The sequence below is a fragment of the Medicago truncatula genome, chromosome 8 (assembly GCF_003473485.1).
Source record: "Medicago truncatula cultivar Jemalong A17 chromosome 8, MtrunA17r5.0-ANR, whole genome shotgun sequence".
Lineage (NCBI taxonomy): Eukaryota > Viridiplantae > Streptophyta > Magnoliopsida > Fabales > Fabaceae > Medicago > Medicago truncatula.
Window position 1 is genome coordinate 33,834,063 of NC_053049.1, and position 71,654 is coordinate 33,905,716.

The 71,654-nt window shown below is 33.1% G+C and overlaps 8 protein-coding genes across 9 annotated transcripts; 3 read left to right on the plus strand and 5 right to left on the minus strand.

Moving 5' to 3' along the window:
• Positions 1-933: 933 nt before the first annotated feature.
• LOC11438672 (protein STRICTOSIDINE SYNTHASE-LIKE 6) lies at positions 934-18,425 on the minus strand. Of its 2 annotated transcripts, none has more exons than XM_039828696.1 (4): positions 17,862-18,425; positions 2,390-2,697; positions 1,817-1,946; positions 934-1,502 (listed from the first exon to the last, which is right to left on the minus strand). In XM_039828696.1, the coding sequence occupies exons 1-4, from the start codon at positions 18,273-18,275 to the stop codon at positions 1,227-1,229; spliced, it is 1,128 nt and encodes a 375-aa protein (XP_039684630.1). In that variant the 5' UTR covers positions 18,276-18,425; the 3' UTR covers positions 934-1,226. The 2 variants fall into 2 exon arrangements, with proteins under 2 accessions (XP_039684630.1, XP_003629179.1); XM_003629131.4 differs by lacking the exon at positions 17,862-18,425 and adding an exon at positions 3,242-3,761 and having other exon boundaries at positions 1,089-1,502.
• LOC11442736 (protein STRICTOSIDINE SYNTHASE-LIKE 5) lies at positions 13,363-14,247 on the minus strand. The gene is made up of 2 exons (XM_003629135.4): positions 14,090-14,247; positions 13,363-13,749 (listed from the first exon to the last, which is right to left on the minus strand). The coding sequence occupies exons 1-2, from the start codon at positions 14,216-14,218 to the stop codon at positions 13,474-13,476; spliced, it is 405 nt and encodes a 134-aa protein (XP_003629183.3). The 5' UTR covers positions 14,219-14,247; the 3' UTR covers positions 13,363-13,473.
• Positions 18,426-21,442: 3,017 nt separating the features above from the next.
• On the plus strand, positions 21,443-23,877 carry LOC120577392 (uncharacterized). The gene is made up of 3 exons (XM_039828697.1): positions 21,443-22,245; positions 23,059-23,193; positions 23,303-23,877. The coding sequence occupies exons 1-3, from the start codon at positions 21,577-21,579 to the stop codon at positions 23,759-23,761; spliced, it is 1,263 nt and encodes a 420-aa protein (XP_039684631.1). The 5' UTR covers positions 21,443-21,576; the 3' UTR covers positions 23,762-23,877.
• Positions 23,878-27,107: 3,230 nt separating this feature from the next.
• On the minus strand, positions 27,108-30,582 carry LOC120577557 (uncharacterized). Its single transcript, XM_039829145.1, has 11 exons — positions 30,477-30,582; positions 29,757-30,386; positions 29,547-29,669; positions 28,943-29,448; positions 28,754-28,835; positions 28,570-28,659; positions 28,355-28,480; positions 27,833-27,964; positions 27,629-27,744; positions 27,446-27,536; positions 27,108-27,335 (listed from the first exon to the last, which is right to left on the minus strand). Exons 1-11 carry the CDS (start codon positions 30,513-30,515, stop codon positions 27,216-27,218), a joined length of 2,055 nt encoding a protein of 684 aa, XP_039685079.1. The 5' UTR covers positions 30,516-30,582; the 3' UTR covers positions 27,108-27,215.
• A 4,949-nt stretch (positions 30,583-35,531) lies between these two features.
• On the minus strand, positions 35,532-39,334 carry LOC11441543 (protein STRICTOSIDINE SYNTHASE-LIKE 7). The gene is made up of 4 exons (XM_003629138.4): positions 38,763-39,334; positions 37,001-37,308; positions 36,636-36,765; positions 35,532-35,959 (listed from the first exon to the last, which is right to left on the minus strand). Exons 1-4 carry the CDS (start codon positions 39,174-39,176, stop codon positions 35,684-35,686), a joined length of 1,128 nt encoding a protein of 375 aa, XP_003629186.1. The 5' UTR covers positions 39,177-39,334; the 3' UTR covers positions 35,532-35,683.
• A 4,200-nt stretch (positions 39,335-43,534) lies between these two features.
• On the minus strand, positions 43,535-55,176 carry LOC11444857 (protein STRICTOSIDINE SYNTHASE-LIKE 6-like). Its single transcript, XM_024773070.2, is given in 4 exon segments — positions 43,535-43,670; positions 53,356-53,675; positions 54,721-54,857; positions 54,860-55,176. Coding segments are annotated over 4 exon segments (678 nt in total). The 5' UTR covers positions 54,945-55,176.
• Positions 55,177-61,176: 6,000 nt separating this feature from the next.
• On the plus strand, positions 61,177-64,213 carry LOC11440541 (endochitinase). Its single transcript, XM_003629143.4, has 3 exons — positions 61,177-61,664; positions 62,661-62,811; positions 63,705-64,213. Exons 1-3 carry the CDS (start codon positions 61,190-61,192, stop codon positions 64,072-64,074), a joined length of 996 nt encoding a protein of 331 aa, XP_003629191.3. The 5' UTR covers positions 61,177-61,189; the 3' UTR covers positions 64,075-64,213.
• A 1,933-nt stretch (positions 64,214-66,146) lies between these two features.
• Positions 66,147-68,324, plus strand: LOC25501594 (endochitinase). The gene is made up of 3 exons (XM_013590880.3): positions 66,147-66,636; positions 67,569-67,680; positions 67,827-68,324. The coding sequence occupies exons 1-3, from the start codon at positions 66,189-66,191 to the stop codon at positions 68,194-68,196; spliced, it is 930 nt and encodes a 309-aa protein (XP_013446334.1). The 5' UTR covers positions 66,147-66,188; the 3' UTR covers positions 68,197-68,324.
• The last annotated feature ends 3,330 nt before the right edge of the window (positions 68,325-71,654 follow it).

Sequence of the window (71,654 nt, forward strand, 5' to 3'; positions counted from 1 at the left end):
ATTAATTGACTACAGTATACATTAAAAAAAGGCTATGAGTCATACACACTCTTCTCTTTTCTTAATCATATGATATAATCCATCCCTTGACAATCAATCCAACAATAGCAAGGAAACATAAACTTATATGCAGATCTTTTAGCAAGAATTAATATCTGATAGCTTGAGACAATGATTTGAATCTAATGCCTCAAGATTTAAAACAGTGCATATAAGTAAAACTGAGTAGAATCATTTGAAATTGTGGAACTATTTGATCAAAAATGAAGCATAGATGAGAATATTAACAATAAAAAAAAATATGTCTGACTATTTAAATTTTGAAATAATCTAACTAATATGCCATCAATATTTCACTCATAAAATTGTTAACTCTATGTAGTTCCTTGAATTCAACAATAGCATTTGCACTGTAATTAGGTTAATTATAAGAGAAGCAGAAACAAATGTCAACATAACAAGATAAGGATTGTCATAAAAACTTACCATGTAGAAGTATGCTATTGAAATCAATGTGGCTCAACAATCATTACTTATTTGCCCAACAATTAGCAGCCCTTATGTAAATCAATTCTCTAATACACTTTTATATATGTACCTAAGATAATTTTTGACATATTCAAAACCCATAACAAGTAACAATACAACATGTTTCTCTGAACAAGCGAAACTTATTATGAAATATGACATAAATTGATTTGAAATAGTGAATATTGTTACAAAATTGAGAAAGATCAAAGACATTTCAATCATAATGTAACATGCTTAAAAACATTGATATGATCCCCTAAGTAAAGAATTTGAACATAATTGCATTCCAAACAAACATAGAAGAGAAGAGAGGAAGAAAGATGATATAGAAGAGATGAGAGGGAGTTGGGATAAGAGAGATGATATTTATTGAGTAGATAATAAAAATGATATTTTGTTATTTTAGATAGTTTGTAGTATGTGAGAACATTATGCAAGGGCCGATTTTTAAATCTCAAATTCCTCACTTATTCACCTTAAATGTGAAATTCTAGCCATGGATAGTTGATTGCTTGAGTCAACGCAAAGAGTAAACAATAAGATATATATTCTCCATAAAAATTTTATTTCCACTATAATGAGTATATAAGTAAATGATGCTGAAGTTCCACACGAACCTATATTCATGCCACCCACCAATATGAAGAAACTAAGAATTTGCTTCTACATCATAGTTTTATGAGAATTTTCATTGTTTAAATTGTAGGTAGAGCAGGATACTTCTCAATATCAAGACGTATTACAAAAGGGTATAAAATGGAACCACAATATAAGTGATTCCCAATCTTTATCCCACCAGACAGTGATAATTTGGGATCATAGTAATGTGCAGTAGATTTTCCTTCCAAGTCCACAGTGATAACTCCTCCGTTCTTGTACAAATTCAGACTTGGAACTTTTTTTGTGATGATTGCCAGAGCCTTCCTAATGAAAGGGTATTTTAGCATTATGTCCAGGTCAAGAGAAAAGGCCTGCCAGAAATACACAAGCAGCAACATTAATCTAATGAGGTACTAATACATATATTTAGCACTTTTATTTTCTTTGTATAGAGACTATTTATGGCCTTCAAAAATAATAACTAATTGGATGTTACATTTTTTTTTTTGAATTAAAATCGATCTTTATCCCTTTTGTGTGTGTGAATCGGTATCTTCTGCCCACAACTACAGAGATTAATCTCTCGAATCAAATATCACCACAAGGAACAACAAAACTCTGCTTCAATTGATCTAACACTTCAATAAATATCTAATAAAAATAAAATAGTGACTTAAAATGATACCGTGGCTATTCCAATCAAGTACTGTCCATGTCCATCATAACGAATGTTATCAGGCATGCCAGGGAGGTCACAAAACTTTTCTGTGCTTCCTTTTTTCGGGCCATGTATGTAATATTTCTTGCAATTCATCCTGCAACATTAGTTCATAAAATTTAAATTAGTTACACTTTTGGAATGTGATTGATAATCCTATAAAATGTAACTGAAACTCTTTAGTAACATAAGCTTTACATAACATTTGTTTAAATGTCACTAAACTTAATTAGTAACATTTATCGTGATTTAGTTTCATTTTTCAAATGTTATTAAATCTCAACTTTGTTGTAGCGAAGTAAATAAGTCCAACAACATCTAGAAGCAAGTAAGGAGGCTTGAGCCCAATTTTCAATAAACCACACTCAGTTTGATGGAAATTTATTTGAGAATATGTATGCTATTTTCATATTTCAAATTCTTTTGACACTTTGATTTTACAATGTTTTTATTTCTTTTTTGAAGTTCATGAAGACAATGATTTTTAACTTTAAAGAACTTTATACTTGTATATAGTAAATAAGGCAATAAACAACTTACAGGACAGTTTCACAAAAGACCACAAATTTTTGATCAGGTGAGACTGCAACTCCATTAGGAAAGTAGAGGTCACTGACTAGTAGTGTTGTCTTTTTTGTTGCTGGATTATAACTCAAAAACCTACCATTAGGGTTGCCTTCGAATACATCTAGGAGATAATCCTTATACGAGTATTTTGATGAAGCGTCGGTGAAATAAATAGTACCATCATGTGCGACATCAACCCCATCTGTTAATTTGAATTGTAAGCCGTCAATCTCAGTCACAAGAACTTCAATCTCCTTTTCTCTTGTTACTCTCAGCAGTCCCTGTATCATATTATTAATTAATTAGATGAGTGAATGATAATGTAACTTGTCACAATTTAATCCAAGGATTTTTAACACGAGAGAAAGAAAAGAATCTACAAAAACGTAGGAAATTTGATCAATACACAATCATATTTTGGCTAATCATACATGAGGTATTTTATATCTACAAATACCTATATAACATGTTTTAATAGGATTCTTTCTCAAAAAAAAAAAAAAAAAGTTTTAATTTGATTCATTTGTAAAAATATTTTATAACATTTGAAATTAATTTTTTATTTTAATATGTTTGTTTGAGGAGTTTTGTTTTTGTGGTGTGAAAGTTCACGATGACTTGTTTGAGGAGTTTGTTTCATTTTAATCTATTCTTCAAAAAAAAAAAAAAAAATCAAAGTTTATTTTTTTTTCAAGAAAAACCGAAACAAATCATAGGACAGTAATTTCCTTAACTTTTTACCTTAAATAAAAAGAAATAATTTAGTTGATTTCCATTTGCAGAAAAAACATATTCAAATCTAACATTTATATCAAAAGCAGTTACCTTGTCTGCGTCTGCAATAATAAGTTGACCATTTCCATCAAAAGCCAAACCAAGTGGTCTTCCACCTGTGTTAATCCAATCTTCAACCACTGATCCATTCACTGATATTCTCTTAATCCACCCATCTTCACAACCAGTATACATCAAACCCTTGTCAGCGTCGTATACCAAATCTTCAGGTCCAAAAAGTTCTCCGTCTGCAACGTTTTCAGATCCTAATCTCATGTTGTTGTTACGTAAAGGAGCGGTTATAGTGGACCGGGTTTGTTTCTCAAGAGGGAAAACAACCGGTTCGAAAGGGTCGAGCCGGTTGAAAACCGCCGAGGCTATAATAACTGGGAGAATAATAGCTATGAACGGTGTGAAAAGAGATGTTCTTGGTTGAGTTCTTGTATTTGTGTTTGACTTCGACATCTTTGAACTGGTTAGGTTTAGTGGTGGTGGTGATTTGTTATGTTTCAATAGAGTTGAAGTGTATATAACTACAACGTTGTTTGATTATTTTTTTGACGTGATGATAACAATGCAAATGAAAAGAAATGGCATGTGGTACAAGTAATGAAGTAGTGTACTAGTAAGAATTATGTTGGATATATATGGAACTAGTTTGAGACCGTGGCTGCACGGGAAATGTTTTACTTAGAAATATTTTGTATATTTTAAGTAATATAATTTTTTTGGAAAAAATATAAATCAAAATTAAAAAAGTCATATCTTTGTTTTGGGAAAAACTTAAATACATTTCATTAGTTGTTCAACATATGGTTTTTAACTTAAAATACAATTTTTGTAATTATCATAATTGATATATTCAAAAATAAAGATAAAGGATGAAACAATTACGATACTCGTGCGATGAAGGACATATACGGTGGAGGAGATGCTCCAATGAGTTTCCCAATGATGGTTAGAGTGAGGGACAAGTGTTTAAAATTTAGCTTTTAAAGTATATGAGTTTGCAAATGAAAAGAAATGGCATGTAGTACAAGAAATGAAGTAGTACGTAGAACTGAGTTGGATATATATATGGAATAGTAATAATCTTTTTTTGACCAATCAGACGAATACTTATAGTCAAGATCTTTTTTTAACAAGTATTGTACTAGTATAGAATGGCAATTTCTATGGTACTTCAAATAAAATTGAGTGTTTTGATACTCTCAAATATTTAACCAATATAAAAGTGTCATTTCAATTAAATAATTCATGTTAGCATTATTAAAGATTGATTTGGAAAGAGTTTTGGTACATTTCACTATTCAATTTAACCCCCAAAAATTGTACAAATTATTATTCCAGTAAATTAATTAATTAATTTTTTTTAATCAAAACAAAATCAAATCATTAACCACCATCACAATTTTCTCTCCAACATTCATCATCTGTAAGGTAACCTCCTTTTTTTCTTGCTGGGAACACAAAACTGCAAATTAGGTCGTGAGTGCCTGAGTGATCCCTTTTTCTTGCTGCAAATCATTAACCGCAAATTTGTGTTATTTTTTCTTGTTGTTCCCCTTTTTTGGTTGTGAGTATTTTTGGTAGCTATCCCTTTTTTGCAATAAAAAATAACTGCAAAGTTTAATTAAATCTGTCAAATTAGTTTTTGTAGTTTCCCACATATAAGCAAATTAGTCCATATTAGTAGCATTCCTTCATTATAATACCTCTCTTGGAGACCAGAAAAATAAAAGATTTTTATCGTTTGGCAACGTTCAAATAAAACTTGATGAAAATGCTCAAATTATTGCAATGAAAAAGATGAAGAAGAAGAACCGCCATGAAGGAGAAGAAGTAACAATTTAAATTTGGTTTTTGTTAAATTAAATGAAAATTAATTATATCATAAAATAAAAGCTTCAAAGTGAAAAATTCACAAATTTGGTGGTGCTAATTCTATAATCCTATCAAACTTACTTGTTCCATCTGTTAAAAAACTATTGGCCATTTTAGTTTGAAGTATTGGTACATACAAATATATGAGTGTACGGTAAAAAGAGCCAGTAAGAATTGTGTTGGATATATATGGAATAGTCATGATCTTTTCTTGACCAATCAAACGAATACTTAGAGTCATGATCCTTTTTTAACAAGTATATAATATAGTCATGATATCGGTTCATGATTTTTTTTTTTTAAGGAAAGTTCATGATGTATATTGTCACCACCAAAAAAAAAATAATTCATGATATTTTGTAAAATAATTAACGGCTGAGATCTGTTATCATATATGAGATTTTTTTTTTTTTTTACAATAAATTATATAATATTGAAAAATTCTAAGTTTTTACATTAATGCCTTTTAAATAATTTATTTACAATATTATTATTACACGAATAAAAAAGGAATTTTGGAGTCAAATGAATTCATAATTAAACACCACAGCATATATAGTCGTTGATAAGCTTATTTATAGAGATAACACTAAAAAAAAAATGAAATGAACACCTTATAGTGAATAATCACTATCATCACCCCCTTCATCCATAAAGTCACAAGTAAAACATTTATCTTCATCATTCAGTTTGAGTGAGTCACCAACTTCACCTTCAACATTATCAACACAAACAAGACAATCCAAGTCAAGAGTAGGAGTAAAAATAACTTTCAACCTTTAAATTAAATACATAATTTAATTTGATAAATGACCACTCACAATTGTTTATGGATTGAGGGAAAAAAAGTCTTTAAGGCCACTTCAATCGATTTACCATGAATGAAATTATATAAAATAACAAATACGGGATGACTGGAATTAAAACGATACAATTATCTTCCTTTAGTAGCACCTAAACATTTTGTGATGTATACGATTTATGTATAAGAGGGCAATGATCACAATAGAAAAGAAAACAAATTGACAGTATATACAATCCATAAAACGATTGCAAACCGTTACATTTTAAGTTATGTAATCGGAAGAAAAAAAAATATTAACGCAAATACACCAATTTAAAATCAACAAAATCATCCCCAAATTAAAATTAGGGTTGTCCCGTGAGCATAGCTCAGTTGGTAGGACATTACATTATTATATGTAGGGGCAGAGGTTCGAATCCCGGACATCCCATATATTCACCTTATAAGGTGAATTCTAGCCACTAGACTAGCTGACAAAAATATATATATATAAAAAAAAATTAGGGTTCATCCAGTTGAACGAAACAATGATTAAGAAAAACGGTCGATCCCAATAAATCAAACATGAAGACCGTTCTGATACCACTTGTTAGAAATTAGGTCTAAATCATCTTATCTTATTATATAATCCTAAAGTACAATGTAAACAACATTTGCAACCCCTTAACCCTAGATTTTGAGCGGGAATTACATCTTAAACTAGCATTAAATGCCAATTTTGAAATTCAAATTCCTTTTTGTTCTTTGATGAGGCGCTAATCATAGATCGTGGCAGCATATAATGAAGAATTAAATTCCTATGTCTGAGTTCAAGATCTTTAATTAACTAGGTATTCTAAACAATCACACACTCTTCGTATTCCTCCAAAACCAGCATTGAATGTTTTCAATTTTCCAATGCAACATATATACAAATCGAATTTTAATGTGTGCATCTATATATAACTCTGTTCTTTCTGGCTTCCACTCAATTCCATTCAACCATGGCTCATAATCGCATACAACCTTTTATGTCTTACGATATTTTGAGAGGCATGGATCGTGGTTTAATCTTAATATGAATTGCATAATTATTTTACTTTCTATTTTGATTTTTACTATCTCTTACATGTTTATTTTGTTTCTATCATTTTCTTGCAGCTCCTCTGCATCCAAATCCAACAAATGACTTTGACAGAAGGATCAATGATCTCAAGATTAAATTTAGGACATATATGGTTGAATGTTGTGTTGATTGGGTAAGTTTATTTACCTGAATTTAAACATTGCGCAGGGAATGAAATTTCTGTCATGCGAAATTCTCATTTATTGGATTTTTTTTCAGGCGTCTGTTATGCTCCCCATGATGTTTGCTCATGATTTTGGGGATCAACTCGGCCAATATGCGACTATGGTAGATTCTAAGAACAATGTCTTTGAAATATTGGTTGAGAGGAACAACCAAGGAATCTACCTCACAAGGGGATGGGGTGCGCTTTCTGATTTTTACAATTTCAAATTGGGTTCATGGGTAACGATTGTCTTTGTTGGTGATGGAAGGTTCAATATAAGAGTACGAAACAGAGGAGGCAGAAAGATACGTTGTCCCGAGTTTTCACCTCCAATGCAGTTTTTGGTTGATAGGAATGCTATCCCTATCACTCTGTTCAATGTTGTGCCATCTCCGTTTTCCCATGATGAGCTTAACTTCCAACACACATACGATAAGAAGCTTGATTCTGATGAGATGAACGACGGATTCTTGGTAATTTTCCCTACATAGTCATTCTAATTTATTATAATCTTTGGTTGTACTGTTTACTAATATTGCATCTGTCATTTTAATTTTTCTTTTCAGAATCTTGCTTATGTTGGATTTTCTCAGATGTGTTTGGATACAAGTTCAGTCTTTCTAAAGTTGGTTGATGAGCATGGGAATAAGTGGACATGCACTCTCCAGTTTGTGTCGGGCATTGATGCTCACTTCAAGATAGGTGGTGGTTGGAACACAATGGTCAAGGCTAGAAGACTTAAACCTGGTGCAAGGGTTGTTTTAGGAGCCCCTAGAGTTGGTTCAAATAAGACACTCTATTTTGTTGTAATTCGTCGTTGAGTTGTTTTGTAATTTGATGACCGAAGTTTTTTAGCGTTTTGGCTTTTCATATTCCTGTCATTCCTGCTAGACAATGTTCAAGGAAGGTTTTTTTTTTTATTCGAACAATGTTACATATTTAATTTTATGAGATTGATTGTGGTTTCGTTTTAAGATTCGTATCAACTTCAAGGTCTTGATTATTCGCTTTCTTCGTACCACTTAATTGGAGTAAACTTTTTCATATCTTCAAACTAGAGATTATAAGATTGGTTATGACTATTCAGATTACAATGATGAGAACATTGTATAATTTTCTTTTTTCCCAATGTCACGTAAACAATGTAAACTAGCATTGATGAGAACATTGTATAATTTTCTTTTTTCCCAATGTCACGTAAAATAATGATGGAACATTGTATAATTTCATTTTTTCCCAATGTCTGTATTACTTTTGTCTTAATGGTGACTGTTCCTAATATCAAGAGTCATCAATGATGAGAATTTTTGATTCTTCACATTCCCTACTCAATTAATGTGGCGCGGTATATGTGCCCATAATGGATAGTTAATGGTTAATAATATTCCCAATGTTATTTGATGTTATGTTATAAAAGCAATTGAAGTCTTTCAACAATTAACAAGCATTGTAGGGACTTAGGGGCTTTACCTCTATCAATGGCATTCGACATTGTTAAACATACAACATCTGCATTGGAAAGTCTAAGAAGTAACGTATATTACTCTTGAATTAATTTTTTCTCTCCTTATATTGTAAGTGTTTATACTCCTTTCATAATTCCTTATTATTTTGTGATATCAATCGCAGCTGATGTTGATTGGTTGGGGATACTTGATGATGATAGTCTTTTTGCAATGGCTGGACTTAAATGGTGCACTTTCACTGTTGAGTTTAATCCCAAGCAGGCAATTATTATTATATTTCTTTCTGTGATGATTTTTATGCGTTTTTTTAACTCACAATCTGACTAGAATATATCAAGAATCCACACTATGCACGATATCTTAGATCCTTTTTTCATTCATTAATTGTTGTGACTGTTCGTTTTCACTACCAATTTATGGAAAATTTATTTCACGCTTTCTAAGACATTCAATTGTAAAAATCTATTACCAATGAGACTTTAAGTAACGCTCCAGATTTCCAAATTAAGTGATTATATAGACTTAGTTGTATATAACAAGGAACAACTCCATTTTTTTATCCATAGTTTTTGTTATACTCATAATAATATTTGCATTGCTTCACTGAAATGGCTCCAATTATAACACCTGTGTCTGCTATTGTTGCTGGGAGAATCAATATTCGATTGCGAGTTCGTGTCGTTCATGTGTGGACAATTCCAGAATTCAACAGGCCTCAAGAAGATAGTGCTATGCACCTCCTATTGCTGGATGAGAAAGTAAGTTACGTTTTTTCTTATTCAAACAAGCATGATGTATGTCGTGTTGATTTAATGCTCCATTCTAATCTATGTTTCGTTATTATTTTATTCTAACAGTTTGGGAAGATTCAGCTAACTGTCAAGAAGCATTTGATACCAATGATTAAGTCTGTGGTGGAAGAAGGTGCTGCATACATGCTGGACAATGTTTTGGTTACTCGAAATGATCCTAAGTACGGGACAACTAATCATAAGTGGAGGCTAGATTTTCTTCATAAAACAAAATTCAATAAGATAGAGGCGCTCAACATCCCTCAGAATCACTTTGACTTTGTATCTTTTGCTGAAATTCTAGACTCAGATAGGGAAGAGAGAATAATAGGTATTAACAAATAAATTTTAGACCTTCGAATCAAACCCTGTCTTTGAAATGCAAATAGAGATATTTTGTTACTAACTTCAGCTTTTGTGATTAATTATATGTAGATGTTATTGGTCATGTTGTCGAGAGAGATGTCATGAAGGACAAGGAAGTTAATGGCAGGACAAGCAAGCTCTTGGACCTCACTTTGCAAGACTCTGAGTATAAAAATATATGCTTTACATCAATTTATTATTAAACATGTGGTGAATCTGGCTCATGTATTTTGTTGTAATTTTTATGCTGCAGAAGCAGGAGGATTCATTGCTCTCTATGGGCTACTTACGCGGAGAGAATGACTTCTTTTTTCGCCACACATGAGGCAAACTCGCCGGTTATTGTTATAATGCAACAATGCAAGCTGAAAAGTTATTGCAGTACAATGGGTGTGTCCAACGCTTTCTATGGGATAAAACTTATTGTAGACGGTGACATTGCCGAAGTTTCAGAATATAAGTCAAAGTAAATAAAAGCAATGATTACCTTTTTTAAAAATATAATTTATTCAGTGTTGTATATGAGACAAACCTAATAATGAAATCCCCTGTCAGGATCAATGGTGAAGAAGTCCAGGTGACCCAGGGCATCAGCCAAAGCAGCGCTTCTAGCATTGTGCCTTTGGTCGATGACATGCTTCAATCTCACAGGATGACCATTGAAGACTTACTTGACGCATCTGAGGTAATTTTTAGGAATTCTCATTTAGTTGCGGTTCATATATGTCTATATAACAATATTCTTCTTTTATCGATTGACAGAAATGCAATGGAATTGTTCTGGCAACTGTTTGTGACATAGAGAAAGAGTTTAACTGGTACTATCAGGCGTGCACAAAATGTGCTGGTAGAGTCAAGACCATAGCTGGAAGGCTTTTTTGTCCAAAGTGTAACACAGGGAGGAATGCAGTGCCTAGGTTTTTATTCCATCTGCCTTTGTTATTTAAAGGATTCAATTTATCTCACATTCACACAGTCACACTTTTCTGAAAATAAAACTTTTGTTATTATTTATTTTTATAGGTTCAAGGTTCATTTGCAAGTTATGGATAACACAGGATCTACAAGTTTTATTTTGTTTGACCGTAATGTGTCTAATTATGTGGGCAAAAGTGTTCAGGATTTAATTCAGCAACAGGTATATGTATATTAAGGTTTTAATTTGAAATTTCATGGTGTTAATGCTGATGAAATATGATTTTCATTGTCCTATCTATGTATTTCTATATCAAATATGTCTAAATTTATATCGTTTAGGCTCAGCAAAAAAATGCAGATGATTTCCCTGCTGAGTTTGATACTTTCTATGGTAAACAAATGCTTTTCAAAGTTGAAGTAGCTGAAGGAAATATTGTACATAATTGGCGTAGTTATTCTGTCAAGCAAGTTACTGCAGATTTGGACATGATAAAAAGGTTTATGGTTTTACATGATATTAAGGTGATTGCTCATTATTAATTCAACAAAATAATATTGATTTTTTCATATGATTTCAGATAATCAGTTAGTATTTTTATTCCAGGAAATTACTGATGGTGTTGATGATGTGTATGATGACAATGTCGTTACTTTGAGCGACTCTGTTCCATCTCAGGTAATTGATGGGATTCATTTGTTATATATTTTGTGAGGGATTATATTTATCAAAGACTGCTGAATGAGTATGTTGAATGAGTATGTTGATTCATCAAAAGCTGCTGTTAAAGTATGTTGTTGATTCATCAAGAGAATTTTGTTCTTTTGAATACAGTTGAATGAGTATGTTGATTCATCAAAGACTGTTGTTACTCTAAAAGCAAGTGACATTACTCAAGGGAATGGTAGCGAGAATGATGATGATCAGACACCCTGCAGCAAACCGGTGGGTAAGCGATCAGCTGAGAAAGCAGTTTCTGAATTAACGGTCTACGAGCTGGATGGCGACGAATCTGCCACTACCCGTCAAGCTGAAATGTGTCAAGGTTGAGCCAATTTCCGTTCAAATTCAATCGGCGACAATTTCCTTTGTCTGTATGTTTTGCAATGACAATCAACAAAAGCCAAGGACAATCACTCAAGCAAGTCGGTGTTTATCTTCCACAACCCGTCTTCTCACACGGTCAGCTTTATGTTGCAGTATCCAGAGTTACATCAAGAGGTGGTCTAAAGATTTTAATGACCGATGATAATGGAGTTTCCATGGATAGCACATCTAATGTGGTTTATAAGGAAATTTTTCGCAATTTACCAACATGAACTACTTTTTTATTGTATTTTTCTTTATTTACATCTTAGCTGCAGCATTAGAACATCCTTTTCTATATCCTTTCAATCTTAGTACAACAATGACACCACATGAACTAATTTTTAATTGTATTATTCATTATTTACATTTGTAGCTGCACCCTAAGAACATCGTTTTCTATATTATATCAATATTAAGTCGAAATGTGTAAACTTGATACTACTTTTTTATTGTTTTTTTCTTTAGTTACATCGTAGCTGCAGAGTGAGAACATTATTTTATATACTATCTCAATAATAGTTTGCAACAATTATGACCCGTGCGGCAGCACGGGTGCAAGGTCTAGTATAACAAATTTCATAACACATGTTTAATAATTATGAATCAATGACGGAGGCAAATAAAACATTGAACATGATTATAAATCTTATATTCTTGTCGAAAAGTAGACTTGGTACATATTTTGTAACAATTTATATGTTTTGTACAAATTAGGAGTGAGTAAGGGGGCATTTTTAACTCAGGGAAATAGGGGTGAAATGAAACTCCTTGTGTATATTTGAAGTTCAAAGAGTAACTAAAGAAATAATCAACTTTTGCAGGAACGTTTGGCTCATTAAGTGACTCCTAAAACAATCATTTTTCTTGACATGCCATAAACTTCAACATGTAATTAAGATACAAAAGTTTGTTTTAAGAGAGAAAACAAAGTCTTGGATATCATTTCTTAGGCCCTAAGATTTTTTTATTTGCAAAAGAATAAGTAGTAGTACCAATAAATCTTTAAATTGTTGGATAACTTTTTTATTTGTTAGGTGTATTGTGGACAATATAATGCACAAACAACAACAACAACAGTGTAACACATAAACAAAATAATGCAAATATTTATTTTATTAGAGCAGAGGGGGGAGAGAGTGTTGTGGAAAGTGTGAGGTAAGTTAGAAGTCTTACATTGGATAAAAATATGAGCCTTGAGTAATATATAAATGATAGGACATTTGGATCTTTAAATCTAATGTGTTAAGCTTTTGAGTCAATATAACGTGTCTAAGTCGCTTGTTTAGTTGCTCTTGACCAAATATAAATGATCAACAGAGCTTCCACCATTGCTCAACATAGAAGAGAATAGAGGAAGAAAGATGACATAGAATAGATGAGAGAGAGTTGGGATAAGAGAGATGATATTTATTGAGTATGGCCAAATAAAAATGATATTTTGTTATTTTAGATAGTGTGTACGTAGTATATATGGCAGAACATTGTACATGCAAGAGCCGATTTTTAAATCTCAAATTTCCCACTTATTCACATTAAAGGTGAAATTCTAACAACGGGTAGTTAATTGCTTGAATCAACGCGAAGAATAAAAAATAAGATATATATTCTCCATAAAATTTTATTTCCACTATATTGAGTATATGCAAAAACTAAGAATTTGCTTCTACATCATAATTTTATGAGAATTTTTGTTGTTTAAATTGTAGGTAGAGCAGGATACTTCTCAATATCAAGACGTGTTATAAAAGGGTATAAAATGGAACCACAATATAAGTGATTCCCAATCTTTATCCCACCAGTCAATGATAATTTGGGATCATAGTAATGTGTAGTAGGTTTTCCTTCCAAGTCCACAATGATAACTCCTCCGTTCTTTGAGAAATTCAGACTTAAAACCTTTTTTATGATGATTGCCAGAACCTTCCTAATGAAAGGGTATTTGAAGATTAGGTCCAGTTCAGGAGAAAAGGCCTGCCAGAAATACACAAACAACAACATTAATCTAATATGAATTACCAAAACATATAGTGTTACCACTTTTCTTTTCCTTGTATATATAGCACTTTTCTTTTCTTTGTATAGAGACTATTTATGGCCTTAAAAAAACCCTAAATTGGATGACACATTCTTTTTGGTGAATTAAAAGTGATCCTTATCCCTTTTATGTGTGTGAATGGGTATCTTCTGCTCGCAACTACAAAGATTAATCTCTAGAGTTGAATATGACCACAATTAGTCACAACTCTGCTTCAATAGACTTAACACTTAAATAAATAGTTACTAAAAATAAAACATTGACTTCAAATTATACCGTGGCTATTCCAATCCAGTATTGCCCTTGTCCATCATAATGAATGTTATCAGGCATGCCAGGGAGGTCACAAAACTTTTCTGTGCTTCCTTTTTTCGTGCCACCTATATAATATTTCTTGCAATTCATCCTGCAACATCAGCCCATAAAATTAAAATAAGTCCAACAACATTTAGAAATGTAAACCCACCTGGATTGACATAGTGGTATTGACTTGGAATCTGGAAGTGTGCTCCTCCTGATCTCAGGTTCGATTCTCTCTGGTTATCTAAAATATTTTAATGTGTTTTGAAAATTTTTATGTAGTGTTTATGCTATTCGGATTATATAACCAAACAATATAGGGCGCGCGAGAAATAAATACAGGGTGAGAAAAAAATGAGTCGTAGAAGTATGCAAGTAACAAGGTTTGATTTTACAATGTTTTTATTTCTGTTTTTAATGTTCATGAAGACAATGATTTTTACTTTTATACTTGTACTAATACTAAGAAGGTCATGAACAACTTACATGGAAGTTTCACAAAAGACCACAAAATTCTGATCTGGTGAGACTGCAACTCCATTAGCAATGTAGAGGTCTCTGACTAGTAGGGTTGTCTTTTTTGTTGCTGGATTATAACTAAAAAACCTACCATTAGGGTTTCCTTCTAATATATCTAGGACAGAATCCTTGTATGAGTATTTGGATGAAGCTTCCGTGAAATAAATAGTACCATCATGTGCTACATCAACCCCATCTATTACTTTGAATTTTAAGCCATCAATCTCAGTCACAAGTACTTCAATCTCTTTTTCTCTTGTTACTCTCAGCAGTCCCTGTAGCATATCATTAATTAATTAGATGAGTGAATGATAATATAACTTGTCACAATTTAATCCAAGGATTTAACACGAGAAAGAAAATAATCTATAAGAACATAGGAAATTTGATCAATCGACAATCATATTTTGACTAATCATACATGAGGTATTTTGTACTTACTATTTGGAAGAATTACATATGCTGTCACTGTCACAAATGATTTTTTTTGTTTCTTGTGAACAAATATTTCTTGACACGCCTAAACAAAAATTCTTTAATAAGCATTTTTTTAATAAAGACTAATTCAGTTTTTTAGTAAGTCTAGTTAATAAATTTAGAGTGTTACTTTTTCCACCCTACTGTCTTCTCACGCGCCCTGTAAAAATTTAAAAAAATACCCCTGTTAGTGCTTTCCGAATTTTAAAATCCGGACAAAATCGATATGACAAGGGTCAGCTCTTTTCTTCAATATGACTTGAGGTGCTTGCACTAACTTCCGACCTAGCTCTTGCTCCACTAGAAGATTTATTATTGGTATTAATCGAAGTGAAAGTCTCATTCCTATTTTCTTGGTTAATCCATATGAAGGAATTTGTCGATTTCAATTTTTAATGGATGGATTCGGATTACATAATCCGGATGTTTTTACACATTCCGGATTATATAATCCGAAATTTGTAAATCACCCCGTTGAAAGTCAACAAATAGGGTGAAAAATGATGTTTGCGGATTACATAATCCGGAATGCGTTAAAACAATTTGGATTGTATAATCCGGAATGGATTATATGGAGGATTTCTCTAGTATGACCAATTTTTTTTTTTCTTCCAAAAACAAGCTTTGAATTGTATAAAAAGTGGTTTGGAATATTTTGTTGGGAAGAATAAATCCTTGGAACCCGGTTTTGGAGTACTTATTTTTCTACATAACAATGCTCAAAGTATGAAGCTGACATATCCAGAACTCTTGTGATGAATGAGAAAAGTAAAGTTTCAATACTCACTTCAAAGCATTAGAATCATGAGTCATGAATTGTAAATTAAGATTTCAAATTCCAAATTAACTTGCCTCATCAAAAGCTTAAAAAATATCAATGTTTGGTTGGTGAATTGTGCACACAATAGTTCTTCCTGTGTCTATTGTGTTTCTCATAGTTCGCATCACAATAGCAGCAACTCTAGCATCAAGGCCTGATGTTGGTATTGAAGGGTTAGCAACCAATTCCACAACAATAGAAAACTTAAAATAAAAAAATTCTGGAAAAACAGCATTCCGGATTATATAATTCGGAATGCTCCGAGGGTAATTTTGAAAAAAAAAAAAAAAAAAGGGCTCGCGAGGATAGGCATAAGGTGGAAAAAATAATGCTCATAAATTTATTAACTTTTGTGGATATGGTCCTGTCTTCTGTCCAAGAGTGGCCCTGATGGTGGATGTAAAGGGCGACGGTCCAGGGTACCATTTTTTGAAGGAAGGGCACTAAATTTTAAAGGGCATCAAAATTATTATTTTTTCTTAATAGTTAATATTATATAAGTATAATTATTTTTAATTTCCTTTAATTAATTTTATTGAAAATATGGTTTTAGCTAACTTTGAATATGAATGAATCTTTTGCAACGAAAAATACATAACAAAATACGTTCGAATAATTTAAGAGGTACAACTTTATTGATTCGTTCACGGCACCAAAATCTTAAGATTGTTTCTGTCCTTAGTTTCACCAAAAAAAGGTGGTCTTGACTTATTTTTCTGTTTTTTACATTTTTTATTGAAGTTAAATTTAATTAAAATGGACGTCAACATTTTTCAAGTATCTCCATTAAAAAAAATTGGACGGTCACGGTTTCAATAAATCTCTGCTATAACATAAATTTCTGCATAGTCAAAAAGAATAATTTTCTTAGATTATACAATCAATACTTTTCTTAAAAAATATGCAATGTAACATCTTGAGATGAACCAGAAGTAGGGCCATCTTGGACAATTAGGAGATCCCGTTGTATTCTTGACAATTTTTTTTAAAAAGTATTAAAAAAATTAACTTCACTTAATTAGAGTGACAAACATCAACGTTCTAGTTAAATATACGAGTAATGATTCAAACATGACATTTATCCGCAGACAAATAAACACTTACCAACTGTTAATGTATAATTGACAATAAAATAGTTCAATTCCAAACTTTTACCTACGGGAAAATGACATTTAATTAGTAATGAATTTTGTCTATAGATACAAGTTTTTTTTCTTCTTTTTTTTTCAAATTTTGAAATCCTTTAAGTTTGAGGCCCAGTACGCCAAGGGTCTTGATGCTCTTGCACAGGGTCGGCCCTGACTAGAAGTCATGGGTGCCAGTGCTGCAAAGCTAGTTATTCTGTGATGAGTTTCTATGCAAAATAATAAACAATTCATTTAATTTATGTGGGAAAATGTAGGTTTCTCTATTTTAATTTAATTAATATAATTTTTGATTTTACAAATAGAGAAACCTATATTTTCAAGATTATTTTTAAGAAAGTTATTTCATGACTTAAAAAAAATAGTTTATATATCTACAAATACCTATATAACATGTTTTAGTTGGATTCATTTGTAGAAATATTCACATAAATTTTCAAAATACTTAAAAGTTATTTCAATACTTTGTTTTTTGAAGGAAGTTATTTCAAGACTTAAAAAAAATAGGAAAGTATTACATGAACACCCTTTATTCTTACATTCTATTGTACACCCCATGTATTAGGAATATTTTGGTAAGTTCATCTCACAACCACACTTTATCTTCTATTTGTGTGGGGTCCAGGTTGCTACGTGTCAGAATTTTATGTGGATGTAAAGGGTATATTGCCACATGGGGTGGTACATATATCATCACTCATTCAAAACAATATTTTTTGTACAACCATTAAAAATATTTAAAATTGTCAGGAATGATGCATTAAACATATATATGAAAACCAGTTACCTTATATGCGTCTGCAACAATAAGATCACCATTTCCATCAAAAGCCAAACCAAGTGGTCTTCCACCTGTGTTAACCCAATCTTCAACCACCGATTCATTCACCGTTATTCTCTTTATCCACCCATCTTCACAACCAGTATAAACTACACCCAAAGCAGCATCGTATACCAAATCTTCAGGTCCAAGAACTTGTCCCTCTGCAGCTTTTTCAGATCCTAATCGCATGTTCTTGTTAAGTAAAGGAACGGTTATAGCGGACCGGTTTATCTTGTCGAGGGGAAAATGAACCGGTTCCAATGGGTCGAGCCGGTAGAGAACCGCTGAGGCTATAATAACTGGGAGAATTATAGCTATGAACGGTGTGAAAAGAGATGCTCTTGTTTGAGTTCTTGTATTTGTGTTTGACTTCGACATCTTTGAACTGGTTAGGTTTAGTGGTGGTGGTGATTTGTTATGTTTCAATAGAGTTCAATTGTATATAACTACAACTTCTTTTGATTATTTTTTTAACCTAAACTCGTTTGATGATAACAATGCAAATGAAAAGAAATGGCATGTGGTACTAGTAAGAATTGTGTTGGATATATATGGAATAGCCATAAATTTTTTTGACCAATCAGACGAATAATACTTATAGTCATGATCTTTTTTTAACAAAGTAGTAAGAATTGTGTTGGATATATATAGAATAGTCATGATCTTTTTTTGACCAATCAGACAAATATTTATAGTCATGGTCCTTTTTTTTAAGAAAAAACATATTATTGTATTTCTAGAAAACTTTTACTTTTTAGAAGAAAAAAAATCATATTATTTCCTTTCTCAAAGAGTTTCAACACAAGATAGAATCAAATCAAACTGTTGATGACAAGCATGTAATTTTGACACCCTGCTAAAGTATGAGTGACAAAATTAGCTTGTCTCCTAACAAAACTTAATCTTAAAGTTTGTATTTTGTTGTTGTAGAATCTCACTGTAAGATATAACTACCGAACTCCGTTTGATTGGTGTTCCTATCAAGAATGCTATCAACCACTAGCTTGCAGTCTAGTTCTCTGAGCAACCTTGTCATGCCTAATCTACCAAACCAAGAAATAGCATCACCTAATCCTATTGCTTCCGCTTCTTGTGGAGGAGGGCTGCCATCATGCCAAAATGTTGTTGCTTGTAAGAAATGGCCTCTATAGTCTCGAATGCACATACCTATTCCAAAGCACCTCTGCTCCTCAAACATTGCCCCATCAACATTGCATTTCATGAAATCCTCTTATGGTGGCTGCCAAACCACCATGTGTGTGCTGATTATGCACATATGCGCCTATTCTGTTACGTACTTCCTGCCATTGGAAAAGAGATTCACGAGCAAGCTAGACAGCAATACTGATTGGCTTTAAAGTTATGATATTTTTTAACAGGTATAATATAGTCATGATATCAGTTCATGATATATATTGTCACCACCCAAAAAAAATATTCATGATATAATGTAAAATAATCAACGGCTGTGATCTAATGTCATATGAGATTTTTTTTTTACCATAAACTATATAATATTGAAAAAATTCTAATTTTTTACATTAATTCTTTTAAAATAATTTATTTACGATATTATTATTACATAGAAGAAGAAAAAAAAAAGGAATTTTGGAGTCAAATGAATTCATAATCACACACTACTGCATATATAGTCATTGATAAGTTTAGTTTATCGAGATATTTCATCATCTGACATAAATTAGAAGGTTAACACTAAAACAAAAATGAAATGAACACCTTCCAGTAAATAATCACTATCATCACTCCCTTCATCGCTATAATCACAAGTAAAACATTCATCTTCATTATTCAGTTTGAGTGAGTCACCAACTTCACCTTCAACATTGTCAACACAAATAAGACAATCCAAGTCAAAAGTAGGAGAAAAAAAAACTTTCAACCTTTAATTTAAGAGCAGTGATAGGTGTACCACCATAGGTGGCAACACACCTTATACCACTCTTATGTGGCATAAAATTAATAATAAAAAAACCCAATCACTTCCATGTCAAAAAAAATCAAAGCTGACAAAAAAAAAAAAAAAATCAGCCGTACCTCTCTCACTCTCTCATTTCAATTCATCGTGAAAACTTCTCTTTCACCCTTGTTCCATCCATTCCCCTTCATTCCGCCACCACCATTCATTCCGGCACACCCTTCATTCCGTTCAACCTTAGCCGCACGCCGTCGGCCGCCGTCTCCTGCTCCATCTTCCGTTCAACCCTAGCCGCGCGCCGCCGTCTCCTGCTCCATCTCCGATGATCTCTTTCACAGTGTTCCTTTTTCAACTCAGGTATTTTCTTCCATATTCCTCTTCGTCTTGGCTGTTACATTTTGTGATTTATGTAAGTTCTTCACTGAGATCTTGGGTGATCTAATGTTCTTTGCTCCTCGGTGAGATCTAATTTGAATTGAGATCTAATTTGAATTAGATTTAAGCATTTCTTTGAAACAAATTTAAGTATTTCTCTCAATGTTTTATTGAGTGATAAAGTTTGTTGACAGTGTTTGAAGTTTGGTTTAGTCTCTTGGTAAATTCATAGAGTTCAATTATTAAAGAAAACTGTATGTTAGAAATTGATTTTTTAAAATAATCTGGTGTATGAAAATCAAAGATAATAAACATATATGGTAGCAGACATAGTTATTAACCAAAAAGGTTTTAAAAAAAGGTTGTAGTGCGATTTCGCCGTTACAAAACGGTCACGGCAGCCACCGATATCGTTTTCACAGAGTGTACCACGACCACACGTGAATTACTAGGTTCTAAATTATAATACTTAGGCAAATTACTATTATGTCTAGCTTTTATCTGAATGAATGACCATGTAATGTTGTTTATGAATATTAAGAATTGAGTTATGAATATCAATGCATGACTTGCTTCAATTGTCTATGAAAATTGAATTGTTGAAATTGAGATTCATCTGGTTTGATATTTACTTAATGATGATTTTGCTTACTTGCTGAATGTAGGAAACCATGACTCCAGGCAATTCTTGTCCTGTTTTGTTGGCTTCTTATTATGTCTTTATATTGTGACGTTATGGTTTGTTATTTTACCTACTTTCAAACGCGATTATTTTTGAGTTGGTGATGAGTATTTTGATTTGGTTCTCTTGTTTGGTTGTTTCTGATGTAATGCACGAGAGTAATTTTTTTTCCTTGGAACTATTTTTTATCATATTCATCATTAAGTAAATATCAAACTAGTTGAATCCAATTTAAAAAAAAATCTGAATCTCAAATTCAGCAATTCAATTTTCCTAAGACATTTGAAGCAAGTCATTCATTGATATTCAATAGTCAATTCTTAATATTCATAGACAAAATTACATGGTCATTCATTCAGATAAAAGCTAGACATAATAGTAGTGGATGTGAACTAAATTATTGCATTTGACAGTAAACTAAATAATTTTAAGATTGCATTTGATGGTAAACTAAATTATCTAAGTTGTGAAGATGACACGCCTTTATATATATTTTTTTACTTTTACAGTAACAATTCACTTGATTGACAATAACAATTGCATCTGTTGTAGTCTTCTCAACCACTAATAACAATTGCATCTGTTCCCGTGGTAATTCTACCATTGTCTAGCCAACAAAATGGTATGTGTATGTGATGAATGTCAATTAGTTTGTTTGATTTCATTAGTCTTTTGTGTTTTTGTTAATGTCTTTCCTTATATGTCGCCTTTGGAATTCTTGTTTATTACAGTTACGTCTCAGGCATGAATGTAAGTCGAAGTATATTACTAAAGTCAACGAGAAGCTTACCGAACTTCAAAGGTCTGAAATTCAGAAAACACCTTTTAAATGGTTATTGAGTTTGCCTAAGAAATTAAAAATATCTGAAAATTTGCTTGAAGAATTGGTGGAAAGATGGGATGATAGGAGTGGGGGGTTTGCTATACAAGGTCGGATAATACGGTTTACACCTTTAGATGTATGTTTTGCATTAGGACTTCGTATAATAGGTGAAAAGGTGAACTTCAAAAATGACCCTACATCCACTACGAAAGCAATGTTTGATAATGAAGTCATCAATGTAAAAACAATTTATGCTAAAATTATTAATATGGAAGGAGACGAAGATCTTGAGAAGTTTTGCCGACTTTATTTACTTCTTGGTTTTGCCGAGTTCTACTTTCCAAATTCAAGTGTTAAGGTTAGTGGTTGGTGCCTAAAAATGTTAGACGACTTGAACTGCCTTGGGAGATACAATTGGGGTGTCGCTGTTTATGAAACTCTTGCTTGCAGTTTAAATCGAGTAGCGCCTCTTTTTTGTGATGGAAAAAATTCTTCACGGTTACAAATTAAGGGATGCGCTCTTGTATTACAGGTATGTTATTGTATGATCATTTTATACGTTTATAGGCCACTCTTTGCCATCATATATCTCTTATGTGAAGAGTATAATATATATGTCAAGAATGAAATCTAACATAGTTTATATATTACAAGAGTTTCTTGAGTTTGAGTTTTTGGATTCTAAGGTTGATATATCCTCATAATGCTGCTTCTTTTTCTTCATAATTTCTTGACTTGATGTTTAAGCATATTTTATGATGGTGCGAATTGCGAATTGCGATTGAATATGAAATTAAGAGTTGTGGGCTTGATTGTTGTTTTCTGAATGAAAAGAAATTGTTATGAATTGTATGTTGGTTGTTACTAATTCTGCTATAGACTTGTTGCGTCATTTATCTATAAAAGTTTTGCATCTACTTAATATTGTATTATGATTGTGACCTTGAGTATTGATTTCAAGTTATGTTGGGTTACATAAAAAATTGTGAAGTTTAACTTTAATTTGATGTTTAGTATTTGTCTTCATGCCATATTATGACATGATTATAATTGATCTTTTATTCATTGATATTTAGAGCTTGTTAGTAACTGTGACTGAAACAAGTGTAACTCACATTAAAATGTAGTAATAATTTGTAAGCACTTTTAAATACAGATGATTGTCGTTGAATTTGAGTATATCAACTTATAACTCTATATGACATAGGATGAAGTTTTATAGGAGATGAAAGAGTGTTTGTTTTATAGGCCAGTCTTTGTCTTCATGCCATTTTATGGCAACAATTTAATTTAATTTAATTATTTTTATTAAATTATAATAGTCGTATTATATATGTGTATATAGGTATGGGCTCTAGAGCATGTACTAGGATACGAACGAAGTTATCATGATTCTCCATTGACGTTTCCACGATTTATGAAGGCGCGTGGTGTTAGTTTGGTTGGCAAAAATATATCACACTTGCTTGATAATTATTTGGTAAGGTTGAATAAATATTATTATTTATATTTAACTATATGAATTTTGTATATAGGGTTTAAGCGGTGTCAATAGTTCATTAATATTTATATTGTATCAACCTTGACAGGTTATTGAAGAGTTAAGTGCAACTAAAGAAGAGGTTGCAAATGAAGTTGTGAGGGAGGCGTTAGATCGAGCGCCAAGTGGATATATTAAATGGAGACCAGATCCTATTATTAGTCAGTTAATTGTTAACAATCGCCTGTTGGGTGAAGCAAACAAAGGACTTTCCGCAAGGATATCTCTTCTTGAATCGGAAACTAGAGAGATGAAGAAGTTATACGGTAGTGCACAATCTAGTTATGTGGACGAAGGTGTCTTCAATGATGAAGGTGTCCATGAGGACGTCTCCATGGATGAGATTGAAAGAGTTATTGAAAGAGAGGTGGCAAATGTATCATATTGTGAACCACAGCCTGCATCAAATCTCTTAACTAGAATTAAGGACAAGCCAAGAAACCGTGTAAAAAGTAGGGTTCTGCTTTCCCCATGGGTGAAGGATGGACGCATCAAGAAGAAGATTTAAATTAGTGTAGTGTTTTGATATGATTGCAATGTAGATGTTTTTTGATGCTATTTTTTATTTAGTAGGACAATGTCGCACCTATAATATTAATGGAAACACCATATGTTGTTAGTTATTAACATTGTTGAACTTTCCTACATTTTAATGAGTCACTCACTGTGCCTGTTATATAATTAATTTTATTGGGAGGTTTGTTGTTATGTTTTATTATTAGAACTTGTCCGTCCTTAGGCGTGATGAACGTGCATGTTGTAAAACTAATTATTTCTGGTTGGAAAGGCTTTTAGTGCAGTGTTCAGATGAGATTATGTGTTCGATTCTCATAAAACAGGATTAGTTACACATGGGAATGATAAACTAGCCAAATATATGGCACGTATGACCAGAATTTTACACATGTGTGACCACTAATTTTTCATAAATTAGAACTTGTCCGACATTAGGCGTGATGAACGTGCATGTTGTAAAACTAATTATTTCTGGTTGGAAAGGCTTTTAGTGCAGTGTTCAGATGAAATTATGTGTTCGATTCTCATAAAACAGGATTAGTTACACATGGGAATGATAAACTAGCCAAATATATGACACGGATGACCAGAATTTTACACATGTGTGACCAATATTTTTTCATAAATTAGAACTTGTCCGTCCTTAGGCGTGATGAACGTGCATGTTGTAAAACTAATTATTTCTGGTTGGAAAGGCTTTTAGTGCAGTGTTCAGATGAGATTATGTGTTCGATTCTCATAAAACAGGATTAGTTACACATGGGAATGATAAACTAGCCAAATATATGGCACGCATGACCAGAATTTTACACATGTGTGACCACTATTTTTGCATAAATTAGAACTTGTCCGACATTAGGCGTGATGAACGTGCATGTTGTAAAACTAATTATTTCTGGTTGGAAAGGCTTTTAGTGCAGTGTTCAGATGAGATTATGTGTTCGATTCTCATAAAACAGGATTAGTTACACATGGGAATGATAAACTAGCCAAATATATGGCACGCATGACCAGAATTTTACACATGTGTGACCACTATTTTTTCATAAATTAGAACTTGTCCGTCCTTAGGCGTGATGAACGTGCATGTTGTAAAACTAATTATTTCTGGTTGGAAAGGCTTTTAGTGCAGTGTTCAGATGAGATTATGTGTTCGATTCTCATAAAACAGGATTAGTTACACATGGAAATGATAAACTAGCCAAATATATGGCACGCATGACCAGAATTTTACACATGTGTGACCACTATTTTTGCATAAATTAGAACTTGTCCGACATTAGGCGTGATGAACGTGCATGTTGTAAAACTAATTATTTCTGGTTGGAAAGGCTTTTAGTGCAGTGTTCAGATGAGATTATGTGTTCGATTCTCATAAAACAGGATTAGTTACACATGGGAATGATAAACTAGCCAAATATATGGCACGCATGACCAGAATTTTACACATGTGTGACCACTAATTTTGCATAAATTAGAACTTGTCCGACATTAGGCGTGATGAACGTGCATGTTGTAAAACTAATTATTTCTGGTTGGAAAGGCTTTTAGTGCAGTGTTCAGATGAGATTATGTGTTCGATTCTCATAAAACAGGATTAGTTACACATGGGAATGATAAACTAGCCAATTATATGGCACGTATGACCAGAATTTTACACATGGGTGACCACTATTTTTTCATAAAGTATTACAAAAGGTTTATCATAGCTCAATGAAACTAAGAGTTTAGCTACTCATGTCTTAACAATTATAAGCATAAATACGAGTGAACATACATAAATCCGGACCAACTATGAGTTTGTATGAGATTCAGGGCTAGTTCTTCGGTCTCATGGTGTCTTCTATGCTCAAAATCGCAATCCCAATCGATCCCCTAATCCTTGGCCGCAGATGGCTTTAAATAGAAAGAATTTTATGGTTTCAAAAGCCCACCATCGTGCCACGTTGCATATTGCTTCGTGCCACAAAATTTCCAGCGCTGAAACCTTGTCCCACGTTCTTCATATTGAGCCACGAAATATCCTCAACATGGCACGATTCGTGACGCTTAGAACTTTTTCATCTTTTTCTCAGCTTCTTCTCTTTCAGGTCTTATTCCTGTTTTGGCCTTATGTCACCATGATTTACAAGCAGTTATCTCTCTAAATGCCATAAAAACGACATAAACATAGGTAAAAACTAGTGTTGATGCACAGTCATCATGTGACAATAATAAACTAACGAACTGAACTGTTACAACCCTCAAACTTAAAGGACCACTCGTGTAATTTAACCTAAAAAATTATATTAAGCAAATTCAAATATTTGGAAAAATAGTGGTCAAATAAATGCAAAAATGTGGTCAGACATAGCATATTTTTGGCTAACTTTGCTTTACCGGGTATAAATCAACCCGAAACATTGTAATCACATTTTATCACTGCATTAAAACCATGTCAAACAATAGCCAAATTTTTATGCACTGCGGCTATTTTACGGCTAAAGACGAACTAATTCAAAAATTTGGAAAAATAGAGGTCATATAAATGAAAAAATGTGGTCAGACATAGCAGATTTTTGGCTAAATTTACTTTACCGGCTATAAATATTAACCCGGAACATTGTAATCACATTTAATCACTGCCCTACAAGCATGTCATACAATAAACAACTTTTTATGGGATGTGAGTATTTCACGCCTAACAACGAACAAATTAAAATATTTAGAAAAATAGTCGTCATGTAAATATAAAAATGTGGTCAGACAGAGCATATTTTTTGCTAACTTTACTTTACCGGGTATAAATAAACCCGAAACATTTTAATCAGTGCACTAAAAGCTTGTCAAACAATAGCCAAATTTTTATGCGCTGCAGGTATTTTACGCCTAAAGACGAACAAATTCAAAGATTTGGAAAAATAGTGGTCATATAAATGAAAAAATGTGGTCAGACATAGCATATTTTTGGCTAAATATACTTTACCGGCTATAAATATTAACCCGGAACATTGTAATCACATTTAATCACTGCACTAAAAGCATGTCATACAAAATTTTATTACTGCACTAAAAACATGTCAAACAATAAACAACTTCTTTTATAAGCTTCATGTATTTCACGCCTAAAGACTGACGAATTCTCATATCTCGAAAAATACTGGTCATGTAAAGAAAAAAATGTGGTCACACAAAGCATATTTTTGGCTAACTATCCTAGAACATGTTATTAAAACTGAGATGTGACCAGATTTTTTTTTTCCTGGATGACCAACCAAGTTCTGATAGAAATTAAATAAATTATGATAGGGAGAATAGTTATGTACATAAATTCAATACAAATTAATTTATCAGTCTTATGAACAAGTATAATCTTTTATAGATGACCATCAATAACCAAAAAAAGTATGTCTTCGTCAAATGTACATCACTAACAATCGACCACAATTAAGTTAGAAAATGTATGTTTAATCGATCAATAAGTCCGCGGGTAACATTGCATTATCTAATACAAAACTTCTCAGCTTATTTTCTTCATGAAGCACCAAACGACAAACAATGTCACTGCGAATCCGAAGGATATCCTCCTGCAGATAAGTAAATGTTTTTATTTGGATATATATATATCAATATTTACATATTATTAATTAATCAACAACTAATAAAACACAATGTTTAAGAAGATTTAAAGCATTACCAATGAATAGTCGGGCATACTCTTCTGCCCCCATTTTGCTTGACCATCCCACATCTCCAAGTACTTAAGGACATAAACGCCACAATCATGACTGCAAATTTGACAAAATCCATATTAGGCAAATAAACCCTAAACACAAGTAATATATCAATGAGTCATGGCATGTTTTTCGACATCACTAACCAATTTTTTTGCTTTGGTAAATCCACCACTACAACCTCCAACGAAGGTGCCAACATATTTGCTTTATTGTTCGGTACTTTATTCATAAATTCCAATACCCCTTCAAAACGTACTTTCTGTAAAAACACATGTTCTCATTTGATCAACATTAATTACACTAACCACTAAATTAACCAAAACAAATTAATTAAGAATTACATATACCATCGCATTATCCAAATGCTGCCTTGGGCCATTTCTATCATTGTATAACGAGTCCAGCACATACATTTTCCTCTTCCTATGGTCCAAGACGTAACATGTCCAGTGGTCCTCGAAATGGGTTGGTGCAAATACCTAATTTTAATGATAAAAATTACTCAACCACATTGCATAAACCAAATTCGGCGCACATAATTTTTTTTGTTTCATTGACATCAAATTTATTAGGCAGAGTTGTCGCAAGGTGAAAACAAAAATCGCAAAATAAGGAGTTACAATAGGCATCAAATATAACCGGAGACCCCACATTAAAAAACCACACAAAACCAACCCCCCACCGAACTAATACAACAAAAGCCCATATAGAAAAACCTCACTGCCAAATCCACTGCCACAGAAACGCAAAACAGCAACAAACATTACATGAGAGAGATGAAAAACATATATCATGAAAGACAAATTCATCACCTCCCATCTACACCTACAATAGCATAATGATTACTTAAAGTTAAAATATAAACTTACAAAGTCAGATAACCACAACGCCTCAAGTGTCTTGGTCCAACAAGGCATATATATCTTGAATTTCCGCTCAGTCCATTTGATTTTACGTCCTTCGGGATGTGCCTTTAAATCTTCAACCACCTCAAACTGCAATTATAATTAATGTTAGGCATGGGATAATAAAAGTTAAATACTCTTCAGGGTTGTTTGGCTTTATACTTGATAAAATTCCATACCGAAAAATAATTACTCAAAATTAAGCGCTTCACACAACCATGTTTTCGAACTTCATCATACATCATAGTCTTGGCAGCAATCTTAATAACCTAAGGCATTACATAAATCAAATTAAGTAACGGTTAACAAACATATATAGTAAAATCTAAATTAAAAAAATAAAGGTTAACGGAAAATACAGACATTTGAGTTGACCCACTTCCTCGCCTTCATGCATTGGAAAAACACCCCGGATAAACGCATTTCATCTACCTCACATATCACCCTAAAAAAAGAAAAAGAAAATGTTAATCGATTATGTTAAAGCTTCGATTGAAAAACCGCGACATGATAAAATGTAGTTAAAATACTTAAAAAAAATTATACACGTACATATCTTTAGCCTTTTCATGTGTGCAGAACAAATACAGCCTTTTCAAATGTGACTTAATCGTTACTTCCCTTTTTTTTTTCTCTTCAGCCATAACTTCATCATCCAACTTCATCCCATCATCATTTTCTTCTTCCCTTTTTTTTTCCTCTACAGCCACATCTTCTTCATTCAACTTCATCCCATCATCATTTTCTTCTTCCATTTTTTTTTCCTCTTCCCCAACACCTTCATCATCCAACTTCATCCCATCATCATTTTCTTTTGAAATATTTTCCCTACCGTGAACACTATTTTCTTTTAATATCCTCATATCATCCTCAAGGATTGAAACACGGGAAAGCAAATCTTTTTGTTCGCCCACCAACCTTTGATGTTCAGCCATATAAGCTTGCACATCAAATAAAGGGTATGCACCATCTCCAATACCAACTTCAAAATGGTTAACGGCTTTAACAAAGACATCATTTTTCATGTCTTCTTGCGTTGGAACCAATTCCTCAACCAACTAATCACATTAAATAAGTTAAATTAACATAATTGTATGTGAAAATTTAAACTATAAAACCACAATACCGAGTTAATATACTAAAGGCAATTACTAACCTTCACATTTGAAAAAATGTTTGAGATTACAACATGTCCTCCCTCCACTTTGGTCCAATTATTAATGCGTGGAAAACACTTATTTGGTCCACTACATAGGCTTAAATGTTCAACCGCCCATATCTAATCAAATGATTAAATTAAAATAAACAATATTTGACATAACTATCGATATAATTAAAAAAACATAACTCATTCAATATTACATACCTGCAATACGGCTGAGCAACCAGAAATGTGTAAAACTGTATCATTCTTTTGTTGATGGTATTTTGACGCCGCACTACTAAAGTGTTCCATTAAATCATCGTAAACAGCGACACCCCAATTATAGGTACTAAGAGCGTCTAAATCATCAACAAGGTTAAAGAATTCTTTTTTAATTTTACCATGTGATTTCGGAAAATATAAGACACACAAGGCAAATAGGATGTAAACTCTACAAAAATCATCTATGTTGTCCTCTTCTTGAAGGACCTTCAACTTTGAATGTACACTATCAATATCAATAACTTCATTTACATCAAACAATGTTCTAACATGACTATCACTATCTATTGATTCCGGCAAAGATTCTCCTAAAATAGGCAAACCTAGAGCCAAACAAAGGTCTAGATGTTTAAAGGCCACAGTTCTAACGCCTACTCTAAATCCTAAGCTACTTGCATCCCACCTATGCAATAATTCCTTCAATAAAGTACCATTCATTCCTATATAGGTCTTCATGTCCACCAGATATCGGAATGGAGTTTTCATAATTCTACTCCTTTGGGCATCAGATAATTTTCGGTTTATATCTACCAACTTATTGGTACGGGGCATTTGAGTCTTTATTTGTGGCTGAAAAATGAACATCATTCATTCATTAATGGCATAAAACACAAACAGTTACATACACATTAAACATCTCATTAATTAAATTGTACTTACACCAACACCACCATCCCTTTTTCGTTTGTTTTCGTTCATGATGTTGACCTTATCTGTTGTATACAAAAACAATTTCTATCAACAACAATTAAAACACACACAAATGTCCAATTCTCAACACACGTTACAAGAACGATTTGAAAATTTTTATCTTATAACTAAAATACAAACACATTTTATAATCACACGTTTTCCACAAAAATTGAAGAACGTTATGGAAATAACAGTGTGACAAGTTAATGTTTTCCTATCTTTGTTATCATATACATACTTACAAAAATTTATCTGCACTTAACCATATTTTAACATATACGTAACCACATTTTTTTCCTTCAAATTTCCAACACTTTGACCATTTTTTAACACAAGTGTGACCACAATTCTTTTGATTAAGAATTTGACACCAACTCTAAGTGATATCATTTAGAGGAACAACCACAATCAAACTACAAAAATTGGGGAAAACTTATGATTTTGTACTAACAACAATACAATGATAATCATCAACAACCCAAAAATGCAACAATCATACAGTATCATACCCTAAATTTCTTCATTTAACCCTAAATTCTCACTAACTCAAACCTTAAAACAATATGAAAAGTTTAATGCATTCTTGTATCAACTGAGAAATGTTATGTAGCAAACAAAACTCAAACTAAAAGATGCAATAAGAATCTACACAATTAATATGATATGACCATGACTATAAGGGCATATTTCATTTTTTATCACAATCAACTTCAAACCATATAATTTTCACAGTTTCTTCAGAATTTAGATGAGCATAATTAAATGAAATACATTTCATATTTGTAGCCAAACCCCATATATAAAATAGTGAGCAAATCCTAGCTACAAAACCTCAACCCACAATTTGAAGAACAAATTTGAGATAAATCTCACCTTGAACAGAGAAATTGAGTCTTCGACGGTGAGATTGACTTTTCGACTGTGAGAGAAGATGGGGTTGGAGAAGATAGCAGTTTGTTTGGGAAGAACGATGTTTGTTTCGGAGGAGGTAAGACGAGTGGGAGAAGATCGCAGTTTTAGTTGAGGGGGAGAGAGCGATTACAGAGGGGAGAGAGAGCGGCCGGCGATTACCCACGGGAGAGAGAGCAGCGATTACAGAGGGGAGAGAGAGCGGCCGGCGATTACCCAGGGGAGAGAGAGCGGCGCGGCGATTACAGACGGAAGAGAGAGCGGCGCGGCGATTTCTTACAGAAGGGAAGGGAAAACGAATTCTGATCTAAAGTTTCTCCCTTTTTAATTTCATTTGTTGTTTTTTTTTTTTTTTGGTTTCTTTGCCATGTCACTGTTGTATCCTTATTTTAAAAAAAAATTTTGCCAAATAAGAGGTGGTAGGAGGGGTGTACACTTATTAGTGTGTTCACCAATCTTTTTCCTTAATTTAAATACATAATTTCATTTGATAAATGACCACTTCACATTGTTTCTGAATCGAGAAATAGAAAAAAGTATTTTAAGGCCAATTCAATCGATTTACCATGAATGAAATTATATAAAATAAAAAATACGGGATGCGTGGAATTAAATACAATTATCTTCCTTTTTATGATAGGCAAGGATCACAACAGAAAAGAAAACAAATTGGTATATACAATCCACAAAACGATTGCAAACCGTTAAATTTTAAGTTATGTAATCGGAAGGAAAAAAAATTAACGCAAATACACCGGTTTAAAATCAACAAAATTATCCTCAAATTAAAATTAGGGTTCATCGTTGACCGAGAAAATGATTAAGAAAAACAGTCGATCTTAATAAATCAAACATAAAGACCGTTTTGATACCACTTGTTAGAAATTAGGTCTAAATCATATAGGAGTTTTTTTTTTTTTGGTTACAATCATATAGCAGATTTAATAACATATGTTCAATAATTATGAATCAATAGTGGAGGCAAACAATACATTGAACATGATTATGAATCTTATATTCTTGTTTAAAAGTAGACTTGGTACATATTTTGTAACAATTTATATGCACAATTTAGGTGTAAGTAAGGGGGGCATTTCAACTCAGGCAAATAGGGGTGAAATGAAACTCCTTGTGCATATTTAAAGTTCAAAGAGTGGTTACTAAAGAAATAATCAACTTTTGCAGAAACTTGGCTCATTAAGTGACTTCTAAAACAATCAATTTTCTATAATTGCCATAAACTTCAACATTTAATTAAGATACAAAAGTTTGTTTTAAGAGAGAAAGCCAAGGCCTTTGACAACATTCTTGAGCCCTGAGATTTTTTTTATTTGCAAAAGAATAAGTAGTAGCACCAATAAATCTTTAAATAATGGGATAACTTTTTTATTTGTCATCACTACTAGAAAAAACAAAATTAACGAGGGAAATTAGTGATGAAAAAAATGAAATTCCTCACAAATTCCATGGTCGCAAAATTTAGTGACGGAATTAGAGATGGATTTCACGTTTTCCCTCACTAATTTTTGTTCTTTTATTAGTGCATGTGTATCGTGGACAATATAATGCACAAACAACAACAACAGTGTAATGCACAAACAAAATAATGCAAACTTTATTATAATAGTAACACACTTCATGATTTATATAAACGTTTATGAATGCAAATAGTAATTAGAGCAGAGGGTTTGGAAGAGTTCGAAGTCCAACTTCGGAAATTAAAATTTGTGGATTTTTGGAGGCTTTTGAAGGTTAGAGATTCGATGATGATGCAAAGGTCTAGATCAAAATGGTTAAAAGAGGGAGATGCAAATTCAAAATACTTCCATAATAATGTCAAAAGGAGGACTAGCGTGAATGCTATAAAGGCTATAAAGGTGGGAGAGAGTGGGTTTAATCCTCGATGGAGGTGTGTAGAGAGGTAGTGGCATTTTTTACAAGGCATACAGAGTCGAGTGAGTGGGAGAGACCGAAGCTTGATGCGGTTCATTTTTACGCCTTGACGGAGGAACAAAATGCGGGTTTGGTGACTCCATTTGAAGCGTGTGTGATTGAGGAGGTGGTGAAGGGAGTGATGGTAATAAAAGTCCGAGACTTGATGGATTCAATTTTGCTTTTATCAAGGAGTTTTGGCACTTATTGAAGAATGAAATTAGGGTAATGTTTGATCAATTTCATGCTAATGAGATCGTGCATAGGAGTTTGTTGGCGTGCTTTGTTTCCCTTATCCCTAAAATAAATTCTCCCTTGGAACTTAAGGATTTTAGGCCTATTTCTCTCCTTGGTTGTCTTTATTTCTCTCAATGGTTCTTGCTAGGAAGTTGGCAAAGGTTATGGATTCAATAATTTCGTCTTCCCAATCGGTTTTTATTAAAGGAATGAATTTGATTGATGGGGTGTTGGTGGTTAACAAGTTGGTGGATTTTGCTAAGAAATCTAAGAGGGAGTGTTTGATTTTAAAGGTGGATTTCGAAAAGGCCTATGACTCGGTAAATTGGGGCTTCTTGGAATACATGTTGAATAGAGTGGGTTTTTGTGCAAAATGGGTGAGGTAGATGAAGGTGTGTGTCTTTGGAGGGACGATGTCTATTGTAGTGGATGGTTGCCAACGGAGGAAATCAATATTCAAAAGGGACTTACACAAGGTGATCCTCTTGCATCGTTTTTGTTCCTTTTGGTAACCGAAGGTTTTAGTGGGTTGATGAGGAATGTAGTGCGCCTTAATTTATTTGAAGGCTTCCGTTTTAAGCGGGATAGGATGGAGATTTCACATCTTCAATATGCCGATGATACCCTTTGTATTAGGAAGCCATCAATTGCGAATCTTTGAACCTTAAAAGCTTTGCTAAGGGGCATTGAGATGGCTTCTAGGTTGAAAGTTAATTTCTTTAAAAGTTGCTTGATAAGGGTAAATGTGGCGATGGATTTTATGGAGATGGCGTGTGAGTTCTTGAATTGTAACAAAGGTGATCTACCTTTTAAATATTTAGGCTTCCAGATTGGACTGAATTCCGGAAGGTGTGCAACTTGGCAAACGCTATTGGACTTGTTAATCTGTAGACTTAACAATTGGGGAAATAAGTTCATTATTCTTGGCGGGAGAATTGTGCTCCTAAACTCCGTGTTGAACTCTATCTTGAAATTTTATTTGTCTTATATGAAGATGCCTTTGACTGTGTGGAAGAAGATTGTGAAAATCCAAAGGGAGTTTCTTTGGGGGGGGGGGGGGTAAGGAAGCTTAATTGGGTGAGATGGAGTTTGGTTTGAAAACCAAATAAGGATGGTGGTTTGGGGGTGCGGGATGTTAGAGTGGTGCATATGAGCTTGTTATCTATTTGAAGATAGAGGATACTAAATGAAGAAAATGCTCTTAGGAAGGAGTTGTTTGTTGAAAAGTATGGTTGATCGGTAGGAGCTATAGTGGTGGACGAGGAGTAGTACGTTTGATCGAGGTATGTTTCTAGATGTTGGAGGGAGTTAGTAAGGTTGGATGATTCAAATTAGTTCAACTCTGAAATCACTAGAAGGGTCGGGAATGGGGGGAATACGAGCTTTTGGGAGGTGCCTTGGAGGGGGAGCTAGAATTCTAGGTTAAATACCCACGACTCTTCTCTTTATCAAATCAAAAGGAGGCGAAGGTCGGAGACTTGTGGGTTGGCTCAATTTCGGATGGTGTATGGGGATTTTCTTGGTGACGTCCCCGTTTTTTTTTTTGGGAGAATGAGATGTTGCTTGCGTTGATGGAAGATTTGGAAGGTTATAGAATAGGAGGATGTTTGGAGGTGGAGGTTGGAAGAGGATGCGATGCTTGAGGAAGGAGCTATATCTTTGGCGCAATGCCGGGTGTTTTCTCAGATTTGGAAGAGGGTGGCTCCATACAAAGTTGTAGCTTTCTCTTGAGGGGAATTGTTAGAAGTCTCACATTGGATAAAAATATGAGCCTTGAGCAATATATACACTATAGGACCATAAATCCAATGTGTTAGGGTTTCGAGTCACTATATGATGTCTAACTCACTTGATTAGTTGCTCTTGACCAAATATATATGATCCACTTGGCTCTGACTCGGTAGTTGACTGCTCGAGTCAACGCGAAGAATAAAAAATAAAATATATATTCTCCATAAAATATTTATTTCCACTATAATGAGTATAAGTAAATGATGCTGAAGTTCCACAAGAACATGTTTTTATGCCACCCACCTATATGTAGAAACTAAGAATTTACTTCTACATCATAATTTTATGAGAATTTTTGTTGTTGTTTAAATTGTAGGTAGAGCAGGATACTTCTCAATATCAAGACGTATTACAAAAGGGTATAAAATGGAACCACCGTATAAGTGTTTCCCAATCTTTATCCCACCAGTCAATGATAATTTAGGATCATTGTAGTGTGTAGTAGGTTTTCCTTCCAAATCCACAGAGATAAGTCCCCCGTTCTTTGTCAAATTCAGACTTGAAACTTTTTTTATGATGATTGCTAGAGCCTTCCTAATGAAAGGGTATTTGAGCATTATGTCCAGTTCAGGAGAAAAGGCCTGCCAGAAATACACAAACAACAACATTAATATAATATGAAACTATTTATGGCCTTAAAAAAAACCTAAATTGGATGTCACATTTTTTTTGGTGAATTAAAATCGATTTTTATCCCTTTTTTGTGTGGGTGTGTGTGAATGGGTATATTGAGCTCGCAATTGTGGAGATTAATCTTTCTAGTCGAATATGATCATAATGAATGACAAAACTTTGTTTCAATAGATTTAAGACTTCGATAAATAGCTAATAAAAATAAGGCTTAAATATGAAAATAGTCCCTGCAAATATCTGATATTTTGGTTTTAGTCCTTGTAAAAATATTTTTTGGGGTTTTAGTCCCTGCAAATATAAAATATTTGGTTTTGGTCGTTGGTAATTTGTTTTCGTCTTTGTAAAATTGATTCATATTGGATTTGGTCCTTGTAATATGTAGAATATTTGATTTTAGTCCCTCAAAATGAGGACTAAAATGAATATTATAGGGACCAATCTCAATAAGAAATGATTTTACAAGGATTAAAACAAAATACAAAGGACCAAAACCAAATATTCTATATTTGCAGGGACTAAAACCAAAAAAATATTTTTATAAGGACTAAAACCAAAACACCAGATATTTGCAGGGACCATTTCCATATTTAAGCCTAAAAATAAAATAGTGACTTCAAATAATACCGTAGCTATTCCAATCCAGTATTGCCCTTGTCCATCATAATGAATGTTATCAGGCATGCCAGGGAGGTCACAAAACTTTTCTGTGCTACCTTTTTTTGATCCATGTATGTAATATTTCTTGCAATTCATCCTGCAACATTAGCCAATAAAATTAAAATAAGTCCAGCAACATTTAGAAGTAGGTCATTGTTTTTCCCATCCGTTCGCGTGTTCCATTCGGATTTTAAAATTTGAAATAATTTAACGTGTTTTGAAATTTTTTTATGGGATTGTTCATATTGTTCGAACTTTATAATCCGAACTGAATAGGCACGCGATAAATCAACAAGGTAAGAAAATAATGAGTCTGGTGATAAATAACTTACATGGAGGTTTCACAAAAGACCACAAAATTTTGATCAGGTGAGACTGCAACTCCATTAGGAAAGTAGAGGTCACTAACTAGTAGTGTTGTCTTTTTTGTTGCTGGATTATAACTCAAAAACCTACCATTAGGTTTTCCTTCTAATATATCTAGGACAGAATCCTTGATTGAGTATTTTGATGAAGCGTCGGTGAAATAAATAGTACCATCATGTGCTACATCAACCCCATCTGTTAATTTGAATTTTAAGCCATCAATCTCAGTCACAAGTACTTCAATCTCTTTTTCTCTTGTTACTCTCAGCAATCCCTGAATCATACCATTAATTAATTAATTAGATGAGTGAATGAGTAGGTCCAAACAAGCTATGCATGATGCGCTCACTAAATAATAAATGATAATGCAACTTGTCACAATTTAATCCAAGGATTTAACACGAGAAAGAAAAGAATCTGTAAAAACATATCAATTCACAAACATATTTTGGCTAATCATACATGAGGTATTTTGTAGTTACTATTTGGAAGAATTACATATGCTGTCACTGTCACATATGATTTTTTTGTTTCTTGTGAACAAATCTTTCATTTTTATTCTTTTAAAAAAAAAAACAACTCAAAAAAAAAAAAAAATCCAACTGTTTTCCCATGTCATTTTTTTAAATGAAATAATAAAAAAATTGCTCTGTCCATTTTCCAGTATCTCATCCCGTGATTGGTAGCTCTACATAAAAAAAAATTGGACGGTCACAGTTTCAATAAGTCTCTCTATTAATACTATAACATAAATTTCTGCATAGTCAAAAACAATAGGAGTAATATTTAGAATATACAATCAGTACTTTTCTTTTAACTCAAAAACAATATTCTACAAATGTCACATCTTGAGATGAACTAAAACTCATGGCATGAGTGCCGCCTTCAAAGTTAGTTATTCTGTGCTGAGTTTTAGTGAGATTTGAGATCCATATGGCAAAATAATAAACATTTCATTTAATTTATGTCGGAAAATGTGGGCTTCTTTATTTTAATTTAATTAATATTTTTTTTAACAAGAAATTAATTAATATAATTTTTGATGTGACACGATAACAAAATTTGATTGGTATACTTTGCATAAATAATTTACACTGTGCATGTCGATTGCACTCTAATTTATATATTTTTTGTGGTAAAACCGGAAAAAAATAATTATATATCTCTTGTACAATATTCACAATAAATTTTAATAAGTAATTAAAAATTATTTCAAGACTTTTTTTTTAAAGAAGTTATTTCAAGACTTAAAAAAAAAATATAGTTAATATATCTACTACAATTATAAAAAAAAATAAAAAATACCTATATAACATTTTTTAATTGGATGCATCTATAAAAATATTCACAGTAAATTTTAAAATACTTAAAAGTTATTTCAAGACTTTTATTTTTCAACGGAAATTATTCAAGATTTAAAAAAGATAGTTAATCTTGAATAAAAAAAAGATAGTTAATATATATACACTTCATTTGTTAAAATTGTTTTGTATTGTCAACCCATCATCGTTAAACTTATATTTTATACGTGATTCATTGAAATTGATTTCTTATTTTAATATGTTCGTAATTGCCTTAACAATCCTTGGACAGTAATTGCCTTAACAATCCTTGAAATTGAAATTATTTTTTTTGGTTACAGGGCTAATAAAAAAAATATATTTACTTGATTTCCATTTGCAGAAAAAAGAAAATTTCAAATCTAACATTTATATCAAAAGCAGTTACCTTGTCTGCGTCTGCAATAATAAGTTGACCATTTCCATCAAAAGCCAAACCAAGTGGTCTTCCACCTGTGTTAATCCAATCTTCAACCACTGATCCATTCACTGATATTCTCTTAATCCACCCATCTTCACAACCAGTATACATCAAACCCTTGTCAGCGTCGTATACCAAATCTTCAGGTCCAAAAAGTTCTCCGTCTGCAACGTTTTCAGATCCTAATCTCATGTTGTTGTTACGTAAAGGAGCGGTTATAGTGGACCGGGTTTGTTTCTCAAGAGGGAAAACAACCGGTTCGAAAGGGTCGAGCCGGTAGAAAACCGCTGAGGCTATAATAACTGGGAGAATAATAGCTATGAACGGTGTGAAAAGAGATGTTCTTGTTTGAGTTCTTGTGTCTGTGTTTGACTCCGACATCTTGGAACTGTAAGGTTTAGTGGTGGAGGAGATTTTGTTATGTTTCAATAGAGTTGAATTCTATATAACTACAACGTTTTTTGGCGTCTTGTAGAGTTTTTTGATGATGATAACAATGCAAGTTAAGTAAAAGAAGAGGCATGTGGCATAAGTAACTAGTAAGATATGGAATACTATAATATTTATCTTTTTTTGACCAATCAGACCAATACTTATAATATAGTCATGATGGATCAGTTTATGGTATATATTTTCAGCACCAATAAAAAATTCATGATATATTGTAAAATAATCAACGGCTAAGATCTGTCATCATATATGAGAATTTGTTTTTGACAAGAGTTATAATATACAGTATTCGGTCACTATTATAAACAAAACTTTGCATTTTAGATTCATTCTGGTTTATAATAAAGATTATATATATACATAATTAATTGAATGAATCTAACAAACAAAATTTTGTTTATAATAGTGATCGGAAGGTGTATGGGATAAACTATATAATATTGAAAAAATCCAGTTTTCAACATTTGTTCTTTTGAAAGATTTTATTTACGAAATTATTGCACAAAGAAAAAGTAAAGGAAAAAAAGGAATTTTGGAGTCAAGTGAGTTCATAATCAAACACTACTAAAAAAAGAAATTATCTTAAAAAAAAAACTAATAAAAGAAATTAATAAGTGAAACCTTCCGGTAATTAATCACTATCATCAATCCCTTCGTCGCTAAAGTCACAAGTAACACATTTATTTTTATCATTCATTTTGAGTGAATCACCGGCTTCACCTACAACATTGTCAACACAAACAAGACATCCGACATCCTATGCATCTACACATTAATAACGAGTAGTACACTAATATTTAATATTAGTTTGGTAAAATTGTCCCCGTGAGCTTAGCTACAGGGACGTTGCATAATTTATGCAGGGGCCGGGGTTCGAACCTCGGATACCACACTTCTCCACATTTAATTGTGTGAGCTCTAGTCACTAGGCTACTAGTGGAGGATGTCATAGACGCATCTCTAAGGGGATATAGGTGGAGGAAGTGGTGATGAGCGCGGAGGATGGGAAAGTATTCCCCTATTGAGGAAGATGTTGCATGGGCGAGCAAAGGTATTACAGCTGGGGTATGTAAAGGTGGGTGCGTCTTGGTTCTTCAACAAAAAATAATTGATGCTGGTTTTGTTGATTTTTCTATTGACCCATGGGTGGAGACAAGGTATTTTTGCACATTTAGGTAATGATGAAGTGATTTTGGTATTCAATGAGGCAGTGGATATTTTACATCATTTTTTATATGATTATCAGGTATGGTTGAAGAATATGGAATGCTTGGAATGTAAAAAAAAATTATGGAGTCAGGGTCGACAAAAGAGCGGTTGTAATAGATAGACGATTGTACGACGAACATGGAAAGGTTTGGTTATGCACGAATTATGGTATTGACTACTTCATTGATTGAAATTAATGGGGTTGTGGAAGTTTTGGTGGATCGGAAAATTTATCTTAATAGAATGGTGGAGTATTTTTTTGACAAAAATAAACATATCCATTCATTCAAATTGATATAGTACATTGATACAATACAAATTCAAATTCGCTAAAAACAAAAAGATGAATCTGTGAACAAACTCACATCATATGTTAATAGCATAAAACGGCAAAGTATCTATGCCTACAAATATGACTAATATGACTATATTCATGTCTCCGGAATACTCATGACTCCGGATCTGCAATGTTGACGAAGCCAAAGTCATTGTCATTGATCGGATCTGCACTTGCTCAAAGCTAATCTTTCAACCTGAATCAAATAAACACCGCACTAAGACAGGAAATCAAAAACACATCGCACAAAGACGGGAAATCAAAACAAACAGAGTCGTTCAGAGACGACGAAATCATAAAAACAAACGAAAGAAAACAAAAAATATGTGAAATCATTTATTCAACTATGATAGAAGGAAAAACAATTCGGAGAGATGATTTTTGGGTCAAAATTGACCCTAAATCACCCCTCTAAAAATAAGAAGAAGAAGAAGAAGAAAAGGGTGACGGCTAGGATTTGAGAAGGAGAGAAGAGAGAATGGTGGAGTATTTGTAGTTTAAAATTGCGGATGATGTATTCTTCGTAAATTTAATTCTTCGAAAGGAAAAATAGGGGAACAAATCAATAGACCAAAAGTTTCGGTCAATTTTTTTTTTAAGAAGCTAAATTAACCCCCTTAAATTGACATTAGAGAGAATCGAACCTGAAACCTTGAGGAGGAGCACACTCTCTCTCAGGTCAAAAACTAACTTTCCCATGGTGGGAAAAAAGTAGCTTTCCCATGCTAAACCTCACCCCAAATCAATACCACTAGGCCAACGTTGGGTTAGAAGAAATTAATTATTAATTTTAAACATGTGGCAAAATTTACTATACTAATTATTTATGTAGTCGAATAATCTCGTACTCTGATATGTAACACTAGAGTTGGGGTCAAACGTTGAATGTTTAATTATAGGAAGTTTAAGTATTTGAAATTCTTATGATATTTTCCACAATGACAATTGAGAATCAAGGAAATATTTTTGAAGTATTTTCCACATTCTGAAATATGACGTATTATCTATTTTCGAATGAATGATTGATAAGTATGTGTAACATCCTTTTTGTTTAAATTTATTCGCATTATTTATTAAATCAACGTTGGGAATTAGGGTGTTAGAGTAACTTTAAACACTATAGTAAGCGTGTTCCCTTTTTTTCTCTTCTAAGAGGGTATATTTAATTATCACATTTTTTTTTTGTAAACCAGGTATCCTTCTTACGAAACTGCGAAGACTAATCTCTCGACTTTTGTGAGACCAAAATTGACAGCAAACTCTCTTTAAGAGTTTTTAACGTTGCTGCATACCCAAAACTGAATTCAAACTCAGAACATTGATTAAATTAGAAGAGACTATCACAATCTCATCTAAACGCTCTTGAATAGTTCTCACAATTTTCAATGAATCTATATTTGACTATAATAATAAGTCTATTTAATGTATCACAATTTCCGATGTAAGTGGGTTTTATTTTTGTTTTTGTTTTTCTTACAACGAGACAAATGAAATACAATACATGAAAAAATTCATATTTATGCTCTCTCTTTATAACAAAAGTCAAATGTATTTGCTCTAAAAGTTAAAACAATTTATTACCCCTTCAATTTTAAAATAATTGTCACAGTTTGATCATATTCATTATTCACATAATCTATTTGGACTATATTGTTTTACTAATACATAAAGAGAAATAATTGTGAATAAGATGTTGTTCGATTTATCTCAACGAATATTTTTAAAATACCAACTATTTATAATTTTTGCTAATAAATATCTAAACATATCAATAATCAAAGTTGTGCATTGACATATGTAAATGTTAAACCGTGACAATTATTTTAGGACATATAAAGTAGTATTAAATGAATTAAATAATTGAATCATGGCTCATAACCGGAGATGCTCACATAGACAAGTAGATATGATCAACTTTTTGTTCAACGCAATTCAAAACATCTGGCTTCACTATTTGTTTTTGAAATTTTTTACCATATGCCCTAACAATTATACCTACCACATATAAACAATCAAAAATATCAATTTTAACCCTTTTCAAAATCACATTCACTCATCCAATTTTAACATGGTTGTTTTGTCACGGGTTGACCATGGCTATCCCATAAACATAAACTATAGGACGATGATGCAGAATTAGAAGACCACGTCAACATAAACCCACTTAGAAAATTTGATTAAAATCGAAAAATGAATTAGACCAAAACAAAGCCAATTTCTAAGCCTTAGACATATACCATGACATTTTTTAAAATAAATGTATATTGTATACATTTTGACATGAGAACAGTAATAACATGTACCATATGGACCTATTAAGAAACCTAGTCTGGCTGAGATATTTCCTGTTGTTCATGCTGAGGATATTGCTTCATATCTAGCCGTAGTAAAAATGGATAATAAGAGGAACCACAATATATTTAATTATCAACTTTGATCCCACTTGAAATCAATGATAATTGGAGATCATAATAGTGATCTGTCACTTTTCCTGCCAAATCCACAACTATAACCCCCCCATTAATCCCTAGTTTTGGTCTTCTAAAATGCTTTGTAACCATTGCTACAGTTTTTCGAAGGAAAGGATATCTAAGTAATAATTCCCATTGAGAAGTTATTGACTGTCATTAAAACATAAAACATTTGTTAGAAATCAGCTTCATTTTGTATATAAGGGATTTATTTTGATTTTAGCTATGGTTGTTTCATTATAGAAATCTTGCAAATTTACTGAACGATAATACTAAGTGGCAGTTCCAATAAAATACTGTCCTTTTCCAACATAATGAACATTATCTGGCATGCCTGGTAGGTCAGGACTAAATTCGCCTATTCTTCCTTTTTTGGGACCCTGTAGGTAATATTTTCTGCACCTACTCCTGCAAAATCAGGTCTTTCATGCATAAGTTTAATTCCCATAATAAAAAGTTAATTATTTAAACTAGCGCAAATTCTATGGTTCGGGACCAAAAGTTGAAAATTATTCAAAACACTAATAATGACAATTGATGGTTGAGACTAAATTCAAGGATTTTGTATACCCGTTCCGTCCAAGATTAACTGAACCAAAAGTTCATTTCACACATATTAAGAAAAATTAATAAATGAAGGAGAGAGAAAAACAGTTTTAAGTGTTTTTGTTAAATATTGGTGCATTATACACTATCATAAATGCAAAGTGGAATATATTGAATTAAGAGTAATGAAAGTAGTATTAATTAAAGTTATAGAAGGGAAAAAGTAATTAATATTGTATTGGAAAGTGAAATGACTCAGTTATTTTAGTACATTTTTATTTTTAAATTAGTTCAGTTATTATGGGATGGATGGAGTAATATATAACTATATAAGGATTACTTATTATATATAATTAAAAAATGGGAAATGTTAACTTGTGCCCTCAGGCACATATTAAGAATTCTATTAATAGTAATTATTTATTGGAAATTGTGTTAATTTATTGTTCAAAATGTTTAATACTAATTTTTTTTTTCAATAAATTCTTACTATTAAAGAAATGAAATTAATGCTTAACATGTACCCTAATGGTACAAGTTAACAACACCCTTAAAAAATACTAACAAGTATTATAATTGTACAATTTAAGACAACTAATGTTTTTTGACAAGATTAAATATGACGTTATTCTTTTAAAAAGTGTGTATTCATTATTCGACAACACTTTATTCAGTTTTCTCACATGGCGGGTATGCCGCGATCTTCACACCTATTTTTTTAAAATTGTATGGCTCTTGCTTGTGTTTGGATTCTTTGGAGGGAGAGGAATCACCGTATCTTTAAAAATATGGCTTCTGATGTAACGCCCTAGTCGTTAATTTAATTATTTTGATTTATTTAGAGTCTTTTATATGATTTTAAATAATATTGGTGATTTATGTGGTGTGTTATATTTTATTATATAGTTAATTTAATAATAATTGGATTAAGTGAGAAATTAATATTATTTTGGAGTTTGGGGACTTATTAGAATTTATTAGAACTAAGGGGGAGTAAAATGAAATAAAGGGAAGTTAAGAAGGAAATTAAGAAAGTAAGAAAGAGTCAGAAACATTTTTTACGTGAAACTGTCAGTTTTGGGATAAAAGAGAGAGGAGCAAGTAGAGCCAAGTTCACCAATTTCTGTGCATTTCTTTCTGCAATTCTAAGGTAAGGGTGAGTTTTACTTCAGTAGTATAGGTATTGAATTCTGATTTTGAGTTTAATAGGTTTTGGTGAGAATTGGGATTTATGGGTTTGTGATGAATTAATGGTTTTGGGGTAGAGTTTGTTGTTCTGATGTTAGAATTAGTTTCTGGTTGCATATAGTACTTAGTTCTGCATCTGTAAACCAATTTGGGGAGTGAATTGAAGGAAAATGAGATTTTTGGGAAAAACCTGCATTCTGCCCGTACAGAAGTTCATCGCTCGCCTCGCGAGTAACCTTGTTCGCCAAGGCGAGTGAGCAACTTCATGGCTCGCCTAGCGAGCAGAACCACTCGCCGTGGCGAGTACCTGTGAGGAATTCTGGATTTTTAAATTGCTGTTATAAGCTGTATTTTGGTTAGTTTAATGTACCTAAATGATTTTAGAGAGGACTAGAGCAAGTTTTAGATTAAAAAGATGAATAGGGAGCTTAGAATTGAAGTTTTAGTGAGAAAAATGTCAAAACTCCCGAGAGCACCATATTTTCATTCACCTCGAGTTCGCCTTGAACTCGCCATGGCGAGTAACTCGTTTTCTGAGTTCGCCATAGCGAGCAGATGTGCTCGCGAGGCGAGTTGCCCAGTTTTGAATGCTGATTGTTTATTTAATGAATGGTGATGAATGGTATTGATGTTTAAGCATGATCATGATTAATCGTGCATTTTTCTGGAATTACTGAATTGATTCTGATGATTGTTGTTGACTGAAAGTATGCTTTTATTGAGTCAAGTTATACATGGGTTGCATTATGGAGTTATGATTCATGTACATATATATGCATTTGGTCGAGTTGTATGTGGATATACACAAGTGAGTCAGTCGCATATGCATAAAAGCGAGAGGGCTTCTGCCCTGGAACGCCTTGTCGTTCAAATCGGGAGGACTTTTGTCCTGGAACACCTTAATGTTCAAAGCAGTGAGGACTTATGTCCTGATGAATGCTTTAACCATTCAAAACAGCGGTGAGGGCTTCGGCCCTGATTATGGTACCACATGCATATTTGCATTTATTGAGGAGTCTAAGGTGCTGTCTTAGTAGTGTTGTCATGTCATTTGCATGAGTCGGTCTGATACATTCGGGATGGGTTTACCTTGTTTTATTTACATTCGTTATGTATCAATTTTGGAACTTGCTGATATAGCCCTACTGTTGTTTGAATTTATTTGATGAGGCTTTTATGCCAGTATAATTTTATGGAGAATTAAACAGTTATTGTTGTTGTTTTGATGAGAATATTCCGCTGCTAAATAAATGATGTTTTCGATGGATGTGTAATAAATAGTTTTTATATTATATTTAGAAATTTTGAAAATGTAGTGTGACATGCCCGTTGGGTTTTACTCTGATGTTGTGTGTTTAATTATTATTTAATTACTTTTGGGTAACGGGGTGTTACAATTGGTATCAGAGCAAGTTGGTCCGTCCGACCAAGTAGTAGAGTCGTGTTGAGCCACCTAGGATAGAGTGTCAACTTTAATGTTGTTTTTGTATTTGTTCTGAGTTGTTGTTTCTTATGTAGAACCTTGAGATGACTGGTAGTAGTGATGCTGCGCTTGAGGCTGTAGCTCCAGCTGTTCAACAGCAACCGAAAGCTGAAGTTGGCAATGATGGAACTAGGATGTTGGAGACTTTCTTGAGGAATCATCCACCATCATTCAAAGGTAGATATGATCCTGATGGTGCCCAGAAGTGGCTTAAGGAGGTTGAAAGAATTTTCAGGGTCATGCAGTGTTCAGAGGTGCAAAAGGTGCAGGATGGAGCTGTGGTAACCTGGGCTGTGTTCAGGAATGAGTTTCTGAGTAGGTACTTCCCGAAAGATGTCTGATGTAAGAAAGAGATTGAGTTTCTGGAATTGAAGCAGGAAGATATGTCCGTTACGGAGTATGCTGCAAAATTCGTGGAACTTGCTAAGTTCTACCCCCATTACAGTGCGGAGACAGCTGAATTCTCCAAGTGTATTAAGTTTGAAAATGGTCTGAGGGCTGATATCAAAAGAGCTATTGGGTATCAGAAGATTAAAATTTTCTCTAAGTTGGTAAACAGCTGCAGGATATATGAGGAAGACACCAAAGCTCATTACAAAATGATGAGTGAGCGAAGGGGTAAGGGACAGCAGAGTCGTCCTAAACCTTACAGCGCCCCTGCTGACAAGGGAAAGCAGAGAATGAATGATGAGAGGAGGCCCAAGAGGAGAGATGCTCCTGTTGAAATTGTTTGTTTCAAGTGTGGTGAAAAAGGCCATAAGAGCAATGCTTGTGGTAGAGATGAGAGGAAGTGTTTTAGGTGTGGTCAGAAAGGACACACACTAGCTGAATGTAAGCGTGGGGACATTGTTTGCTACAACTGCAACGAAGAAGGTCATATCAGTTCACAGTGTACTCAGTCGAAGAAGGCTAGAACCGGTGGGAAAGTGTTTGCATTGACTGGTATGCAGACTACTAATGAGGACCGACTTATCAGAGGTACTTGTTTCTTTAATAGTACTCCTTTAATTGCTATTATAGATATTGGTGCTACTCATTGTTTCATTGCTAATGAATGTGCTTATAAGTTGGGTTTGGATGTATCTGATATGAAAGGAGAAATGGTTGTTGAAACTCCAGCTAAGGGTTCAGTAACTACTTCTCTAGTTTGCTTGAGATGTCCATTGTCTATGTTTGGTAGAGACTTTGTAGCCGACTTAGTTTGTTTGTCGTTGACGAGTATGGATGTTATTTTTGGAATGAATTGGTTAGAGTATAACCGAGTTCATATCAATTGCTTTAGTAAGACGGTGCATTTTTCTTCTGCTAAAGAAGAAGGTGAAGTTGAGTTCTTGTCTACGAAACAGATGAAATAGCTAGAACGTGATGGAATTCTGATGTATTCTTTAATGGCATATTTGTCGTTAGAAAATCAAGCTGAGATTGATAGGTTGCCAGTGGTGAATGAATTTCCAGAAGTGTTCCCTGATGAGATCCCTGATGAGATTTCTTATCGTATGTCAGCTTCTGAGTTAGCTGAATTGAAGAAACAGTTGGAGGACTTGCTTGATAAGAAGTTTGTAAGACCAAGTGTTTCACCTTGGGGAGTGCCGGTGTTGTTAGTTAAGAAGAAGGATGGTAGCATGAAATTATGCATTAATTACCGTCAGTTGAACAAAGTTACGATAAAGAATAGGTATCCACTTCCGAGAATTGATGACTTAATGGATCAGTTAGTGGGTGCAAAGGTGTTCAGCAAGATTGACTTGAGGTCAGGTTACCATCAGATTAAGGTGAAGGATGAAGATATGCAGAAGACGGCCTTTAGGACACGATATGGTCATTACGAATACAAGGTGATGCCTTTCGGTGTTACTAATGCGCCTGGGGTGTTCATGGAGTATATGAACCGAATTTTCCATGCTTTTCTGGATAAATTTGTGGTTGTGTTTATTGATGATATTCTGATTTATTCTAAGACCGAAGAGGAGCATGCAGAGCATCTGAAGATTGTATTGCAAGTGTTAAAAGAAAAGAAGTTGTATGCTAAGTTGTCAAAGTGTAAGTTCTGGTTAAGTGAAGTGAATTTTCTGGGTCACATTATTTCTGGTAGTGGTATTGCAGTTGATCCATCGAAAGTTGATGTAGTATCACAATGGGAGACTCCGAAGTCAGTGACTGAAATCAGAAGCTTCTTGGGTTTGGCTGGTTATTACCGCAGGTTTATTGAGGGATTTTCGAAGTTGGCACTTCCGTTGACTCAGTTGACCTGTAAGGGTAAGTCTTTTGTGTGGGATGCTCAGTGTGAGAGTAGTTTCAATGAGTTGAAGCGAAGATTGACGACTGCCCCTATTTTGATTTTACCTAAGCCAGAAGAACCGTTTGTTGTTTACTGTGATGCGTCTAAGCTGGGCTTAGGTGGTGTTTTGATGCAAGACGGTAAGGTGGTAGCTTATGCTTATAGGCAATTGAGGATACATGAGAAGAATTATCCTACGCATGATCTGAAGTTGGCTGCAGTGGTGTTTGTTTTAAAAATTTGGAGGCATTATTTGTACGGTTCCAGATTTGAGGTGTCCAGTGATCATAAAAGCTTGAAATATTTATTTGATCAGAAGGAATTGAACATGAGGCAGAGAAGATGGTTAGAACTGTTGAAGGATTATGATTTTGGCTTGAATTACCATTCTGGTAAAGCCAATGTGGTTGCTGACGCGTTGAGCAGGAAGACATTGCATATGTCTGCTGCTTTGATGGTGAAGGAATTTGAATTGCTAGAACAGTTTAGGGACTTGAGTCTTGTCAGTGAGTTGACACCTCAGAGTGTGCAGTTGGGGATGCTGAAGATTAATAGTGAATTCTTGAATAGTATCCGAGAAGCTCAGCAAGTGGATTTGAAGTTTGTTGATTTAATGATTACTGGTAATGACACTGAGGATAGTGACTTCAAGGTTGATGATCAGGGCGTATTGAGATTCAGAGGAAGAATTTGTATTCCTGACAATGATGAGTTGAAAAAGTTGATTTTAGAAGAAAGTCACAAGAGTAGCTTGAGTATTCATCCGGGAGCTACAAAGATGTACCATGATTTGAAGAAGCTGTTTTGGTGGTCCGGTTTGAAGCGTGATGTTGCTCATTTTGTTTATGCATGCTTGACTTGTCAGAAGTCTAAGGTTGAGCATCAGAAGCCTGCAGGGTTGTTGACACCGTTAGATGTGCCGGAGTGGAAGTGGGATAGCATTTCTATGGATTTTGTGACGAGTTTACCGAGCACTCCGAGAGGGCATGATGCCATTTGGGTTATTGTCGACAGGTTGACGAAGTCGGCACACTTCATTCCGATTAATATCAGTTATCCGGTAGCACAGTTGGCGGAGATTTATGTTTATAACATTGTGAAGCTACATGGAGTACCGTCGAGTATTGTGTCGGATAGGGATCCGAGGTTCACTTCTAGATTCTGGAAGAGTTTGCAAGATGCTTTGGGATCGAAGTTGAGGTTGAGTTCGGCTTATCATCCTCAGACAGATGGTCAGTCGGAGAGGACGATCCAATCATTGGAGGATTTGTTGAGAGTGTGTGTGCTTGAGCAAGGTGGAGCTTGGGATAGTCACCTACCGTTGATAGAGTTCACATACAACAACAGTTACCATTCGAGTATTAGTATGGCACCGTTCGAAGCTTTGTATGGTCGGAGGTGCATGACTCCTTTATGCTGGTTTGAGTCAGGAGAGAGTGTTGTGTTGGGACCGGATTTAGTGCATCAGACTACTGAGAAAGTCAAGATGATAAGGGAAAAGGTGAAAGCGTCGCAGAGTCGACAGAAGAGTTACCATGATAAGCGGATAAAGGCCCTTGAGTTTCAGGAGGGTGATCATGTTTTTCTGAGAGTTACTCTTATGACGGGTGTAGGACGTGCATTGAAGTCGAGGAAGTTGACTCCAAAGTTCATTGGTCCGTATTAGATTTCAGAAAGGGTTGGAACAGTGGCATATAGAGTTGCTTTGCCACCACATCTTTCGAACTTGCATGATGTGTTTCATGTGTCGCAACTACGGAAGTATGTAGCGGATCCTTCGCATGTTATTCCAAGAGATGATGTGCAGGTTAGAGACAACCTCACAGTTGAGACCTTACCGTTGAGGATTAAGGACCGTGAGGTGAAGAAGTTGAGAGGCAAGGACATACCTCTAGTGAAAGTTGTTTGGGGTGGAGTAACTGGTGAGAGTTTGACTTGGGAGCTAGAGAGTAAGATGCGGGAGTCGTACCCAGAGTTGTTTGTTTGAGGTAAGATTTCGAGGACAAAATTCTATAATTTGGGGAGAGTTGTAACGCCCTAGTCGTTAATTTAATTATTTTGATTTATTTAGTGTCTTTAATATGATTTTAAATAATATTGGTGATTTATGTGGTGTGTTATATTTTATTATATAGTTAATTTAATAATAGTTGGATTAAGTGAGAAATTAATATTATTTTGGAGTTTGGGGAGTTATTAGAATTTATTAGAACTAAGGGGGAGTAAAATGAAATAAAGGGAAGTTAAGAAGGAAATTAAGAAAGTAAGAAAGAGTCAGAAACATTTTTTACGTGAAACTGTCAGTTTTGGGAGAAAAGGGAGAGAAGAACAAGTAGAGCCAAGTTCACCAATTTCTGTGCATTTCTTTCTACAATTCTAAGGTAAGGGTGAGTTTTACTTCAGTAGTATAGGTATTGAATTCTGATATTGAGTTTAACAGGTTTTGGTGAGAATTGGGATTTATGGGTTTGTGATGAATTAATGGTTTTGGGGTAGAGTTTGTTGTTCTGATGTTAGAATTAGTTTCTGGTTGCATATAGTACTCAGTTCTGCATCTGTAAACCAATTTGGGGAGTGAATTGAAGGAAAATGGGATTTTTGGGAAAAATCTGCATTCTGCCCGTACAAAAGTTCATCGCTCGCCTCGCGAGTATCCTTGTTCGCCAAGGCGAGTGAGCAACTTCATGGCTCGCCTCGCGAGCAGAACCACTCGTTGTGGCGAGTACCTATGAGGAATTCTGGATTTTCAAATTGTTGTTATAAGCTGTATTTTGGTTAGTTTAATGTACCTACATGATTTTAGAGAGGACTAGAGCAAGTTTTAGATTAAAAAGATGAATAGGGAGCTTAGAATTGAAGTTTTAGTGAGAAAAATGTCAAAACTCCCGAGAGCACCATATTTTCGTTCGCCTCGAGTTCGCCATGTCGAGTAACACGTTTTCTGAGTTCGCCATAGCGAGCAGATGTGCTCGCGAGGCGAGTTGCCCAGTTTTGAATGCTGATTGTTTATTTAATGAATGGTGATGAATGGTATTGATGTTTAAGCATGATCATGATTAATCGTGCATTTTTCTGGAATTACTGAATTGATTCTGATGATTGTTGTTGACTGAAAGTATGCTTTTATTGAGTCAAGTTATACATGGGTTGCATTATGGAGTTATGATTCATGTACATATATATGCATTTGGTCGAGTTGTATGTGGATATACACAAGTGAGTCAGTCGCATATGCATAAAAGCGAGAGGGCTTCTGCCCTGGAACGCCTTGTCGTTCAAATCGGGAGGACTTTTGTCCTGGAACACCTTAATGTTCAAAGCAGTGAGGACTTATGTCCTGATGAATGCTTTAACCATTCAAAACAGCGGTGAGGGCTTCGGCCCTGATTATGGTACCACATGCATATTTGCATTTATTGAGGAGTCTAAGGTGTTGTCTTAGCAGTGTTGTCATGTCATTTGCATGAGTCGGTCTTGTTGGTTGTAGTTGCCATTTGATGATGATGATGTTGTTTGATGAATATATAATTATACATATATTATGATGAATTGATTTGATGATGATGATCTGATTATATTTAGGGTGTTAGATTCAATTGATGAATTTTAATATCTATATTTTATTGTTGTGAATCTCACCCCTTCTGCTTGAAAATGTTGCCCTTCCTATGGGTAACTTGCAGGTGATCTTGAGTAGTCGGTGGTGGCTCAAGTGTCGTGTCTAGGGCTCTGATACATTCGGGATGAGTTTACCTTGTTTTATTTACATTCCTTATGTATCAATTTTGGAACTTGCTGATATAGCCCTACTGTTGTTTGAATTTATTTGATGAGGCTTTTATGCCTGGATAATTTTATGGAGAATTAAACAGTTATTGTTGTTGTTTTGATGAGAATATTCCGCTGCTAAATAAATGATGATTTCGATGGATGTGTAATAAATAGTTTTTATATTCTATTTAGAAATTTTGAAAATGTAGTGTGACATGCCCGTTGGGTTTTACTCTGATGTTGTGTGTTTAATTATTATTTAATTGTTTTTGGGTAACGGGGTGTTACATCTGATCCTAGCGTTCTCATCGACAAGGTGAAGCTATACTCCTTTTTATGGTTGAAAACAAATTAGGTGTCGTTTAATTATACTTATTACGATTGGTGGAAACATCCGCTCTTTTGTATGGGTGTCCGCATGTAATTATTTTGTGGTTTTTTTGATGGTGTCGGTACCTCTATGACACCAGTGACTTTGTAACTTTTTTGGGTTATTCCTTCCTAGCACACCTTATGCAGGAGAAATCACCATTGTTATTAATATATATCATTTTGGCTTGTTAAAAAAAAAGTGTATATTCAACTCTTTTTTCTAAAATTTAAAAAATGTTATTTTTAATAAAAAGTTTCTTCTATGATTTTCTTTTACTGACTCATTAGCATGATAAAAAAATGTAAAAATTTAAGCTAGCTTAGCAATTAAAAAAAAAAGTATTATTCTCAATAAAAAGTTTCTACTCATGATTTTCTTAATATTTAAAAGTACTTTGTTAGCATGATTGCTAACTAAATTGAAGAGTGGGTGCAACTAAATTGTTATTACTTACATAGCAGTTTCACAGTAGACGACAAATTTTTGATCAGGTGCAATTGCAACTCGATTAGCAAAGTAGAGGTTACGGGCAAGTAATGTAACCTTTTTTGTTGCTGGATTATAGCTCATGAATCTACCATGAGGCTCACCTTCCAAGATATCGTTGTAGAAATCATACAAATTGTATTTGTATGTTGCTTCTGTGAAATAAATTGTACCATCTTCACCTACATCAACCCCATCTGTTAACTTGAATTTTAATCCATCATGTTCATTTGCCAGAATTTCAACCTTCGGTTCCTTCCCTTCTTTTTGTGTCACTCTCAATAGTCCCTATATCATTATTACAATTATTATTGTGCACAATGATCAAATAAATTAACTCCAATTAAATAATTTATGAGATTTATTTTGGTACCACTAAAAAACTTTTACTTTTTAAAAATCTAAATCAATCATAGACGTAACTCAAATGTATTTATAATAAAATATAACATTTTTAATAATCTAATGATTAGAATTCATTGACAATGTAAATTATAATCATTAGAGTATTTTTTTTTTTTTTGAAAGAATCATTAGAGTATTAGAAACGATTAATTTTATTGTAAATACATTTGGGTTATGGGTATGATTCATTGTGATTTTGGGATAGTGTGAAAGATTTTTAGTTGTACCAAAGATTTTTTCAAATGAATAGATATAAATTTTTTACAAGACATTCAATGATTAAATAAAATGTACAATACATACCAACATTACTCTAGTACAAGCAATGCATATTCACTTTTTATACAATGTGTACATTGTAAAAAGTGCGTACATTAACTAAGATAAAAAATAGAAATTTTTATCAAAAAACAAAACTAAGATAAAAAGTAGAAATTTTATAAAAAATTTAAACATGTTTTACCCGTAAAATAAAGGCTAAATTGCAATATTGGTCACACTATTTGGCATAGTTGATTCATTTATTTTAAAATCTAACAGTTTTGATCCCTTCATCATATTTTTATACTAAAAGTTAGATGTAATATTCCTTCAAAAGAAAATTAGATGTAATATATTTGAAATGATGTGATATATGATCTGATGATGAGAAAATAGTAATATCGATGAAATTGTAAGAAAAATCATTTAAAACATGTCATATTACTATATTTTAGATCAAATATTTGATGAAGATTAAAATTATCAAATTTTAAAATAAGAGGATCAATTTCATAAAATAATAAAAATAAAGGGACCAAAACTGTTATTTAACTTAAAATAAAACATTTTCTCTTTCACTCTATTTTTTTTAAAAATAATCTTAAGACTCTATTTACATAGATCCATTCTAGGACATAAATGGAGAGGATCTTAACTACATATATACCAAGTGAGCATCCGCAACTATGAGTTCACCGGTTTTCTCCAAAGCAAGTCCAAGTGGTCTTCCACTACTGTGAACCCAATTTTCAACCACCGAGTCAGCCACAGTAATTCGTTTGATCCATCCATCTTCGCAACCGTATATATAAGACGCCTCCTCTTATCATAAGCCAAGTCTTCAGGTCCATCTACCCTACCCTCCACCACGACTTCGGAACCAACCCACATGTGCGGGTTGACAGTTGGAGCCGTGGTGGTTCGCGAGGGTAACTCCCTGGCTGGAAAGTGAACCAGTTCAAACCGTCCGAGTTTGTAGAGAATAGCAGCTTATAATGCTACCGGGAAAGCTATGATTAATAAGATTGTTGTTGTTGAAAGACATGATCTTGTTTGTTTTGTTTGAAGTGGTGGAAAAGAAACACTGCTTGATTCTGCACATTGTTGGTTTTGCCATTTTGAGGGACACTAATTGGAATGAGATGAAAGAAAAATATAATCGATGTACTTAAATTTAATTATTCTGTCCAATAGTTCATAGAACACGTGCAAAGGAGCATATGTCATAATATTTTTGGATAAGGGTTGGTATACATGTACTTAGTATTTGACCCAAATGCAATGTTCAAATTATTTATTAAAATTAAGTTAAGTACGATTTGGATATATTTTTAGTAAAACATAGTAATTAGTATTTTTAGGTATATAGAATTTAACTTTTGTGAAAGGAAGTAATTTATAATTTAACTAAATTTACTTGTTTTTATGTAATTTAGACTAATCTCGACCACCATAAAAAAGAAAATTAGACTTTTTTTTTTTTATGTGAATTAGATTTCTTGACATTTACCTTAATATCGGGGTAATGGACTTGATTTTTTTTTTGTTTGTTACGCTTGATTTAAATCTGAACCTTAGTATTCGTAGTATATTTTAATAAAATAATATTTTTTATTTTCATTTTTTATTATTACAAATTTTGTTTTTTTACTAAAAATGGTACATGTCCACCTTTGATTATTTTTTGAACTATAATAATTACTTATTCCTAACTTATAAAAAAGGTTTGGGTAACTTGAGCTCTAGGGGTTCACTTTTGTTGGAGCATATACATCAACTTTAAAAGAGTATTTATAAAAGTATTCACATATCATCCATTAAAGAGATATTCACATCGGCAGCGGAAGATAAACTCACGACTTTAAGAGTGAGTCTACTCCTTACTAACTAATTCTGCAATCATTAGCATATTATAAAATTTATTATTTGTGTGGAAGATATTTTTCTATATTTTTTATTATTTTAAAATATACCTTTTTACTAAAATGGTTGGGGAGTGACCAATATCTATTCCAAGTTGAGGAGTGTTAAGAATAATATCCTACCAAAACTGCTAAAGCAATTGTACATTCAACAATATCTTAGATGTCATAAGCTATTCTATGCTTTTACACAATCCCCATTTTACTAGATTGTATTTTCATCAATGTTGTTAACTAGTATAGACACCCATCTCAAGCAGAATCTAAGGAACAATGATGGGATTTAGGTAAGGCGAGTAATAGAAAGCTTCAAACATGTTTACCTCTACCGAGAAAGGATTTAGGTAAGGCGGGTAACATAAAGCTTCAAACATATTATTAACTACTAAGGATTTACACCTAACATAATTCAAAGACTATGAATACAATATGTCTACCTTACTTCTTATCTACACGGTGCATTCAGCTTATTCTTATAGGTGGGTGTGGAGACTTCACTCGACTCAAATCTACACGGTGCATTCAGCTTATTCTTATTTAACAACGGTGGGCTTCAACATCACTGCAGAGTTTAATCAATTTTTATGGCTTAAAGCGGTTCCCTTAAAGGTTAATATTTTTGTCTGACGTCTCTTTCTGAATAGACTTGCAACAAAGAACAACCTTCGCAAGAGGAACGTCCTTGAGGTTACCAATGTTTCTTGCGCGGCCTTGTGTGGTAAGGAGGAGGAAAGGGACCATTTGTTTATGGCTCTTGATATCGAATTGGTTTGGTATTGTTACGGTGTTTCACGACAATTTAAATTCACATGCTAATCAGTTTTGTGCTCTTGGAGGTTTCTCAAAGAACTCTAGGACAACTTTTACTATTATATGGATTTCGGTCTTATTTGTTATTTGAAAAGATCGCAACAGGAGGATTTTCCAAAACCAAATTGATCATCTCGAAGCTCTTTTTGAAAGGGTTAAACTTCAAACTTATTGGTGGTTGAAAGCAAACTTCAGCACGTTCGCTTTTGACTATCCCTTTTGGAGACAAAATCCATTATGTTGTTTACAGACTATCATGTAATGTCTGTTTTGTTTTTGATTTATGGTTGTTTTTAGCCTTGCTGTATTGTAATTAACTCTTTTCACCTCCCTTTGGCACACCTTATGCTTGAGGAACTAATTGTTTCTTTAATATATTTCATTTAATTTCTTAAAAAAAAAAATACTTTAGGTTTCTCACTAAATTTTTTTTGACTCAACTAGTCTCTGTCTTCCAAAAGATTATGGCTACAACTTAGCTCTTTAAGGATTTACAACTATTAAATGATATGTTGTTTGGTGTGAATACAAATTTATGCTCACAAAAAAGATAAGTGGATTTCTAACTTGAAAAAAGTGTTTGATCATTCTATAAACTATACGAAAATTTGTAAATTTCTTGCTTGCTCCAACTTAGCAAATTTGTTTCTCTAAAACATACGTGAGCATTATTGTCAAAATCCTGACTTAAATTCTAAAATTCAGGATTTTACGACTTTCTTCCCTTTCAACGACTCAAATCCATAGAAGAATCCCAAAATAGGCAAAATCCATTGATTTTGATTGCGATTTTACGATTTCTTATAAACTAAGTCGTTTATGACTATATACCAATTATAACATATATTTAGTATTTTTTTTTTTTTTTTTGTAAAATCTATCGATTTGGATTGCAATTTTACTATTTCTTATATCAATTCCACAAGAGTAGTTGAGTAAAATCCTGTTTTGATTGCGATTTTACGATTGTCGATTTTGCTCATCTCTTTCGACCTGAAGTAAAATCTCGATTTTGACAACCTTATATGTGAGGGTTTCTCAATATTTGTTGCGTAGTTGTGGTGTATATGAATTTCTATTTTCTAGTTTGTTAAGTGTTGGTGTACTTATTATATAGTCAAGAGTGATTTGAACATTGTCAAGAATGATTTGAACGTTGCAAGCCATTACATTGACTTGTATTATTGTTGCGAGCAATTTTTCACGACTTTGTCTTGTTGCAAAAATTGTCTCTATGATCTTGTATTATTTGTAGACGTTGTCTACACGATCTTGTACTATTGTAGAAGTTATGGTATATAACGTATACTATTGTACTTTGTGTACAACTTTTTAGTTGTCTATTCATTCATTGGAACAAACTAGAATGACACAATCTTGAAGCTGGTGTTGATGAAGACCGGATACGACGAAGGAAGAGCTCCGCTGCGACCGAGGTTGTTTGAGAGAAGAGTGTGAGAAAATGTATAAAAAGGTAATCATATCTGAGGCGTGGCGTGTAGCGACGCTTTTATAGCTGAGTTTGCCGTAATTGCTTGCGTGGAATCATCGACTAATATTTCTTTTTTAAGTCAACTAATATATCTTTCTTAGGATTTTATCATATATCGATCGATCTGTATTCACCCTTTCCTTTGCAGGACAAATTATTTTAACCAAATTCACTGTAGGTCTTAATTGCTTAGCTATACCCAACCTCAGCTCTAATGTGACTATTTGACTCAAATCCACACAACAAATTTACAGTTGAATATAATGTCGACACAAATGGACCAATTCGAGTTTTATTTTCTTTCTATTTTTGATTTTTTGTGATCAGGAACCAAGTTGCCCCCCGTTTTTTTTTGTCTCAATATCTTGCCCGTTTATTGCACGTTAATGTCGCATTCTTTCATAGTTAATGATGTTGATACCATATCGTCTGATACTTAATCAACAATAATTTGTGGTTGGGTTTTGGTTCCAATTTATTTATTTTTGCGACAAACTAACAATTTAGTTTTTTCTCATGAAGTACCTAATATTATTTTCGTGGTTTTCTAAAGTAACCTTTTGATTTTTAAGCGAAAAGACTAAACTAATCTCGAGTTCATCCGAATATTTAGTAAGTAAAATTTAGCAAAAAATTGTTCCACCGTTGAACTTGGAATTTTTCAAATGATTTGTCATAGAGAGCATATCAACCACTCGAGACAAATCAATTAATTTATTGTTATTTTTTTTTTTGTGAAAATGGGGTGTCCTTCGTGCATACAACTGTAGAGACTAATCTCTTAAGTCTTGTAGAATTCAAATGAGTGGTAAACTCTTCCTAAAATTTTTGACATTGTTGCATGTCCAATATTGGATTCAAATTCTAGACTTGAGTTAAGTTAGACACGATCAGTCATCTCATCTAAACGTTTTTGGATAATCAATTAGTCTATAATAGACGTGTGATAATACTCTAAATATTTAAGTATATGTAACAAAAATATAATATAGTTGCTGCTGTATGAATAAACATATCTGATACGAAATTTCGCCATGTATTACGAGTATATGCGAGTACAGGTGCACTGCATGCATGGGATTCAAAATTGTCACCATTTTGAACCGATTGTAGTGGGAGTGCCGTGTCTGATATGTAAGACAAAATTGTAGTGTATAACCATAGCGGTCACATTTTAATCTTGTCTAGTTTGAAAATGTCAAAGATAATATCAACAACGTTACGTGTAGGATTGGGAATAAGAAAATATATTTATTTTTAGAAGGAACGTAACAAAAAAGTATTTCCAGCTTGAGCCGTGCATGGTGCATGGGAGAGAAGAGAAATCAACGCCAAATTTATATAGTTTTTTCTTCATACAATGATATCTTTATTTTCTAAAACAAAATATTATTTTGAATGTTCTAGATGGTTGAAAAAGTAGTTTTTTTTTTTAATTTTTTTTTTTTAACAAAAGTAGCTTTATATTGTTTAAGAACCTATTTAAAATATTTTCTTACACAGTAATATAAATTAATCTATTTTCTTTCAATTCATTTCCAAACATAAAAAAGTTAAAAGAAAACCAAAAAGATACTATAATTTAATTAATTTGGATTTGATTGAAATTTTGAAGTTTATCTCATCATTGATTTGGTTTTTATTCATATCTTTGACATCCGCCCGCAAAATAAGGCAATGTTAGATCATCCATTCATCTTTAATTGTTTATCCATCATTAAAAAAAAAATTCTCTTAATTGTTTATCCAACGGGTACAAATTTTGTGTTTGAATTCGTCAAAGTGTACAACACCTCACCACCCGGCAAGGACGATCTCATTGACCCGACTACTTCAAGTAATTAATTCTTTTGTGAGTTGTGACCCAACATTAAATTAAGAAATTATTATGTCTCAATTATAAACAACATTTCATCTAAAGGTATGGTTGATCTATTAAAAAAATAAAGACAAAACATGATAGCTTTGGTTATACTCTTAATAAAAAAAAAACTTGTGTTATACAATGTTTGAATTGTAAAATTGTTTAGACATAAAAGAGACATGACAAAAAATGAAAATTTTATGTTTAACTAAACCACATCACAACTTTTTATCTTATATACAAGTCGTTTAAAATATCAAATTTAATTCCTTTTGCACATAAAATCATACACACTCCAAAATTTGTGTTGTTCTGTCTTGTGTTGTTTTGTCTGGTACTTATCGTTTAACACATTAGACACACGCCAAATTTTTTTCAAAAAATATTTCATTTAAGTCTGTTGGATATATAGTTAGTCTATATTACAAATTAAATAGATTAGTTATTCAATAAATTTAAAAAAATGATTTTTTGTTTATAACTGAGACTGAAAGATGTAAATAGTTTTTCATTCCCGTATCGTGGAGAAAAATAACAATAAGTGAAAGAAAATGCTAGCATGTACTCTATTAGATCACATATTAAAAATACCAAAGACAACTTTTTATTGAAAATTTTGTCAATTTATTTATCAAAATTTTAAAAATTACTTTTTCTTAGTAAATATTTACTATTTGTGGAGTTTAAATCAATTAAACTACCTAATTATTTGGAATGGTCTAGGTGATTATCAGTTTTTATGTTACTCCTCCCAGCAGATGCTTCTGGTTCCGATGTTCTTCTTTCTTTTTGTTGAGTACTTTCTTGTACTCTTTGTTCATTTGTGTTTTGGAACTCTGATAATAATAGTCACACTAAGAAAATCTTTTTGACTAAACCTTTTACTTATTATATAAAGTCACACTAATTAGTAGGTAATTTGACACTTAAACCTTAATTGTGTAAATAAAGTCAAGTGCACAAAAAGCAGCCAATTTTGAAAATATGTACACAAAAAAACAATTAATCCCATTAATGCTCATCTATAAATTAACATCTTACCTCATTCATGTCACACACCAAACCGACTCCACTCTCGAAAATGGCGAATACAAACTTATCTTGCTTGATACTATGTTTACTACCTCTCTTTCTTGTAGCCAAAGCTGAGCAATGTGGTAGTCAAGCTAATGGAGCTCTTTGCCCAAATGGGCTATGTTGCAGCAAATTTGGTTTTTGTGGCAACACTGATCAATATTGTGGAGATGGTTGTCAGAGCCAATGTAAATCTTCTCCGACACCGAACCCACCAACACCTAGTACAGGTGGTGGTGGAGATGTTGGAAGTATTATTCCATCATCTTTGTTTGATCAAATGCTTAAATATCGAAATGATCAACGTTGTGCTGGTCATGGATTTTATACCTACGATGGTTTCATCGCTGCAGCTAGATCTTTTAATGGATTTGGTACCACTGGTGATGATGCCACCCGTAAGAAGGAACTTGCTGCTTTTTTGGCTCAAACTTCTCATGAAACCACCGGTATATTTGTTATTCTATTTTCGTATTTAGATAATTGGATATATTTAATTATATGGAGAGAAAGGAAAAATTGATTCATATTTAAATAATATATATATTAACGTTAAATTAAATAAGTAATATAATTATCTTAATACACCAACAAACTATAATACCAATGAGTTTAATGGTCTTTTTAATTAAATAGACTTCAAGTCTTAGTATTCTCTATTTTTTCCAAATCTAACCTAAACTTCACATAGACTATATCGTATTCCCTGTTAGTCGAGCTTGGTCTATTCTTACTACATTGTGAAGATAATAAGCCAACTATTTTATCTAATTGAATTAGATAATTTAATCCCTTTGTTTTTAATAAAATATTAAGAAAATAATTTCTTTTTTGCTAATAGAAATATAGGGTAAAGAGATGGACTAGGGTCCTAGACAATGAAGATTTTATATGATTGAAAGAATATACCTCCCTTCAAAAGGTAGCAAGGGCTCGAACCCGGAATACTTTGAGTCCGGAACATACATGTCTTTTTACTATTGGATCAAACTTATGAAGTATGTTAAACATCATAAGTGATATAAGATCTCTTTTAAACTAAAATAGTCTCCTAAGATATTTAATGAATTTTGAATGCCGTACAGATTTATAAATACAGTTTTTTTAGGGTGATCTATATATAAATAGAGTTATTCTCTTGATCTCTCTTTTTTACAGGGGTATTCTCTTGATCTCTTATCATTAGAAATTTTACATGATTTTTTTATTTTCAAAATTAATTTATGATAACGTAATGAGTTAGATTTTCGTTATTAATGTGCGAGATCGTACGTTGAACTGATTTCCATGAAACCACACGTTTGTTGGTAAGTGTCGGTATAGATAATCAGATATATTTACATGTCATATTCATACATTTAAATTCATGAAAAAAGTCACGATTAATCTTGTTTGTGTGGCAAAACCATAGAGGATAAAATTAACTGATGTTTATGAACATGCAGGAGGGTGGCCAAGTGCACCAGACGGACCATATGCGTGGGGATATTGCTTTGTCACCGAAAAGGATGCCCAAGGAGACTTTTGTTCACCCGGAGATTGGCCATGTGCTCCTGGTAAAAGATACTATGGCAGAGGACCTATTCAACTCACTCAGTAAGTTTCTTTCACCTAGCATTTTAAACAACCCCATCTAAATCTCTAATGACATAAAAGAGAAAGTTTAGAGGAATGATAATTGTGCAATTATTTTTTGACAATTTTTGTGTCAATATTTTTTTCTCTTTTCTTATCCGACAAAAACAATAGAGCAAGAAAAAAAAAAGAGTGAGACTACAATGAGAAAGAGTTATTAAAAAATTATTAAAAATATCGTTTCACAAAGATTTACTTATTCATCGTCGACCCAACCCACACATCTTCTTTCTTTTGATTTCTCCTCTCACTCTATGTTTTGTGACTTAGATGGTGGATGGGGTGTTTAAATGTCATCACCTGATACAAAACATGGAGAGAGACATAGGAGAAATTAAGAGAGAGAAGAAGAGTGGATTGAACGGATGGGGTGTCCAACAAAAAAAAAAATCTCTTAATTAATTAGATCGATGACATCCTTTTAAGCATTATTATCAATTACATGTAAGTCCTGTCTAGTTACTCCCTCTGTCATTATTTATAAGAACATCCAACAAAAATCACAGGAATTAAGGAAAGTTGTAGGAGCAATAAATTTGTCTGAAATATGTGAGTATTACAACATGAGTTATGTTACCTTTATGACATATGTTAAGGATTTCATCAATTGTAAATATTTATTTTAAAGCATTAATTTTCAATATCTAAAAGGATAAATTGACACAATTTCTTAAATAAAATTTCTACATTAGGTTCCTTAACATGTGCCCTAAGAACACAAGTTAAAATTTCCTTTAGGACTATTTTTTATGCTGGAGTGTATTGTGACTATATTTAACTTATAATTTTGGTGTACTACATGACTGTTTTTAAGTGCTTTAGTGGACTAATGCAACGTTGACCCTTGTTCACAGCAATTACAATTACGGTCAAGCGGGTAAAGCTATTAATGAAGATTTGATAAACAATCCGGATCTAGTCTCCACAAACCCAACTGTATCATTCAAGACAGCTATATGGTTTTGGATGACCCCTCAAGCAAACAAGCCATCAAGCCATGATGTGATTACCGGAAGATGGACGCCATCTGCTGCTGACAGCTCAGCAGGGCGGGTCCCCGGATACGGCGTGATCACCAACATAATCAACGGCGGGCTCGAATGCGGGCACGGTCAGGATCCTAAAGTCGAGGATCGGGTCGGATTTTATAGAAGGTATTGTCAAATATTGGGAGTGAACCCCGGCAATAACTTGGATTGTAACAACCAAAGGCCATTTGCCTAAGCGAAGTACCTATGTTAATGTTGTAATATAAAGTATAATAAAGGGATCACAATGAATGATCCTATATGTAACTGGAATCTTCTTGCTAAATAAAACGGCTTCAATATAGTTCAAATAAAATAATTTAGTATTTTTATCATCATTTATGACTAAAAAGCTAGATGTATAGGCTATGATGATATGTGGTACGAATGCAGGTACGATACGATATGGGCACGTTCATATGCAAAATTTTGAAAATTTAGGAGATGATACGACTAAAATACGTTAATAAAATTTGTATACTAAAACTTATATGCATGTAAAATACTTGAAGAAAATAAGCATTGATTAATCTTTATGATTATATTATTATAAAAGTCAACAACTTTTTAAAAATAATATATATATATATATATATATATATATATATATATATATATATATATATATATATATATGATCGAAATAAAAAAATGTAAAGTTTTCATATAAATCATATTATATTTTCATTCATATGTTAAGATATCCACAGAAACATCATTAAAAGAACTCAACACAAATTTTGTCTAATCTTGATTATTTGAATCTCATCTCTCTTGTTACCCCTCATCCATAAGAAATATATATAATTTTAAGTGGTTCATCAAAAAACAATTCTATTAATACATATCTAATAATTGAATCATATACATCTGCGCTGAATTTTTACAATATTGTCTCACTCTTTTATCCTCCATCTTTTCTAGGTTATGTATATCTAAATTATCTTATAAGCAACATTGTGTATATGTTTTCAACCCTATAAGTATTTAATAAAATATTTTTTAATATTAAAATAATTAATTCAAATACTTCATAGGTACGTAATCTGCGAGTACCCGAAGATATCAATATTCTATACGGGTACGTCTTCCTCTCTTGACCCCCTCACACAGATGTGACATGTGTTCAAGTGCCCTCCACGCACATAGTGAACAACTTTGTCTCTCACCCTCTTATCTCTTCTCTCTCTTCCTTCACCCATTCTCCCTCACCGACCACCATCTAATTCGATCAAAAAAAAATTTTGATTTGCCTTGAATTGGTTTTCGGTTTTCATTATTGTACTTTTTTCCTTTCATTTTTTAAGAAAATATATTATTCTATGACATTTCATAAAAAAGTAAAGTTACAAAGAAGATGAATAAGTATAAAATAAAAACAATAAAGAATCATAAATTAATAATATTTCTTAAAAGAAGGAAAAAATCAATACTTTTAAAGAACAAGTCTAGAAAATAGTTACATAATCGTAAATAAAGAAATATTTATAAAAAATTCATACAATAATATATATAGAAGTATAAATATTTCGGTTTGGATTGGATTAGATCGGTTTATATACTATGTGAGCTGAAAACCAATCCAATCCATTTAAAATTGTGGATTTTTTTACGGTTTTTCAGTTTTCGGTTTTGTTTGATTTTTTATTTTTTGGTTCGGTTACTGCGGTTTACATTGAATTGGATTGGACATGAATACCTACATCCACAAGATAGGGCAATACTATATCATCTCTAATTTTTAGAAAATATATTAGATACCGTTTCAACAAAATTCTAGAATATTGTAATGCTTAACCAGTTTTTATCCTATGGAAGCATATTTTATGTTCACCACATTAGTTGGCATAAAAGTCGTGGTTTGAATTCATCAAAGTCTTCAACACCACGGCAAGGACAATAAGGACAAATAACTAAATGATATATATATATGTATGTATTTTTTTTTTGAAGGAATATGTATGTATGTATATTTATAAAATAATAATAATATGTAAAGACTTGACCAGAAAAAAAAAATGTAAATGAATTTTATTTGAGATTATGACTATATAAATATTTCTCGCTTATGATTGTAAGTAGTTTAGATTCTTGAGGTGTTAGAAATATTTCTCGTATAGTCACACTTAGTAGGTTTTTTGACACTTCTAGTGCGCAGAAAATTTGGACACCATAAGTCTAGTGCGCAGAAAGCAGCCAATTTTGAAAATAAGACATAAAAAATAATTAATCCCAATAATGCTCATCTATAAATAGACATCTTTCTTAATTCATCATGCACACACCAAACTGAATTAACACTCTTCACTAATGGCAAGTACAAAATTATCTTGCTTGATACTATGTTTGCTACCTCTCTTTCTTGGATCAAAAGCAGAACAATGTGGTAGTCAAGCTAATAGAGCTGTTTGTCCAAATGGGCTATGTTGTAGCAAATTTGGTTGGTGTGGCACCACTGATCAATATTGTGGAGCTGGTTGTCAGAGCCAGTGTAGATCTTCTTCAACACCGACACCATCGACACCAACACCTGGTACCGGTGGTGGTGGAGATGTTGGAAGGCTTGTGCCTTCTTTTCTGTTTGATCAAATGCTTAAATATCGAAATGATGCACGATGCCCTGGGCATGGATTTTATACCTACGATGGTTTCATTGCCGCGACTAGATCTTTTAATGGATTTGGTACTACTGGTGATGATACCACCCGTAAGAGGGAGCTCGCTGCTTTCTTGGCTCAAACTTCTCATGAAACCACCGGTATATATATATATTCCTCGTCTATTTTTTGTTTAGATAATTGGTTATGTCAACTTTGTATAGAGTATACTTAATTTTGAATTTTGTACACTTGAGAGACAATATTGAGGCTGACCAGACCAAATATTTCAAGGTTTAACCATGACTATATATCTTTAATTTATCAAAGACTTGTTTTTAGGCTTTAATCTTATTATTTTTAAAAGTATGATATGACACGTTGCTTATATTTAATGTCTATTGCAAGGCCTAACGAATTCATATTGGTTAAAATAATTTATTATAATTAACCTATCATTTTCACTCATCATAATACACTAAAGTCACCAAAATCACACTTGACCTAACATAGGCTAGATCATAGAATTTATTTTACGACCTATATATATATATATATCTATTCACTCTTCACTATCCCTAAAAAAAAAATCTATTCACTTCACTAACTGTGAAAGTAATCCACCATTTCCTGTGATTGAATTAACCCCTTAGTTTTTTAATAAATAAATAATAATTTCATTTGGTCAATATGTTCAAGCTCCATATATAATCCTTAAAATAAAAATGTTCAAGATCCATAAGTGAAGATCTCTTTAGAGACTTAAATAGTCTCTAAAAGTGATGAAATATACCGAACATTTATAAATAGAATTATTCTCTTGATCACTTATTTAATTTTATAAAATTTATATACTTTTTTCCTCAAAATAAAACTATCATACGTAAAATGAGTTAGAATTTTGTTATTAATGTGTGAGGTCCATGACACCACAATGGTTTAAATAATCAGATATTTATATGGCACGGTCATACTTTTAAACTATTGTAAGAAGTCACAAGTGATCTTGTTTGTGAGGCAAAACCCTAGTGCATGAAATTAACTGATAATTAATTAAACATCAATTATTTGTCTAATGTGTTTGAACATGCAGGAGGGTGGTCAAGTGCACCAGACGGTCCATATGCGTGGGGATATTGCTTTGTCAATGAACGTAATGCCCAGGAAAAAAGATACTATGGCAGAGGGCCAATTCAGCTCACTCAGTAAGCTTCCTTCCTTGTCTAGCATTTCAAAGTATTGTGACTACTTAAATTCCAATTTTAGTGGAGTACATGAGTGTTTATTAGTGCTTGACCAAGAAAATAAATAAATGTTTATTGTACTAATGGGATATATTGACCCTTTACAGCGACTACAATTATGGTCAAGCGGGAAAAGCCATCAATCAAGATTTGATAAACAATCCGGATTTAGTGTCCACAAACCCAACTGTATCATTCAAGACAGCCATATGGTTTTGGATGACCCCTCAAGGAAACAAGCCATCAAGCCATGATGTGATTATTGGAAGATGGACGCCATCGGGTGCAGACAGGTCAGCCGGACGGGTCCCCGGATACGGCGTGATCACCAACATAATCAACGGTGGGCTCGAATGCGGGCATGGACAGGATGCTCGAGTTAATGATCGGATCGGGTTTTATAGAAGGTATTGTCAAATATTGGGAGTGAGTCCTGGTGATAACTTGGATTGCAACAACCAAAGATCATTTGCTTAAGCGAGTTACCTATGTTAATGTTATAAATAAAGTATAGTAATAAAGGGATCACAAATCACAATGAGTGATCCTACATGTAACTGGAATCTTCTTGCTAAATAAAACCGCTTCTATAAAGTTTAAATGAATACTATTTCTATCATCTTTTATGACTAAAAGTTTAGATCTATCATATTTTATGACTAAAAGTTTAGAAGTATAGTTTAAGAATATTCAAAAGCTTTTGTAAAAAAAAAAAAAAAAAAAAAAAAAAAAAAAAAAAAAAAAAAGATTAATTTGAGAAGTGAGAAGAGTAATTTTTCTTAAAAATTTCACACAAAACCTCTGGGCTAGGTCCATTCTATGGGCTTTATATTTTGCAACTAATCTACTTTGCAAGACAAAGAGAACAAGGAAATTCCTTTTTCGACCCCTTTAATTGCTCACAGCCGCTTAAATTACTCTTATTTTTGATGATCAAAAGTTATAAACTGATCCTTCAGAAGATAACTTTCGTTCCATATATAAATAGGAAAACTATGGATCATAAGTTAGGTTCCAATGCATATCAAATTTATGGTATATCATAGTTTCCGATTCAATCGGAAGATAAATTCGATGGACTTGAACATGTTCGACAAAATTAAAAATGGTAGGATTCATATAACATGTTTTGTCTTAGACATGCTTATATTTGTGTTCAAAATGATCCATAACAAAACATTCCGATAAACCATTATGTTAAACATGAAAATAAAATCATTTCAATAAACCAACAATTTGTTGTAAGTACCGAAACATGAAAATCATTTCAATAAAATCATTTTGATAACCATACTTTGTTCATTACCAAACCATGACTACATCAATATGCAAGAAAACATCAAAATAAGACCCTAACTATTGACTGACACACTCTAAAACTCCTTTGTAACTCCATCGCCTAAGCCTCAATTGATATTAACCATACTTTGTTCATTACCAAACCATGACTACATCAATATGCAAGAAAACATCAAAATAAGACCCTAACTATTGACCGACACACTCTAAAACTCCTTTGTAACTCCATCGCCTAAGCCACAATTGATATTAACCATACTTTGTTCATTACCAAACCATGACTACATCAATATGCAAGAAAACATCAAAATAAGACCCTAACTATTGACCGACACACTCTAAAACTCCTTTGTAACTCCATCGCCTAAGCCTCAATTGATATTAACCATACTTTGTTCATTACCAAACCATGACTACATCAATATGCAAGAAAACATCAAAATAAGACCCTAACTATTGACTGACACACTCTAAAACTCCTTTGTAACTCCATCGCCTAAGCCTCAATTGATATTAACCATACTTTGTTCATTACCAAACCATGACTACATCAATATGCAAGAAAACATCAAAATAAGACCCTAACTATTGACCGACACACTCTAAAACTCCTTTGTAACTCCATCGCCTAAGCCTCAATTGATATTAACCATACTTTGTTCATTACCAAACCATGACTACATCAATATGCAAGAAAACATCAAAATAAGACCCTAACTATTGACTGATACACTCTAAAACTCCTTTGTAACTCCATCGCCTAAGCCTCAATTGATATTAACTAGAAGACGTTGTTTTTGTGACAATATTGATGATGGAGTATCATATGATATTTTATACTATATTTTTAGTTATTTTATCTGCATTTGAAGGCAAATAAGATGTAATTTAGAGGAGTTGTCAATGATTTGAGGAATAAACTATATTTTTTTCATTCGAGTCAGTGTAATTTAGTTTTATCCTAAATCATGCAACTACATAGGTGTTTTGAATCTTTTTAGTGAGAAATCATGTAAATCAACAAAACAAGACATGTACATTGAGGATATGAAGATTGACGATCAATGGTTCTTAGGTATTTGAAGACAATACAAAGTGAAAAAAATTATTTCAAGTTCCAAGGCATTGCAAGACAGAAGAAAACACAAAAAAAGGACGAAAACTACATAATTCGAAAAGGATGGGCTGCTAGAAATGCCCCACTGTGCTTAGCCTATTTTCCCCTACACATGAGGCAGCAAATGCTACTGCCTCATGTGCCCATGTGTGTGGTCTCATGCGTCCCACGAAAATGGCATGCATGCAAAAGTTGATGTTTGCTTGTTTTTCAAGCTAGATCAGTGGAAAAATCCAGTTTTCTTCTCTTAAATGCTACAGGTGGACCGATTGAAGTTTCCAACGAATTTTGTTATCATAGATATGGAAGATGAGAAGAATGATGAGCTACCACTAAAGAGGTCATTCTTATCAACTACAATTGCAAGGATTGATTTTAGAAGCGGAATAACAATTTTTAAGTACAGAGATGAGTTCTCGACCTACAAAATTTGTGCAGAGGCTCGTCACAGTTGTCAAGGAACCAATTACAAGATCATGGTGAAGGAGAACAAGAAAATGATCTGTAACCAGATGAAAGTAAAGACTGTGGAGCATCATTCTCGGTACTTGGGTCTTCCTGTTGTCTTTGGAAGATCCAAAAGAGATATTTTTTCCTTTGTTCAAGAAAGGGTGTGGAAGAAACTTAAAGGGTGGAAAGAAAAGTGCTTATCCCGTGCAGGAAAAGAAATCCTCATTAAAGTTGTGGCTCAAGCAATTCCGAACTACATCATGAGTTGCTACAAACTTCCAGAAGGGTGCTGCAATGAGTTAGAAGCGATGTTATCCAAATTTTGGTGGGGAACCACGGATGAGAACCGAAAGCTGCATTGGATGAGTTGGAAGAACCTTGGAAGTGCAATGGGGGACTGGGTTTCCGTGGTCTTAGCAATTTCAATAAGGCATTCCTAGGCAAGCAGAGTTGGAGGCTTATGTCTGATGCTAACTCCTTGATGAGCCGTATTTTCAAAAGCAGGTACTATCCCCGGAGTAACTTCTTGGAGGCAACCATAGGATACCAACCAAGTTATGCTTGGAGGAGCATCATGTGTGGCAGAGAAGTACTAGAAAAGGGCAGCAGATGGGTGGTGGGTAATGGAAAAAGTATCGAAATTTGGCATGACAAGTGGCTCCCCAACCAAACAAATTTCAAAGTTCATGGCCCGGTGCAAAATCTCCCCTCAACAGCCACTGTTAGTGATCTTATTGATGTAGATACAAAGAATTGGAATAGAGATCTCATTGCATCATGTTTCAATCAGTTTGAGGCTTCCCAAGTCACAAATATCCAACTATCCTTTAGACTCCCAGATGACAGAATCATTTGGCATTGGGAGAAAGATGGAATTTACTCTGTGAAGTCAGCCTACCACCTTCTAACCGAGGAAAATGTGAGACAGATTCCAAGCTCATCCTCTTTGTTGAATAGCAAACTCTGGAAAGCAATATGGAAAGCTCCGGTACCCAACAAAATCCGAAACTTCCTATGGAGAATAGTCAAGAATATCCTGCCGGTCCGTGTCAATTTAAGGAAAAAAGGA

Bases quoted from the DNA above. Each gene is read 5' to 3' on its own strand.
- LOC25501594 (XM_013590880.3), top strand. From the start codon at position 66,189: ATGGCAAGTACAAAATTATCTTGCTTGATACTATGTTTGCTACCTCTC. The intron at 66,637-67,568 runs GTATATATATAT...TTGAACATGCAG, and splicing joins AACTTCTCATGAAACCACCG to GAGGGTGGTCAAGTGCACCA. The intron at 67,681-67,826 runs GTAAGCTTCCTT...GACCCTTTACAG, and splicing joins GGGCCAATTCAGCTCACTCA to CGACTACAATTATGGTCAAG.
- LOC11440541 (XM_003629143.4), top strand. From the start codon at position 61,190: ATGTCACACACCAAACCGACTCCACTCTCGAAAATGGCGAATACAAAC. The intron at 61,665-62,660 runs GTATATTTGTTA...ATGAACATGCAG, and splicing joins AACTTCTCATGAAACCACCG to GAGGGTGGCCAAGTGCACCA. The intron at 62,812-63,704 runs GTAAGTTTCTTT...CCTTGTTCACAG, and splicing joins GGACCTATTCAACTCACTCA to CAATTACAATTACGGTCAAG.
- LOC11442736 (XM_003629135.4), bottom strand. From the start codon at position 14,218: ATGAATTGCAAGAAATATTATATAGGTGGCACGAAAAAAGGAAGCACA. The intron at 13,750-14,089 runs GTATAATTTGAA...TATTTCTGGCAG, and splicing joins ACTGGATTGGAATAGCCACG to GCCTTTTCTCCTGAACTGGA.
- LOC11438672 (XM_039828696.1), bottom strand. From the start codon at position 18,275: ATGTCGAAGTCAAACACAAATACAAGAACTCAAACAAGAGCATCTCTT. The intron at 1,947-2,389 runs GTAAGTTGTTTA...CTAATGTTGCAG, and splicing joins GTCTTTTGTGAAACTGTCCT to GATGAATTGCAAGAAATATT. The intron at 1,503-1,816 runs GTATCATTTTAA...TATTTCTGGCAG, and splicing joins ACTTGATTGGAATAGCCACG to GCCTTTTCTCTTGACCTGGA.
- LOC120577557 (XM_039829145.1), bottom strand. From the start codon at position 30,515: ATGAACGAAAACAAACGAAAAAGGGATGGTGGTGTTGGT. The intron at 29,670-29,756 runs GTATGTAATATT...TCATTTGATTAG, and splicing joins GTTGCTCAGCCGTATTGCAG to ATATGGGCGGTTGAACATTT. The intron at 27,537-27,628 runs GTTAGTGATGTC...TCAAATTTGCAG, and splicing joins TTACCAAAGCAAAAAAATTG to TCATGATTGTGGCGTTTATG.
- LOC11441543 (XM_003629138.4), bottom strand. From the start codon at position 39,176: ATGTCGGAGTCAAACACAGACACAAGAACTCAAACAAGAACATCTCTT. The intron at 37,309-38,762 runs GTAACTGCTTTT...GGTATGATTCAG, and splicing joins TTATTGCAGACGCAGACAAG to GGATTGCTGAGAGTAACAAG. The intron at 36,766-37,000 runs GTAAGTTATTTA...CTAATGTTGCAG, and splicing joins GTCTTTTGTGAAACCTCCAT to GATGAATTGCAAGAAATATT.
- LOC120577392 (XM_039828697.1), top strand. From the start codon at position 21,577: ATGTCTTTCCTTATATGTCGCCTTTGGAATTCTTGTTTATTACAGTTA. The intron at 22,246-23,058 runs GTATGTTATTGT...ATGTGTATATAG, and splicing joins GATGCGCTCTTGTATTACAG to GTATGGGCTCTAGAGCATGT. The intron at 23,194-23,302 runs GTAAGGTTGAAT...CAACCTTGACAG, and splicing joins ACTTGCTTGATAATTATTTG to GTTATTGAAGAGTTAAGTGC.